Here is a 72,089-nt window from a genome sequence, read left to right as displayed (position 1 = left end):
AATATTAATCGCAACCAGGTTTAATTGACTGTTACGTTGTGGAACCACATTACTGCGGGATCCAAACCAGAAAAAACCCTGGATCTGGCCAACAAGTATGCGAAGAATGCGAAGGTATGAGCCAGATGAGGGAAAATACCAGACCTAACCGAGACATAACCGGCGCTATCCTCTAAAATATTATTCGCAACCAGGTTTAATTGACTGTTTCGGTGTGGTACCACATTACTACGTGGTCCAAGCCAGAAAAAGGCCAGGATCTGGCCAACAAGTATGCGAAAATTGCGAAAGTATGAGCCAGATGATTGCAAATACCAGAACTAACCCAGACATAACCAGCGTTATCCTCTAAAATATTAATCGCAACCAGGTTCAAATGACTGTTTCGGTGTGGAACCACATTACTACGGGATCCAAACAAGAAAAGGGCCAGGGTCTGGCCAACAAGTATGCGAAAAATACGAAAGACCGAGCCAGATGAGGACAAATCCCAGACCTACCCGAGACATAACCGGCGTTATCCTCTAAAGTATTAATCGGAACCAGGTTTAATTGACTGTTTCAGTGTGGTACCCCTTTACTACGTGATCCAAACCAGAAAAAACCCTGGATTTGGCCAACAAGTATGCGACAAACGCGAAAGTATATGCCAGATGATAGCATATACCAGAACTAACCCAGACATAACCAGCGTTATCCTCTAAAATACTAATCGGAACCAGCTTCTATTGACCGTTTCAGTGTGGTACCACATTACTACGTGATCCGAACCAGAAAAAGGCTAGGATCAGGCCATCAAGTAAGCGAAAAACGCGAAAGTATAAGCCAGATGATTGCAAATACCAGAACTAACACAGACATAACCAGCGTTATCCTCTAAAATATTAATCGCAACCAGGTTTACGTGACAGCTTCAGTGTCGTACCACATTACTTCGTGATCCAAACCAGAAAAAGCCGAGGATCTGGCCAACAAGTATGCGAAAAACGCGAAAGTATGTGCCAGATGATAGCAAATACCAGAACTAACCCAGACGTAACCAGCGTTATCCTCTAAGATACTTATCGGAACCAGCTTCTATTGACTGTTTCAGTGTGGTATCACATTACTACGTGATCCAAACCAGAAAAAGCCCAGGATCTGGCCAACGAGTATGCGAAAAACGCGAAAGTATGAGCCAGATGATTGCAAATACCAGAACTAACACAGACATAACCAGCGTTATCCTCTAAAATACTAATCGGAACCAGCTTTTATTGACTGTTTCAGTGTGGTACCACATTACTACGTGATCCAAACCAGAAAAAGCCCAGGATCGGGCCAACAAGAATGCGAAAAATGCGAAAGTACGAGCCTGATGAGGGAAAATCCCAGACATAACCGAGACGTAACCGGCGTTATCACCTAAAATATTAATCGCAACCAGGTATAATTGACTGTTTCGGTGCGGTACCGCATTGCTACGATGATCCAAACCAGAAAGAGGCCAGGATCTGACCAACAAGTATGCGAAAGATGCGAAAGTATGAGCCAGATGATTGCAAATACCAGAACTAACCCAGACATAACCAGCGTTATCCTCTAAAATATTAATCGCAACCAGGTTTAATTGACTGTTTCGGTGTGGTACCACAATACTACGTGATCCAAATCTGAAAAAGCCCAGGATCTGGCCAACAAGTATGCGAAAAACGCGAATGTATGAGCCAGATGATTGCAAATACCAGAACTAACCCAGACATAACCAGCGTTATCCTCTAAAATACTAATCGGAACCAGCTCCTATTGACTGCTTCGGTGTGGTACCACATTACTACGTGATCCAAACCAGAAAAAGGCCAGGATCTGGCCAACAAGTATACGAAAAACGCGAAAGTACGAGCCAGATGAGGACAAATCCCAGACCTACCCGAGACATAACCGGCGTTAACCTCTAAAATATTAATCGCAACCGGTTTAATTGACTGTTTTGGTGTGGAACCTCATTAATACGGGATCCAAAACAGAAACAACCCAGGATCTGGCCAACAAGTATGCGAAAAGTGCGAAAGTACGAGGCAGTTGAGGGCAAATCCCAGACCTAACCGTGACATAACCGGCCTTAACCTCTAAAATATTTATAGCAACCAGGTTTAATTGACTGTTTCGGTGTGGTACCGCATTACTACGTGATCCAAACCATAAAAAGGCTAGGATCAGGCCAACAAGTAAGCGAAATATGCGAAAGTACGAGCGAGATGAGGGCAAATACCAGACCTAACCCAGACATAATCGGCGTTATCCTCTAAAATATTAATCGGACCCAGGTTTAATTGACTGTTTCGGTGTGGTACCACATTTCCACGTGGTCCAAGCCAGAAAACGGCCAGTATCTGGCCAAAAAGTATTCGAAACATGCGAAAGTACGTGCCAGATGAGGACAAATCCCAGACCTAACCGAGACGTAACCGGCGTTATCCCCTAAAGTATTAATCGCAACCAGTTTAATTGACTGTTTCGGTGTGGTACCGCATTACTACGTGATCCAAACCAGAGAAAACCCTGGATACGGCCAACAAGTATGCGAAAAATGCGAAGGTATGAGCCAGATGAGGGCAAATACCAGAACTAACCCTGACATAACCAGCGTTATCCTCTAAAATACGCATCGCAACATGCTTTTACTGACTGTTTCAGTGTGGTACCACATTACTACGTGATCCAAACCAGAAAAAGCCCAGGGTCTGGCCAACAAGTATGCGAAAAACGCGAATGTATGACTCAGATGATTGCAAATACCAGAACTAACTCAGACATAACCAGCGTTATCCTCTAAAATACTGATCGGAACCAGCTTCTATTGACTGTTTCAGTGTGGTACCACATTACTACGTGATCCAAACCAGAAAAAGGCCAGGATCTGGCCAACAAGTATGCGAAAAACGTGAAAGTACGAGTTAGATGAGGACAAATCCCAGACCTACCCGAGACATAACCGGCGTTATCCTCTAAAATATTAATCGCAACCAGTTTAATTGACTGTTTCGGTGTGGTACCGCATTACTACGTGATCCAAACCAGAGAAAACCCAGGATACGGCCAACAAGTATTCGAAAAATGCGAAGGTATGAGCCAGATGAGGGCAAATACCAGACCTAACCCAGACATAACCGGCGTTATCCGCTAAAATATTAATCTCAACCAGGTTTAATTGACTGTTTCGTTGTGGAACCACATTACTACGGGATCCAAACCAGAGAAAACCCAGGATCTGGCCAAGAAGTATGCGAAAAATGCGAAAGTATGAGCCAGATGATTGCAAATACTAGAACTAACCCAGACATAACCAGCGTTATGCTCTAAAATACTAAGCGGAACCAGCTTTTATTGACAGTGTGGTACCACATTACTACGTGATCCAAACAAGAAAAAGCCCAGGATCTGGCCAACAAGTATGCGAAAAACGTGAAAGTACGAGTTAGATGAGAACAAATCCCAGACCTACCCGAGACATAACCGGCGTTATCCTCTAAAGTATTAATCGGAACCAGGTTAAATTGACTGTTTCAGCGTGGTACCACTTTACTACGTGGTCCAAGCCAGAAGAAGGCCAGGATGTGTCCAACAAGTATGCGAAAAATGCGAAAGTACGAGCCAGATGAGGGCAAATACCAGACCTAACCGAGACATAACCGGCGTTATCCTCTAAAATATTAATCGCAACCAGGTTTAATTGACTGTTTCGGTGTGGTACCGCATTGCTACGATGATCCAAACCAGAAAGAGGCCAGGATCTGGCCAACAAGTAAGCGAAAAACGCGAAAGTATGAGCCAGATGATTGCAAATACCAGAACTAACACAGACATAACCAGCGTTATCCTCTAAAATACGCATCGGAACATGCTTTTACTGACTGTTTCAGTGTGGTACCACATTACTACGGGATCCAAACCAGAGAAAACCCAGGATCTGGCCAAGAGATATGCGAAAAATGCGAAAGTATGAGCCAGATGATTGCAAATACTAGAACAGACATAACCAGCGTTATCCTCTAAAATACTAATCGGAACCAGATTCTATTGACCGTTTCAGTGTGGTACCACATTACTACGTGATCCGAACCAGAAAAAGGCTAGGATCAGGCCATCAAGTAAGCGAAAAACGCGAAAGTATAAGCCAGATGATTGCAAATACCAGAACTAACACAGACATAACCTGCGTTATCCTCTAAAATACTAATCGGAACCAGCTTTTATTGACTGTTTCAGTGTGGTACCACATTACTACGTGATCCAAACCAGAAAAAGCCCAGGATCTGGCCAACAAGTATGCGAAAAACGCGAAAGTATGAGCCTGATGAGGGCAAATCCCAGACTTATCCCAGACCTAACTAGCGTTATCCTCTAAAATATTGATCGAAACCAGGTTTAATTGACTGTTTCTGTGTGGTACCACATTACTACGTGATACAATCCAGAAATAGCCCAGGATCTATCCATGAAGTAAGAGAAATATGCGAAGGTATGAGCCTGACGAGGGCAAATCCTAGACCTAATCCAGACCTAACATGCGTTATCCTCTAAAATATTAATCAAGACCAGGTTTAATTGATTGTTTCTGTGTGGTCCCACATTACTACGTGATCCAAACCAGAAAAACCCCAGGATCCGTTCAACAAGTATGAAAAGAATGCGAAAGTATGAGTCTGATGAGTGAAAATCCCGGGCCTAACCTAGACCTAACATGCGTTATCCTCAAAAATATTGATCGAAACCTGGTTTAATCGACTGTTTCAGTGTGGTACCACATTACTATGTGATCCAAACCAGAAAATAACCCAGGATCTGTTCAACGAGTATATGAAGTGTGCGAAAGTGTGAGTCTGATGAGGGCAAATCCAAGACCTATCCCAGACCTAACATGCGTTATCCTCTAAAATGTTTATCAAGACCAGGTTTAATTGATTGTTTCAATGTGGTCCCACATTACTACGTGTTCCAAACCAGAAAAAACCCAGGATCCGTTCAACAAGTATGTGAGGAATGCGAAAGCATGAGTCTGATGAGTGAAAATCCCAGGGCTAACCTAGACCTCACATGCGTTATCCTCTAAAATATTGATCGAAACCAGGTTTAATCGACTGTTTCAGTGTGGTATCACACTACTACGTGACCCAAACCAGAAAAAACCCAGGATCCGATCAACAAGTATGTGAAAAACGCGGAAAGTATGAGCCTGATGAGGGCAAATCCCAGACCTATCCCAGATCTAACTTGCGTTGTCCTCTAAGATAATGATGGAAACCAGGTTTAATTGACTGTTTCAGTGTTGTACTTCATTACTACGTGATGCAATCCAGAAAAAGCCCAGCATCTAGCCATCAAGTATGAGAAATATGCGAAAGAATGAGCCTGATGAGAGCAAATCCCAGACCTAACCTAGACATAACATGAATTATTCTCTAAAATATTGATCGAAACCAGGTTTAATTGACTGTTTCAGTGTGGTCCCACATTACTACGTGATCCAAACCAGAAAAAACCCAGGATCCGTTCAACAAGTATGTGAAGAATGCGAAAGTATGAGTCTGATGAGTGAAAATCCCAGGCCTAACCTAGACCTAACATGCGTTATCCTCAAAAATATTGATCGAAACCTGGTTTAATCGACTGTTTCAGCGTGGTACCACATTACTACGTGATACAAACCAGAAAAAACCCAGGATCTGTTCAACAAGTATGTGAAAAACACGAGAGTATGAGCCTGATGAGGGCAAATCCCAGGCCTAAACAAGACCTAACATGCGTTATCCTCAAAAATATTGATTGAAACCTGGTTGAATTGACTGTTTCAGTGTTGTACTTCATTACTACGTGATGCAATCCAGAAAAAGCCCAGCATCTAGCCATCAAGTATGAGAAATATGCGAAAGAATGAGCCTGATGAGAGCAAATCCCAGACCTAACCTAGACATAACATGAATTATTCTCTAAAATATTGATCGAAACCAGGTTTAATTGACTGTTTCATTGTGGTACCACATTACTACGTGATCCAAACCAGAAAATAACCCAGGATCTGTTCAACAAGTATGTGAAGAATGCGAAAGTATGAGCCTGATGAGTGAAAATCCCAGGCCTAAACAAGACCTAACTTGCGTTATCCTCTACAATATTGATCGAAACCAGGTTTAATCGACTGTTGCAGTGTGGTACCACATTACTACGTGATCCAAACCAGAAAAAACCCAGGATCAGTTCAACAAGTATGTGAAGAATGCGAAAGTATGAGTCTGATGAGTGAGAATCCCAGGGCTAACCTAGACCTAACATGCGTTATCCTCAAAAATATTGATCGAAACCTGGTTGAATTGACTGTTTCAGTGTTGTACTTCATTACTACGTGATGCAATCCAGAAACAGCCCAGGATCTAGCCATGAAGTATGAGAAATATGCGAAAGAATGAGCCTGATGAGAGCAAATCCCAGACCTAACCTAGACATAACATGAATTATTCTCTAAAATATTGATCGAAACCAGGTTTAATTGACTGTTTCATTGTGGTACCACATTACTACGTGATCCAAACCAGAAAATAACCCAGGATCTGTTCAACAAGTATGTGAAGAATGCGAAAGTATGAGCCTGATGAGTGAAAATCCCAGGCCTAAACAAGACCTAACTTGCGTTATCCTCTAAAATATTGATCGAAACCAGGTTTAATCGACTGATGCAGTGTGGTACCACATTACTACGTGATCCAAACCAGAAAAAACCCAGGATCTGTTCAACAAGTATGTGAAAAACACGAGAGTATGAGCCTGATGAGGGCAAATCCCAGGCCTAAACAAGACCTAACATGCGTTATCCTCAAAAATATTGATTGAAACCTGGTTGAATTGACTGTTTCAGTGTTGTACTTCATTACTACGTGATGCAATCCAGAAAAAGCCCAGCATCTAGCCATCAAGTATGAGAAATATGCGAAAGAATGAGCCTGAGGAGAGCAAATCCCAGACCTAACCTAGACATAACATGAATTATTCTCTAAAATATTGATCGAAACCAGGTTTAATTGACTGTTTCATTGTGGTACCACATTACTACGTGATCCAAACCAGAAAATAACTCAGGATCTGTTCAACAAGTATGTGAAGAATGCGAAAGTATGAGCCTGATGAGTGAAAATCCCAGGCCTAAACAAGACCTAACTTGCGTTATCCTCTAAAATATTGATCGAAACCAGGTTTAATCGACTGTTGCAGTGTGGTACCACATTACTACGTGATCCAAACCAGAAAAAACCCAGGATCAGTTCAACAAGTATGTGAAGAATGCGAAAGTATGAGTCTGATGAGTGAGAATCCCAGGGCTAACCTAGACATAACATGAATTATTCTCTAAAATATTGATCGAAACCAGGTTTAATTGACTGTTTCATTGTGGTACCACATTACTACGTGATCCAAACCAGAAAATAACCCAGGATCTGTTCAACAAGTATGTGAAGAATGCGAAAGTATGAGCCTGATGAGTGAAAATCCCAGGCCTAAACAAGACCTAACTTGCGTTATCCTCTAAAATATTGATCGAAACCAGGTTTAATCGACTGTTTCAGTGTGGTACCACACTACTACGTGATACAAACCAGAAAAAACCCAGGATCTGTTCAACAAGTATGTGAAAAACACGAAAGTATGAGCCTGATGTGGGCAAATCCCAGACCTATCCCAGACCTAACTTGCGTTGTCCTCTAAGATATTTATCAAGACCAGGTTTAATTGATTGTTTCAGTGTGGTCCCACATTACTACGTGATCCAAACCAGAAAAAACCCAGGATCTGTTCAACAAGTATGTGAAGAATGCGAAAGTATGAGTCTGATGAGTGAAAATCCCAGGCCTAACCTAGACCTAACATGCGTTATCCTCAAAAATATTGATCGAAACCTGGTTGAATTGACTGTTTCAGTGTTGTACTTCATTACTACGTGATGCAATCCAGAAACAGCCCAGGATCTAGCCATGAAGTATGAGAAATATGCGAAAGTATGAGCCTGATGTGGGCAAATCCTAGACCTAACCCAGACCTAACATGCGTTATCCTCTAAAATATTTATCAAGACCAGGTTTAATTGATTGTTTCAGTGTGGTCCCACATTACTACGTGATCCAAACCAGAAAAAACCCAGGATCTGTTCAACAAGTATGTGAAAAACGCGAAAGTATGACCCTGATGAGGGCAAATCCCAGGCCTAACCTAGACCTACCATGCGTTATCTTCTAAAATATTGAGCGAAACCAGGTTTAATGGACTGTTTCAGTGTGATACCACATTACTACGTGATCCAATCCAGTAATAGCCCAGGATCCAGCCATGAAGTATGAGAAATATACGAAAGTATGAGCCTGATGAGGGCAAATCCTAGACCTAACCCAGACCTAACATGCATTATCCTCTAAAATATTCATCAACACCAGGTTTAATTGATTGTTTCAGTGTGGTACCACAATACTACGTGATGCAATCCAGAAAAAGCCCAGGATCTAGCCATCAAGTATGAGAAATATGCGAATGAATGAGCCTGATGAGAGCAAATCCCAGACCTAACCTAGACATAACATGAATTATTCTCTAAAATATTGAGCGAAACCAGGTTTAATGGACTGTTTCAGTGTGATACCACATTACTACGTGATCCAATCCAGTAATAGCCCAGGATCCAGCCATGAAGTATGAGAAATATACGAAAGTATGAGCCTGATGAGGGCAAATCCTAGACCTATCCCAGACCTAACATGCGTTATCCTCTAAAATATTGATTGAAACCAGGTTTAATTGACTGTTTCAGCGTGGTACCACATTACTACGTGATACAAACCAGAAAAAACCCAGGATCTGTTCAACAAGTATGTGAAAAACACGAGAGTATGAGCCTGATGAGGGCAAATCCCAGGCCTAAACAAGAACTAAAATGCGTTATCCTCAAAAATATTGATCGAAACCTGGTTGAATTGACTGTTTCAGTGTTGTACTTCATTACTACGTGATGCAATCCTGAAAAAGCCCAGCATCTAGCCATCAAGTATGAGAAATATGCGAAAGAATGAGCCTGATGAGAGCAAATCCCAGACCTAACCTAGACATAACATGAATTATTCTCTAAAATATTGATCGAAACCAGGTTTAATTGACTGTTTCATTGTGGTACCACATTACTACGTGATCCAAACCAGAAAATAACCCAGGATCTGTTCAACAAGTATGTGAAGAATGCGAAAGTATGAGCCTGATGAGTGAAAATCCCAGGCCTAAACAAGACCTAACGTGCGTTATCCTCTAAAATATTGATCGAAACCAGGTTTAATCGACTGTTTCAGTGTGGTACCACATTACTATGTGATCCAAACCAGAAAATAACCCAGGATCTGTTCAACGAGTAGGTGAATTGTGCGAAAGTTTGAGTCTGATGAGGGCATATCCCAGACCTAACCTAGACCTAACATGTATTATTCTCTAAAATATTGATCGAAACCAGGTTTAATTGACTGTTTCAGTGTGGTACCACATTACTACGTGATCCAAACCAGAAAAGGCCCAGGATCAGTTCAACAAGTATGTGAAAAACGCGAAAGTATGAGCCTGATGAGGGCTAATCCCAGACCTATCCCAGACCTAACTTGCGTTATCCTCTAAAATATTGATCGAAACCAGGTTTAATTGGGTGTTTCAGCGTGGTACCACATTACTACGTGATACAATCCAGAAACAGCCCAGGATCTAGCCATGAAGTATGAGAAATATGCGAAAGTATGAGCCTGATGAGGGCAAATCCTAGACTTAACCCAGACCTAACATGCGTTATCCTCAAAAATATTTATCAAGACCAGGTTTAACTGAATGTTTCAGTGTGGTACCACATTACTACGTGATCCATACAAGAAAAAACACAGGATCTGTTCAACAAGTATCTGAAGAATGCGAAAGTATGAGTCTGATGAGTGAAAATCTCAGGGCTAACCCAGACCTAACATGCATTATCCTCTAAAATATTGATCCAAACCAGGGTTAGTGGACTGTTTCAGTGTGGTACCACTTTACTACGTGATCCAAAGCAGAAAAAACCCTCGATCAGGTCAACATGTATGTTAGAACTGCGAAAGTATGACCCTGATGAGGGCAAATCCCAGAACTAACCCAGACCTAACATGAATTATTCTCTAAAATATTGATCGAAACCAGGTTTAATTGACAGTTTCAGTGTGGTACCACATTACTACGTGATCCAATCCAGTAATAGCCCAGGATCCAGCCATGAAGTATGAGAAATATACGAAAGTATGAGCCTGATGAGGGCAAATCCTAGACCTAACCCAGACCTAACATGCATTATCCTCTAAAATATTCATCAACACCAGGTTTAATTGATTGTTTCAGTGTGGTGCCACAATACTACGTGATGCAATCCAGAAAAAGCCCAGGATCTAGCCATCAAGTATGAGAAATATGCGAATGAATGAGCCTGATGAGGGCAAATCCTAGACCTATCCCAGGCCTAACCTGCGTTATCCTCTAAAATATTGATCGAAACCAGGTTTAATTGACTGTTTTAGTGTGGTACCACTTTACTACGTGATCCAAAGCAGAAAAAACCCTCGATCAGGTCAACATGCATGTTAAAACTGCGAAAGTATGACCCTGATGAGGGCAAATCCCAGGCCTAACCTAGACCTAACATGCGTTATCCTCAAAAATATTGATCGAAACCTGGTTTAATCGACTGTTTCAGTGTGGTACCACATTACTATGTGATCCAAACCAGAAAATAACCCAGGATCTGTTCAACGAGTATATGAAGTGTGCGAAAGTGTGAGTCTGATAAGGGCAAATCCAAGACCTATCCCAGACCTAACATGCGTTATCCTCTAAAATATTTATCAAGACCAGGTTTAATGGACTGTTTCAGTGTGGTACCACTTTACTACGTGATCCAAAGCAGAAAAAACCCTCGACCAGGTCAACATGTATGTTAAAACTGCGAAAGTATGACCCTGATGAGGGCAAATCCCAGGCCTAACCTAGACCTAACATGAATTATTCTCTAAAATATTGATCGAAACCAGGTTTTATTGACAGTTTCAGTGTTGTACTTCATTACTACGTGATCCAATCCAGAAATAGCCCAGGATCCAGCCATGAAGTATGAGAAATATGCGAAAGTGTGAGCCTGATGTGGGCAAATCCTAGACCTAACCCAGACCTAACATGCGTTATCCTCTAAAATATTGATCGCAACCAGGTTTAATGGACTGTTTCTGTGTGGTACCACACTACTACGTGATCCATACCAGAAAAAACCCAGGATCTAGCCATCAAGTATGAGAAATATGCGAAAGAATGAGCCTGATGAGAGCAAATCCTTGACCTAACCTAGACCTAACATGAATCATTCTCTAAAATATTGATCAAAACCAAGTTTAGTTGACTGTTTCAGTGTGGTACCACATTACTATGTGATCCAATCCAGAAATAGCCCAGGATCCAGCCATGAAGTATGAGAAATATGCGAAAGTGTGAGCCTGATGAGGGCAAATCCTAGATCTAACCCAAACCTAACATGCGTTATCCTCTAAAATATTTATCAAGACCAGGTTTAATTGAATGTTTCAGTGTGGTACCACATTACTACGTGAACCAAACCAGAAAAAACCCAGGATCCGTTCAACAAGTAAGTTAAAACTGCGACAGTATGACCCTGATGAGAGCAAATCCCAGACCTAACCTAGACCTGACATGCGTTGTCCTCTAAAATATTGATGGAAACCAGGTTTAGTTGACTGTTTCAGTGTTGCACTTCATTACTACGTGACGCAATCCAGAAAAAGCCCAGGATCTAGCCATCAAGTATGAGAAATATGCGAAAGAACGAGCCTGATGAGAGCAAATCCCAGACCTAACCTAGACCAAGCATGAATTATTCTCTAAAATATTGATCAAAACCAGGTTTAATTGACTGTTTCAGTGTGGTACCACATTACTACGTGATCCAATCCAGAAATAGCCCAGGATCCAGCCATGAAGTATGAGAAATATGCGAAAGTGGAGCCTGATGAGGGCAAATCCTAGATCTAACCCAAACCTAACATGCGTTATCCTGTAAAATATTTATCAAGACCAGGTTTAATTGAATGTTTCAGTGTGGTACCACATTACTACGTGAACCAAACCAGAAAAACCCAGGATCCGATCAACAAGTAAGTTAAAACTGCGACAGTATGACCCTGATGAGAGCAAATCCCAGACCTAACCTAGACTTGACATGCGTTGTCCTCTAAAATATTGATGGAAACCAGGTTCAATTGACTATTTCAGTGTTGCACTTCATTACTACGTGATGCAATCCAGAAAAAGCCCAGGATCTAGCCATCAAGTATGAGAAATATGCGAAAGAATGAGCCTGATGAGAGCAAATCCTTGACCTAACCTAGACCTAACATGAATCATTCTCTAAAATATTGATCAAAACCAAGTTTAATTGACTGTTTCAGTGTGGTACCACATTACTATGTGATCCAATACAGAAATAGCCCAGGATCCAGCCATGAAGTATGAGAAATGTGCGAAAGTAGGAGGCTGATGAGGGCAAATCCTAGACCTAACCCAGACCTAACATGCGTTATCCTCTAAAATATTTATCAAGACCAGGTTTAATTGAATGTTTCAGTGTGGTACCACATTACTACGTGATCCAAAGCAGAAAAAACCCTCGATCAGGTCAACATGTATGTTAAAACTGCGAAAGTATGACCCTGATGAGAGTAAATCCCAGGCCTAACCTAGACCTAACATGCGTTATCCTCAATAATATTGATCGAAACCAGGTTTAATTGAGTGTTTCAGTGTTGTACTTCATTACTACGTGATGCAATCCAGAGAAAGCCCAGGATCTAGCCATCAAGTATGAGAAATATGCGAAAGAATGAGCCTGATGAGAGCAAATCCTAGACCTAACCTAGACCTAACATGAATCATTCTCTAAAATATTGATCGAAACCAGGTTTAATTGACTGTTTCAGTGTGGTCCCACATTACTACGTGATCCACTCCAGAAAAAACACAGGATCTAGCCGTCAAGTATGAGAAATATGCGAAAGAATGAGCCTGAGGATAGCAAATCCCTGACCTAACCTAGACCTAACATCAATTATTCTCTAAAATATTCATCAAAACCAGGTTTAATTGACTGTTTCAGTGTTGCACTTCATTACTACGTGATGCAATCCAGAAAAAGCCCAGGATCTAGCCATCAAGTATGAGAAATATGCGAAAGAATGAGCCTGATGAGAGCAAATACTTGACCTAACCTAGACCTAACATGAATCATTCTCTAAAATATTGATCGAAACCAGGTTTAATTGACTGTTTCAGTGTGGTCCCACATTACTACGTGATCCAAACCAGAAAAAACCCAGGATCCGTTCAACAAGTATGTGAAGAATGCGAAAGTATGAGTCTGATGAGTGAAAATCCCAGGCCTAACCTAGACCTAACATGCGTTATCCTCAAAAATATTGATCGAAACCTGGTTTAATCGACTGTTTCAGTGTGGTACCACATTACTATGTGATCCAAACCAGAAATTAACCCAGGATCTGTTCAACGAGTATGTGAAGTGTGCGAAAATATGAGTCTGATGAGGTCAAATCCCAGACCAATCCCAGACTTAACTTGCGTTATCCTCTTAAATATTGATCGAAACCTGGTTTAATCGACTGTTTCAGTGTGGTACCACATTACTATGTGATCCAAACCAGAAAATAACCCAGGATCTGTACAACGAGTATGTGAAGTGTGCGAAAGTATGAGTCTGATGAGGTCAAATCCCAGACCTAACCCAGACCTAACATGCGTTATCCTCAAAAGTATTGATCGAAACCTGGTTTAATCGACTGTTTCAGTGTGGTACCACATTACTATGTGATCCAAACCAGAAATTAACCCAGGATGTGTTCAACGAGTATGTGAAGTGTGCGAAAATATGAGTCTGATGAGGTCAAATCCCAGACCAATCCCAGACTTTACTTGCGTTATCCTCTTAAATATTGATCGAAACCTGGTTTAATCGACTGTTTCAGTGTGGTACCACATTACTATGTGATCCAAACCAGAAAATATCCCAGGATCTGTTCAACGACTATGTGAAGTGTGCGAAAGTATGAGTCTGATAAGGGCAAATCTCAGACCTATCCCAGACCTAACATGCGTTATCCTCTAAAATATTGATTGAAACCAGGTTTAATTGACTGTTTCAGCGTGGTACCACATTACTACGTGATACAATCCAGAAACAGCCCAGGATCTAGCCATGAAGTATGAGAAATATGCGAAAGTATGAGCCTGATGGGGGCAAATCCTAGACCTAACCCAGACCTAACATGCGTTATCCTCTAAAATATTTATCAAGACCAGGTTTAATTGATTGTTTCAGTGTGGTCCCACATTACTACGTGATCCAAACCAGAAAAAACCCAGGATCTGTTCAACATGTATGAGAAATATGCGAAAGAATGAGCCTGACGAGAGCAAATCCCAGACCTAACCTAGACATCACATGAATTATTCTCTAAAATATTGATCGAAACCTGGTTTAATCGACTGTTTCAGTGTGGTACCACATTACTATGTGATCCAAACCAGAAAGTAACCCAGGATCTGTTCAACGAGTATGTGAAGTGTGCGAAAGTATGAGTCTGATGAGGTCAAATCACAGACCTATCCCAGACCTAACATGCGTTATCCTCTAAAATATTTATCAAGACCAGGTTTAATTGATTGTTTCAGTGTGGTCCCACATTACTACGTGATCCAAACCAGAAAAAACCCAGGATCTGTTCAACATGTATGAGAAATATGCGAAAGAATGAGCCTGACGAGAGCAAATCCCAGACCTAACCTAGACATCACATGAATTATTCTCTAAAATATTGATCGAAACCTGGTTTAATCGACTGTTTCAGTGTGGTACCACATTACTATGTGATCCAAACCAGAAAGTAACCCAGGATCTGTTCAACGAGTATGTGAAGTGTGCGAAAGTATGAGTCTGATGAGGTCAAATCACAGACCTATCCCAGACCTAACTTGCGTTATCCTCTAAAATATTGATCGAAACCAGGTTTAATCGACTGTTTCAGTGTGGTACCACATTACTACGTGATCCAAACCAGAAAAAACCCAGGATCAGCTCAACAAGTATGTGAAGAATGCGAAAGTATGAGTCTGATGAGTGAAAATCCCAGGGCTAACCTAGACCTAACATGCGTTATCCTTTAAAATATTGATCCAAACCAGGTTTAATGGACTGTTTCAGTGTGGTACCACACTACTACGTGATACAAACCAGAAAAAACCCAGGATCTGTTCAACAAGTATGTGAAAAACACGAAAGTATGAGCCTGATGAGGGCAAATCCCAGACCTATCCCAGACCTAACTTGCGTTGTCCTGTAAGATATTGATGGAAACCAGGTTTAATTGACTGTCTCAGTGTTGTACTTCATTACTACGTGATGCAATCCAGAAAAAGCCCAGGATCTAGCCATCAAGTTTGAGAAATATGCGAAAGAATGAGCCTGATGGGAGCAAATCCCAGACCTAACCTAGACCTAACATGAATTATTCTCTAAAATATTGATCGAAACCAGGTTTAATTGACTGCTTCAGTGTGGTCCCACATTACTACGTGATCCAAACCAGAAAAAACCCAGGATCCGTTCAACAAGTATGTGAAGAATGCGAAAGTATGAGCCTGATGAGTGAAAATCCCAAGCCTAAACAAGACCTAACATGCGTTATCCTCAAAAATATTGATCGAAACCTGGTTTAATCGACTGTTTCAGTGTGGTACCACATCACTACGTGATCCAAACCAGAAAAAACCCAGGATCTGTTCATCGAGTTTGTGAAGTGTGCGAAAGTATGAGTCTGATGAGGGCAAATCCCAGACCTATCCCAGACCTAAAATGCGTTATCCTCTAAAATATTTATCAAGACCAGGTTTAATTGATTGTTTCAGTGTGGACACACATTACTACGTGATCCAAACCAGAAAAAACCCAGGATCCGTTCAACAAGTATGTGAAGAATCCGAAAGTATGAGTCTGATGAGTGAAAATCCCAGACCTAACCTAGACCTAACATGCGTTATCCTCAAAAATATTGATCGAAACCTGGTTTAATCGACTGTTTCAGTGTGGTACCACATTACTATGTGATCCAAACCAGAAAATAACCCAGGATCTGTACAACGAGTATGTGAAGTGTGCGAAAGTATGAGTCTGATGAGGTCAAATCCCAGACCAATCCCAGACTTAACTTGCGTTGTCCTCTAAGATATTGATGGAAACCAGGTTTAAGTGACTGTTTCAGTGTTGTACTTCATTACTACGTGATGCAATCCAGAAAAAGCCCAGGATCTAGCCATGAAGTATGAGAAATATGCGAAAGTATGAACCTGATGGGGGCAAATCCCAGACCTATCCCAGACCTAACATGCGTTATCCTCTAAAATATTTATCAAGATCAGGTTTAATTGATTGTTTCAGTGTGGTCCCACACTACAACTTGATCCAAACCAGAAAAAGCCCAGGATCTGTTCAACAAGTATGTGAAAAACGCGGAAAGTATGAGCCTGATGAGGGCAAATCCCAGACCTATCCCAGACCTAACTTGCGTTGTCCTCTAAGATAATGATGGAAACCAGGTTTAATTGACTGTTTCAGTGTTGTACTTCATTACTACGTGATGCAATCCAGAAAAAGCCCAGCATCTAGCCATCAAGTATGAGAAATATGCGAAAGAATGAGCCTGATGAGAGCAAATCCCAGACCTAACCTAGACATAACATGAATTATTCTTTAAAATATTGATCGAAACCAGGTTTAATTGACTGTTTCATTGTGGTCCCACATTACTACGTGATCCAAACCAGACAAAACCCAGGATCAGCTCAACAAGTATGTGAAAAACGCGGAAAGTATGAGCCTGATGAGGGCAAATCCCAGACCTATCCCAGACCTAACTTGCGTTGTCCTCTAAGATATTGATGGAAACCAGGTTTAATTGACTGTTTCAGTGTTGTACTTCATTACAACCTGATGCAATCCAGAAAAAGCCCAGGATTTAGCCATCAAGTATGAGAAATATGCGAAAGAATGAGCCTGATGAGAGCAAATCCCAGAACTAACCCAGACCTAACATGAATTATTCTCTAAAATATTGATCGAAACCAGGTTTAATTGACTGTTTCAGTGTGGTACCACATTACTACGTCATCAAATCCAGTAATAGCTCAGGATCCAGCCATGAAGTATGAGAAATATACGAAAGTATGAGCCTGATGAGGGCAAATCCTAGACCTAACCCAGACCTAACATGCGTTATCCTCTAAAATATTTATCAACACCAGGTTCAATTGATTGTTTCAGTGTGGTACCACAATACTACGTGATGCAATCCAGAAAAAGCCCAGGATCTAGCCATCAAGTATGAGAAATATGCGAATGAATGAGCCTGATGAGGGCAAATCCTAGACCTATCCCAGACCTAACCTGCGTTATCCTCTAAAATATTGATCGAAACCAGGTTTAATTGACTGTTTTAGTGTGGTACCACTTTACTACGTGATCCAAAGCAGAAAAAACCCAGGATCTGTTCAACAAGTATGTGGAAAACGCGAAAGTATGACCCTGATGAGGGCAAATCCCAGGCCTAACCTAGACCTACCATGCGTTATCCTCTAAAATATTGATCGAAACCAGGTTTAATTGACTGTTTCTGTGTGGTACCACATTACTACGTGATACAATCCAGAAAAAACCCAGGATCTGTTCAAAAAGTATGCGAAAAACGCGAAACTGTGAGCCTGAGGAGGGCAAATCTTAGACCTAACACAGACCTAAGATGCGTTATTCTCTAAAATATTTATCCAGACCAGGTTTCATTGAATGTTTCAGTGTGGTACCACATTACTACGTGATACAATCCAGAAATAGCCCAGGATCTATCCACGAAGTAAGAGAAATATGCGAAGGTATGAGCCTGGCGAGGGCAAATCCTAGACCTAATCCAGACCTAACATGCGTTATCCTCTAAAATATTCATCAAGACCAGGTTTAATTGATTGTTTCTGTGTGGTCCCACATTACTACGTGACCCAATCCAGAAAAAACCCAGGATCTGTTCAACAAGTATGTGAAAAACGCGAAAGTATGAGCCTGATGAGGGCAAATCCCAGACTTATCCCAGACCTAACGTGCGTTATCCTCTAAAATATTGATCGAAACCAGGTTTAATTGACTGTTTCTGTGTGGTACCACATTACTACGTGATCCAAACCAGAAAAACCCCAGGATCCGTTCAACAAGTATGAGAAGAATGCGAAAGTATGAGTCTGATGAGTGAAAATCCCGGGCCTAACCTAGACCTAACATGCGTTATCCTCAAAAATATTGATCGAAACCTGGTTTAATCGACTGTTTCAGTGTGGTACCACATTACTATGTGATCCAAACCAGAAAATAACCCAGGATCTGTTCAACGAGCATATGAAGTGTGCGAAAGTGTGAGTCTGATGAGGGCAAATCCAAGACCTATCCCAGACCTAACATGCGTTATCCTCTAAAATATTTATCAAGACCAGGTTTAATTGATTGTTTCAATGTGGTCCCACATTACTACGTGTTCCAAACCAGAAAAAACCCAGGATCCGTTCAACAAGTATGTGAAGAATGCGAAAGTATGAGTCTGATGAGCGAAAATCCCAGAACTAACCTAGACCTAACATGCGTTATCCTCTAAAATATTGATCCAAACCAGGTTTAATGGACTGTTTCAGTGTGGTACCACACTACTACGTGATCCGAACCAGAAAAAACCCAGGATCTGTTCAACAAGTATGTGAAAAACGCGAAAGTATGAGCCTGATGTGGGCAAATCCCAGACCTATCCCAGACCTAACTTGCGTTGTCCTCTAAGATATTGATGGAAACCAGGTTTAATTGACTGTTTCAGTGTTGTACTTCATTACTACGTGATGCAATCCAGAAAAAGCCCAGGATCTAGCCATCAAGTATGAGAAATATGCGAAAGAAAGAGCCTGTTGAGAGCAAATCCCAGACGTAACCTAGACCTAACATGAATTATTCTCTAATATATTGTTCCAAACCAGGTTTAATGGACACTTTCAGTGTGGTACCACACTACTACGTGATCCAAACCAGAAAAAGCCCAGGATCAGTTCAACAAGTATGTGAAAAATGCGAAAGTATGACCCTGATGTGGGCAAATCCCAGACCTATCCCAGACCTAACTTGCGTTATCCTCTAAAATATTGATCGAAACCAGGTTTAATTGACTGTTTCAGCGTGGTACCACATTACTACGTGATACAATCCAGAAACAGCCCAGGATCTAGCCATGAAGTATGAGAAATATACGAAAGTATGAGCCTGATGAGGGCAAATCCTAGACTTAACCCAAACCTAACATGCGTTATCCTCTAAAATATTTATCAAGATCAGGTTTAATTGAATGTTTCAGTGTGGTACCACATTACTACGTGAACCAATCCAGAAAAAACCCAGGATCCGTTCAACAAGTATGTGAAGAATGCGAAAGTATGAGTCTGATGAGTGAAAATCCCAGGGCTAACCTAGACCTAACATGCGTTATCCTCTAAAATATTGATCCAAACCTGGTTTAATGGACTGTTTCAGTGTGGTACCACTTTACTACGTGATCCAAAGCAGAAAAAACCCTCGATCAGGGCATCATGTATGTTAAAACTGCGAAAGTATGACCCTGATGAGGGCAAATCCCAGGCCTCACCTAGACCTAACATGCGTTGTCCTCTAAGATATTGATGGAAACCAGGTTTAGTTGACTGTTTCAGTGTTGCACTTCATTACTACGTGACGCAATCCAGAAAAAGCCCAGGATCTAGCCATCAAGTATGAGAAATATGCGAAAGAATGAGCCTGATGAGAGCAAATTCCAGACCTAACCTAGACCTAACATGAATTATTCTCTAAAATATTGATCGAAACCAGGTTTAATTAACAGTTTCAGTGTTGTACTTCATTACTACGTGATCCAATCCAGAAATAGCCCAGGATCCAGCCATGAAGTATGAGAAATATGCGAAAGTGTGAGCCTGATGTGGGCAAATCCTAGACCTATCCCAGACCTAACATGCGTTATCCTCTAAAATATTGATCGCAACCGGGTTTAATGGACTGTTTCTGTGTGGTACCACACTACTACGTGATCCATACCAGAAAAAACCCAGGATCTGTTCAACAAGTATGTGAAAAACGCGAAAGAATGAGTCTGATGAGGTCAAATCCCAGAACTATCCCAGACTTAACATGCGTTATCCTCTAAAATATTGATCGAAACCAGGTTTAATCGACTGTTTCAGCGTGGTACCACATTACTATGTGATACAATCCAGAAACAGCCCAAAATCTAGCCATGAAGTATGAGAAATATGCGAAAGTGTGAGCCTGATGAGGTCAAATCCTAGATCTAACCCAAACCTAACATGCGTTATCCTCTAAAATATTTATCAAGACCAGGTTTAATTGAATGTTTCAGTGTGGTACCACATTACTACGTGAACCAAACCAGAAAAAACCCAGGATCCGTTCAACAAGTAAGCTAAAACTGCGACGGTATGACCCTGATGAGAGCAAATCCCAGACCTAACCTAGACCTGACATGCGTTGTCCTCTAAAATATTGATGGAAACCAGGTTTAGTTGACTGTTTCAGTGTTGCACTTCATTACTACGTGACGCAATCCAGAAAAAGCCCAGGATCTAGCCATCAAGTATGAGAAATATGCGAAAGAATGAGCCTGATGAGAGCAAATCCCAGACCTAACCTAGACCAAACATGAATTATTCTCTAAAATATTGATCAAAACCAGGTTTAATTGACTGTTTCGGTGTGGTACCGCATTACTACGTGATCCAAATCAGTAAAAGCCCAGGATCCAGCCATTAAGTATGAGAAATATGCGAAAGTGGAGCCTGATGAGGGCAAATCCTAGATCTAACCCAAACCTAACATGCGTTATCCTCTAAAATATTTATCAAGACCAGGTTTAATTGAATGTTTCAGTGTGGTACCACATTACTACGTGAACCAAACCAGAAAAACCCAGGATCCGATCAACAAGTAAGTTAAAACTGCGACAGTATGACCCTGATGAGAGCAAATCCCAGACCTAACCTAGACCTGACATGCGTTGTCCTCTAAAATATTGATGGAAACCAGGTTCAATTGACTGTTTCAGTGTTGCACTTCATTACTACGTGATGCAATCCAGAATAAGCCCAGGATCAAGCCATCAAGTATGAGAAATATGCGAAAGAATGAGCCTGATGAGAGCAAATCCTTGACCTAACCTAGACCTAACATGAATCATTCTCTAAAATATTGATCAAAACCAAGTTTAATTGACTGTTTCAGTGTGGTACCACATTACTACGTGACCCAAACCAGAAAAAACCCAGGATCTGTTCAACGAGTATGTGAAGTGTGCGAAAGTATGAGTCTGATGAGGGCAAATCCCAGACCTATCCCAGACCTAACATGCGTTATCCTCAAAAATATTTATCAAGACCAGGTTTAACTGAATGTTTCAGTGTGGTCCCACATTACTACGTGATCCATACCAGAAAAAACCCAGGATCTGTTCAAGAAGTATGCGAAAAACGCGAAACTGTGAGCCTGTGGTGGGCAAATCTTAGACCTAACACAGACCTAAGATGCGTTATCCTCTAAAATATTGATCGAAACCAGGTTTAGTGGGCTGCTTCAGTGTGGTACCACATTACTGCGCGATCCAAACCAGAAAAAACCCAGGATCTGTTCAACAAGTATGTGAAAAATGCGAAAGTATGACCCTGATGTGGGCAAATCCCAGACCTATCCCAGACCTAACTTGCATTGTCCTCTAAAATATTGATCGAAACCAGGTTTAATTGACTGTTTCAGTGTGGTACCACATTACTACGTGATCCAATCCAGAAATAGCCCAGGATCTAGCCATGAAGTATGAGAAATATGCGAAAGTATGAGCCTGATGAGGGCAAATCCTAGACCTAACCGAGACCTAACATGCGTTATCCTCTAAAATATTGATCGCAACCAGGTTTAATGGACTGTTTATGTGTGGTACCACACTACTACGTGATCCATACCAGAAAAAACCCAGGATCTGTTCAACAAGTGTGTGAAAAACGCGAAAGTATGAGTCTGATGAGGTCAAATCCCAGACCTATCCCAGACTTAACTTGCGTTATCCTCTAAAATATTGATCCAAACCAGGTTTAATCGACTCTTTCAGTGTGGTACCACATTACTACATGATCCAAACCAGAAAAAACCCAGGATCAGTTCAACAAGTATGTGAAGAATACGAAAGTATGAGTCTGATGAGTGAAAATCCCAGGGCTAACCTAGACCTCACATGCGTTATCCTCTAAAATATTGATCGAAACCAGGTTTAATCCACTGTTTCAGTGTGGTATCACATTACTACGTGACCCAAACCAGAAAAAACCCAGGATCTGTTCAACAAGTATGTGAAAAACGCGAATGTATGAGCCTGATGTGGGCAAATCCCAGACCTATCCCAGACCTAACTTGCGTTGTCCTCTAAGATATTGATGGAAACCAGGTTTAATTCACTGTTTCAGTGTTGTACTTCATTACTACGTGATGCAATCCAGAAAAAGCCCAGGATCTAGCCATCAAGTATGAGAAATATGCGAAAGAATGAGCCTGTTGAGAGCAAATCCCAGACGTAACCTAGACCTAACATGAATTATTCTCTAATATATTGATCGAAACCTGGTTTAATTGACTGTTTCAGTGTGGTCCCACATTACTACGTGATCCAAACCAGAAAAAACCCAGGATCTGTTCAACGAGTATGTGAAGTGTGCGAAAGTATGAGTCAGATGAGGGCAAATCCCAGACCTATCCCAGACTTAACTTGCGTTATCCTCTAAAATATTGATCCAAACCAGGTTTAATCGACTGTTTCAGTGTGGTACCACATTACTACATGATCCAAACCAGAAAAAACCCAGGATCAGTTCAACAAGTATGTGAAGAATGCGAAAGTATGAGTCTGATGAGTGAAAATCCCAGGGCTAACCTAGACCTCACATGCGTTATCCTCTAAAATATTGATCGAAACCAGGTTTAATCCACTGTTTCAGTGTGGTATCACACTACTACGTGACCGAAACCAGAAAAAACCCAGGATCTGTTCAACAAGTATGTGAAAAACGCGGAAGTATGAGCCTGATGTGGGCAAATCCCAGACCTATCCCAGACCTAACTTGCGTTGTCCTCTAAGATATTGATGGAAACCAGGTTTAATTGACTGTTTCAGTGTTGTACTTCATTACTACGTGATGCAATCCAGAGAAAGCCCAGGATCTAGCCATCAAGTATGAGAAATATGCGAAAGAATGAGCCTGATGAGAGCAAATCCTAGACCTAACCCAGACCTAACATGCGTTATCCTCTAAAATATTGATCCAAACCAGGTTTAATTGACTGTTTCAGTGTGGTACCACATTACTACGTGATGCAATCCAGAAAAAGCCCAGGATCTAGCCATCACGTATGAGAAATATGCGAAAGAATGAGCCTGATGAGAGCAAATCCTTGACCTAACCTAGACCTAACATGAATCATTCTCTAAAATATTGATCAAAACCAAGTTTAATTGACTGTTTCAGTGTGGTACCACATCACTACGTGATCCAAACCAGAAAAAACCCAGGATCTGTTCAACGAGTATGTGAAGTGTGCGAAAGTATGAGTCAGATGAGGGCAAATCCCAGACCTATCCCAGACCTAAAATGCGTTATCCTCTAAAATATTTATCAAGACCAGGTTTAATTGATTGTTTCAGTGTGGACACACCTTACTACGTGATCCAAACGAGAAAAAACCCAGGTTCCGTTCAACAAGTATGTGAAGAATGCGAAAGTATGAGTCTGATGAGTGAAAATCCCAGGGCTAACCTAGACCTCACATGCGTTACCCTCTAAAATATTGATCGAAACCAGGTTTAATCCACTGTTTCAGTGTGGTATCACACTACTACGTGACCCAAACCAGAAAAAACCCATGATCTGTTCAACAAGTATGTGAAAAACGCGAAAGTATGAGCCTGATGAGGGCAAATCCCAGACCTATCCCAGACCTAACTTGTGTTATCCTCTAAAATATTGATCGAAACCAGGTTTAATTGACGGTTTCTGTGTGGTACCACATTACTACGTGATCAAACAGAAAAAACCCAGGATCAGTTTAACAAGTATGTGAGGAATGCGAAAGTATGAGTCTGATGAGGTAGAATCCCAGACCAATGCCAGACCTAACATGCGTTATCCTCTAAAATATTCATCAAGACCAGGTTTAATTGATTGTTTCTGTGTGGTCCCACATTACTACGTGATCCAAACCAGAAAAAACCCAGGATCAGTTTAACAAGTATGTGAAGAATGCGAAAGTATGAGTCTGATGAGGTCGAATCCCAGACCAATGCCAGACCTAACATGCGTTATCCTATAAAATATTCATCAAGACCAGGTTTAATTGATTGTTTCTGTGTGGTCCCACATTACTACGTGATCCAAACCAGAAAAACCCCAGGATCCGTTTAACAAGTATGTGAAGAATGCGAAAGTATGAGTCTGATGAGTGAAAATCCCAGGGCTAACCTAGACCTCACATGCGTTATCCTCTAAAATATTGATCGAAACCAGGTTTAATCGACTGTTTCAGTGTGGTATCACACTACTACGTGACCCAAACCAGAAAAAACCCAGGATCCGTTCAACAAGTATGTGAAAAACGCGGAAAGTATGAGCCTGATGAGGGCAAATCCCAGACCTATCCCAGACCTAACTTGCGTTGTCCTCTAAGATAATGATGGGAACCAGGTTTAATTGACTGTTTCAGTGTTGTACTTCATTACTACGTGATGCAATCCAGAAAAAGCCCAGCATCTAGCCATCAAGTATGAGAAATATGCGAAAGAATGAGCCTGATGAGAGCAAATCCCAGACCTAACCTAGACATAACATGAATTATTCTGTAAAATATTGATCGAAACCAGGTTTAATTGACTGTTTCTGTGTGGTCCCACATTTCTACGTGATCCAAACCAGAAAAAACCCAGGATCCGTTCAACAAGTATGTGAAGAATGCGAAAGTATGAGTCTGATGAGTGAAAATCCCAGGGCTAACCTAGACCTAACATGCGTTATCCTCTAAAATATTGATCCAAACCAGGTTTAATTGACTGTTTCAGTGTGGTACCACATCACTACGTGATCCAAACCAGAAAAAACCCAGGATCTGTTCATCGAGTATGTGAAGTGTGCGAAAGTATGAGTCTGATAAGGGCAAATCTCAGACCTATCCCAGACCTAACATGCGTTATCCTCTAAAATATTCATTGAAACCAAGTTTAATTGACTGTTTCAGCGTGGTACCACATTACTACGTGATACAATCCAGAAACAGCCCAGGATCTAGCCATGAAGTATGAGAAATATGCGAAAGTATGAGCCTGATGGGGGCAAATCCTAGACCTAACCCAGACCTAACATGCGTTATCCTCTAAAATATTTATCAAGACCAGGTTTAATTGATTGTTTCAGTGTGGTCCCACATTACTACGTGATCCAAACCAGAAAAAACCCAGGATCTGTTCAACATGTATGAGAAATATGCGAAAGAATGAGCCTGATGAGAGCAAATCCCAGACCTAACCTAGACATCACATGAATTATTCTCTAAAATATTGATCGAAACCTGGTTTAATCGACTGTTTCAGTGTGGTACCACATTACTATGTGATCCAAACCAGAAAATAACCCAGGATCTGTTCAACGAGTATGTGAAGTGTGCGAAAGTATGAGTCTGATGAGGTCAAATCTCAGACCTATCCCAGACCTAACTTGCGTTATCCTCTAAAATATTGATCGAAACCAGGTTTAATCGACTGTTTCAGTGTGGTACCACATTACTACGTGATCCAAACCAGAAAAAACCCAGGATCAGCTCAACAAGTATGTGAAGAATGCGAAAGTATGAGTCTGATGAGTGAAAATCCCAGGGCTAACCTAGACCTAACATGCGTTATCCTCTAAAATATTGATCCAAACCAGGTTTAATGGACTGTTTCAGTGTGGTACCACACTACTACGTGATACAAACCAGAAAAAACCCAGGATCTGTTCAACAAGTATGTGAAAAACACGAAAGTATGAGCCTGATGAGGGCAAATCCCAGACCTATCCCAGACCTAACTTGCGTTGTCCCCTGAAATATTGATCGAAACCAGGTTTAATTGACTGTTTCAGTGTGGTCCCACATTACTACGTGATCCAAACCAGAGAAAACCCAGGATCCGTTCAACAAGTATGTGAAGAATGCGAAAGTATGAGCCTGATGAGTGAAAATCCCAGGCCTAAACAAGACCTAACATGCGTTATGCTCAAAAATATTGATCGAAACCTGGTTTAATCGACTGTTTCAGTGTGGTACCACATCACTACGTGATCCAAACCAGAAAAAACCCAGGATCTGTTCATCGAGTATGTGAAGTGTGCGAAAGTATGAGTCTGATGAGGGCAAATCCCAGACCTATCCCAGACCTAAAATGCGTTATCCTCTAAAATATTTATCAAGACCAGGTTTAATTGATTGTTTCAGTGTGGACACACATCACTACGTGATCCAAACCAGAAAAAACCCAGGATCCGTTCAACAAGTATGTGAAGAATGCGAAAGTATGAGTCTGATGTGTGAAAATCCCAGACCTAACCTAGACCTAACATGCGCTATCCTCAAAAATATTGATCGAAACCTGGTTTAATCGACTGTTTCAGTGTGGTACCACATCACTACGTGATCCAAACCAGAAAAAACCCAGGATCTGTTCATCGAGTATGTGAAGTGTGCGAAAGTATGAGTCTGATGAGGGCAAATCCCAGACCTATCCCAGACCTAAAATGCGTTATCCTCTAAAATATTTATCAAGACCAGGTTTAATGGACTGTTTCAGTGTGGTACCACACTACTACGTGATACAAACCAGAAAAAACCCAGGATCTGTTCAACAAGTATGTGAAAAACACGAAAGTATGAGCCTGATGAGGGCAAATCCCAGACCTATCCCAGACCTAACTTGCGTTGTCCTCTGAAATATTGATCGAAACCAGGTTTAATTGACTGTTTCAGTGTGGTCCCACATTACTACGTGATCCAAACCAGAAAAAACCCAGGATCCGTTCAACAAGTATGTGAAGAATGCGAAAGTATGAGCCTGATGAGTGAAAATCCCAGGCCTAAACAAGACCTAACATGCGTTATGCTCAAAAATATTGATCGAAACCTGGTTTAATCGACTGTTTCAGTGTGGTACCACATCACTACGTGATCCAAACCAGAAAAAACCCAGGATCTGTTCATCGAGTATGTGAAGTGTGCGAAAGTATGAGTCTGATGAGGGCAAATCCCAGACCTATCCCAGACCTAAAATGCGTTATCCTCTAAAATATTTATCAAGACCAGGTTTAATTGATTGTTTCAGTGTGGACACACATCACTACGTGATCCAAACCAGAAAAAACCCAGGATCCGTTCAACAAGTATGTGAAGAATGCGAAAGTATGAGTCTGATGAGTGAAAATCCCAGACCTAACCTAGACCTAACATGCGCTATCCTCAAAAATATTGATCGAAACCTGGTTTAATCGACTGTTTCAGTGTGGTACCACATTACTATGTGATCCAAACCAGAAAATAACCCAGGATCTGTTCAACGAGTATGTGAAGTGTGCGAAAGTATGAGTCTGATGAGGTCAAATCCCAGACCAATCCCAGACTTAACTTTTTTTTTTTTTTTTTTTTTTTTTTTTTTGTCGTGGGGAAAATCTTCGAAAGACTCCCTCCCACCTCCTTGGGGAGAGGTGGGAGGCGTGTGTGGGATTCCCCGCGCCCGTACAACGACAGGCGCGGGACCTACCCACTAAAAACCCCACGGTGACCCTTCGGCACGCTTTGGGAGGATACCGGGAATCGCTCGAAGCATTCTTCCGGTATCCTCCCCGTGCCCGCGCTTTCGCGCCCATCCCCCGGGGGGACAATCGGTCCCCCCAGTAGACACACTGCCTCATAGCGGCGGGACGGGGCCACCCCATCCCGCCGCTATCCGTCCCGGGGCCGCGTTTAGTGGCGGCTGCGAGCCCCAACTCGCAACCGCCCGCGACCCCGTTTCCATCCCTCGGCGGCCGGGCGTTCATGGCCGCACCAGACCGCCGAGGGTGCCTCCCCTTGCGTCGGACCGGTAGGGGAAGGCACTCCTACCCCCAACCGGTCCGACCCGGCGCCGCCTGGCGGGAGGAGGGTCCCCTCAGGACCCCCCTCCCAGCCTAGGTCATCCGCCACGCCGAGGCGGCCGCCCGCGACGCCTCGCGACCGGGCGACGACCTCGGGCCACCGCACGAGCGCGCGCTTCAGCACGCCGCTGAAGCTCGCGCTCCCTCCCCGCGGCCTCCTTCTGCAACATTACGTTCTCGCAGAAGGAGGCCACGGCCCTCCACTTCTCCTCGCTGCCGAGCATGGCGCGCACCACGCCCGGCAGCGAGACATCCCGCCCGACGACGCCGACCAGGACACGGCGCTCCCCCTCCCACGCGGGGCATACCTCCAGGGTATGATCCGCCGTGTCCTGCTCAGCGTCGCAGTGGCAGCAACGCGCCGTCGGCTCCTTCCCTATCCGGCACAGGTATCTTCCGAAGCTGCCATGCCCGGAAAATACCTGTGCCAGCCGGTAGGTGAGGCTGCCATGGCCTCTGTCCAGCCACTCCTTCAGGAGTGGCCGAACAGCCCCGACAGTCCGGTGCCCCGCGGTTGGCAGAGCCAGCCGCTCCTGCCACGCGAGCAACACGGACTGCCGGGCCTGGCGCTTCAAATCGCCCCAAGCAGGTTCCTGCCCGCCCGGGACCGCCCCCACCCCCGCGCGACGGTCGACGCGGTGCCGGTACATCACCGCGTGCGACCGCGCGAGCAGGTCCATGGGCGGCATCCCCGCTAGAACCGTCGCCGCCTCATGTGACATGGTCCGATACCCCCGGACGACCCTGAGCGCCATGCGCCTCTGCACCCGACGCAGCATAGTCATGCTGCGCCGGGAGGCAGCCAGGTCGTCCGCCCAGACGGGGGCCCCGTATAGGGCCACCGACTGGACCATTGCCACATAGAGGCGACGAACTCGGCCCGCCGGGCCGCCCAGGTTGGGCAGGATCCGGCCCAGAGCCGCAACCATCCTTTCCAACCGGGGGACCAGGCAGCGGAAATGCTCCTCGAAACGCCAGTGGCTATCGAGGATCAGCCCCAGATACCTGATCTGGGGCTTCACCTCGATGTCAGCCCCACCCACCCGGATCAGAGAGGGTGGCGGATCCTGCCGAGGTGAATGAAACGCAATCACCTCGGTCTTATGGACCGCCACCGTCATCCCCATCCCCCTGATCCGGTCGACGACGCGTTGCGACCCCTCCTCCGCGCGACGCATGGCCCTCCCCCAGTGCGCCCCGACGACCAGCACCAGTGTGTCATCCGCATAACACACCGTGCTGACGCCGTCGGGGAGGCCGGCCCGCAACACCGAGTCGTACGCGATGTTCCACAGGAGTGGCCCGAGGACCAACCCCTGCGGAACACCGCAGTACACCTCCCTCCGCATATCACCATCCCGGCCCGGATACTCGATCCACCTGCCGCGGAGATAATCCCCGACGACCGCCCTGAGACAAGGGGGGACTCGATGATATTCGAGTCCCCTCCTTATCTCTTCCAAGGGGAGGGTGTTAAAGGCATTGGCAATATCCTTGGATATTGCCAATGCCACCCCTCCCCGGGAGACGGCCGCCTCCGAGAGGGCCCTCACACGACCTATCGCGTCAATAGTCGATCGGCCCCCCCGGAAACCGAACTGGCAGTCGGCCAGACCGGGATCACCCCGCGACAGGTGCTCGACGAGGCGGGCAGCAATCACACGCTCGAAGAGCTTGCCCACCTCGTCGAGGAGACAAATGGGCCGGTATGCGGAGGGAGACTCCGCGGGCCGACCCTCCTTCCGGAGGAGGACCATCCTCGCCACCTTCCAACTGGGGGGGAATCGCCCGTCCCTCAGGCAGCGGTCGAACAACCGCCTGAGGTCGGCCCCAAGGACGCCCTGGGTCAAGACCCAAACCCGGCCGGGCACACCATCCGGACCCGGGGCCGTGTTACGAACCCCGAGCCGTCTGATGGCCGCTGCCAGCTCCTCCTGCGTGACCCCCAGCTCGGCCGTCCACTCCACTGGGACAGCCGCCGCCGCCGGAGGACGCGGTCCCCTCTCCCCAATTGGGAAGAGTGTATTCACCACGTCCTCCAGCAGCCGGGGGTCAAGACCCTCGGTGACGGGGGGCGCCCACGGGCGGAGCTTATTCAGCACCACCTTATATGGGCGCCCCCATGGATCGTCATCAAGGGTCTGGAGGAGCTCCTTCCATGCCTGGGTCTTGGCCCGTTTGATGGCGACCTGCAGAGCAACCCGCGCCACGCGGTATGCTCCATACAGGTCATCAGCTGCCCTCACTCGCGCCACGCCGTCGCCTGTACGTTGACGACGGCGCGCGCGGGTGTACTGGCGTCGGGCGCGGACAGTCGCGACTCGCAACTCCGCGATCGCGTCCGACCACCAGTACACCGCCCGGCGAGGAGAAGCCCGCCCGACCCGAGGCATCGCTGCGTCGCAAATACCCGCGACCAATGCTCCGAGCCGGGCGACCTCCTCCTCTATGCTCGGCAACTCGGCCGCTCCCTGCGGCCAAGTTGCAGCGAGGGCAGCTGCCATCAGGGCGTCCTTGTCCAGGCGCCGAAGCGCCCAGCGGCGTGGTGGGGTGCCACGCAGGCGGCCGTGTCGGGATGCACTCGCGGCGGCAGAGACCTCCATCCGGATGTACCGGTGATCGGAGAGTGTCTCTGCCCCCGCGACCACGTGCCAACCCGACACCATGCGCACGGCGTTGGGGGTCGCGAATCCAACATCCACGATGGACCCCCCATATCGCCGCACGCATGTGTGCTCCGACCCCCGGTTCAATACCCGGAGGTCGAGCCCCGCCGCCCAATCGCCCAGGATCCCGCCGCGAACGGAGGTCCTGGGAGATCCCCAAGCCACCGACTTGGCATTAAAATCCCCCAGGACCAGCACCGGCCGGGCCGCGTAGCGCTGCACGCATGCCGCGACCTCGGCCAAGTACAGCTCGAACGCAGCGTGACCGCTACGGGGCGAAATGTAGCACCCCACCACAGCGACTCCCCCCCAGTCCACGGCGACGAATCCCCGACCGCGCTCCAACAAGGAGAACGGTGGGGACCCGTCGCTCCCTCCCCATACCGTCGCCACCAAGCCGTCCGCGTCGCCCACCCAATGAGGGTGATCAGGGACGCGGTACGGCTCGGCGGCGACCGCCAGGCCAACCCCCCACTCCGCGAGGACTTGGGACATCAAGTCCTGTGCCGCGCGGCAGTGGTTGAGGTTGGCCTGGAGGAGGAGGCGGGGCGGCATTAATTAATGGCCGCGCCAGCCTCCTCCCGGCCGTCCGTCCCCGTAGCACCGTCCACCTCCATGGAGGACGATGCCACCGCCCTCGGCACCGGAGCCGGTGCAGCCCGCCTCTTCCTCTCCTTCCGGGAGGGGGGGGGGAGCACTTCTTGCTCCCCACCCTGTGATCGGCTGGCCTCCCCATGTCCGCACACAGCGGGCAGTGGGGGGCCGCCGAGCACTGGCTCGCACGGTGCTCTTTGGCACCGCTGCGGTCCACCGGCGAGGTGCACCACTGCCTCACGTGCCCCAATTCGAGGCAGCGGTGACACTGGAGCGGGCGCGGCGCGAGGATTTCCACTCGCGCCGAAACCCACCCCACCAACACCCTCCCGGATTCCGCCACCTTACGGGCGGCGGAGAGGGGGCACCGGGCCCACACCGACCCGAGGCCGGAGGGCGACCTGCGGATCTCTCCGATCCGCAGGTCCTCCACAGGACAGTCCCCCGCCCTCGCAAGGGCACGGGACACATCCTGTGCGCTGACCGAGTCGTGCAGCCCACAAACGCGCATCTCCGTGCGCTTCGTGGGCCGGGCGACCCGGACACCTCGCTCGCCCAACTGCTCCCGGAGCCTCTGGGCGAGACGATCCGCCTTCGCGCCGCCTTCTGCACCGGGGATCTCCAGCAAGAGACCCCCGGTCACGGCCCTCTTCGCCCTCACGGAGGCGATGCCCAGCTCTTCCAGGGAGATATTCTCCCTGGCGAGCCGCATCGCCTCCGCGAGGGTCAGGTCGCCCCCCAGCGCAACGGTCAGCGTCACCGCTGCCGTTTTTGGGGGACGACCTGGTCGTGCCTTCCCGACCTTCGCGGCCTTTACCTTGGCCGCCGGCGGCGGAGGCGGAGGCTGCGGTTGCGAGGCCTTCCTCGCCGCCCGCTTCGCCTTCCGCCCCACCACCTCACTCCACGCCACCCCCCCTTGGGAGGGTGCTGTGGAGGACGCGACCACCGCGACCACGGGTACACCACCCCCCTTGGGGGTCGCGACCCGGGGCCCTGGTGCCGCAACGCTGGGCGGAGCCTTCACTCCGCCCTTCTTTGCCTTCCCCGACTGTACCGGAACAGGTCGGGGAGGCACCGCCTTCCTGCTGACCGCTCTTCCGGCGAGGAGCTCCTCCCGGAAGGCGGCCAGCTTGCCATCATTCATGTCCCCAATCCTCCTCAGAAGATCGTCTTCTGAGGAGGACGGGGACTTCTTCACGGGCGGAGTGCGGGTGTAGGGGCCCGCGGTGCCCCGCACCACTGCCGCCGCACTCCGCTTATTTACCTCCGCCGAGGGACGCGGCGGTGGAGGAGGAGGGAGGATGGGAGGGAGGGCCGCGCTGTTCCACAGCGCCTCTGCCCTCCTCCTCCCCTGTCGCTCCTCCTCCAACAGGAGCTGGAGACGGGCGTTCCGCCCTCTGAGCTCCCGCGCCGCCTCCCTCATTTCCTCCGCCGCGGCCTTCAGGGCCTCCGCGCCACCGCTTTTCTGCCCCTTAAAGGCGCAGGCAGCGGCGACTTTCTCCACCCGCCTCAGGGACGAGGAGATCCTCTCCGATATCTCCTCGGTCACCTCGTCCCTGAGGCAACTCAGCCTCACCGACGGGCTCATCGCCCCGCCCACCTCGACGACGGCCTGCCCCGTCCTCTTCCTCTTAGAGCCTATGTGGCTCGTGCTGGAGGAGAAGGACGAGACCGACGCCGTCTCGTCGTCCTCCTCCACCCTCCACAAAGCCGGGCCAGGCGCTGGAGGCGGCGCGAGCGCCGTCACTCCAGTCCCAACACCGCCTTCGTCCTCCCCCTCTGACTTACCCCGTCCCATCCCCGTTTTAATATTGAACTCCATATTATTCCCACGAGCAGGTCGGAAGAAAAGGTCCGCCTGGGCAGAGCCGCCTTACCCGGGTAAGCCTATATACTCCGGGGGATCGGCAGGTTCCCCGGAGGTGGTCGCTTGGGATTGGGCCTTCTCCCCCAACCATGCATCCCATCGCCGCGCACCATAGCTTAGGATTGGAGGGCGATTTTATAGAGTCGCCATACTCGTGGCCCAGGCGGTTAAGCCAAGACCCCCGTTCCTCCTGCCGTCACGTACCATTCACAAAACCAATAGGGAATTGTGAATGGGTCGTTGTGACGACCAACAGGAGGCTTACGGTGTGTGTATGACTCGGGTACCCCGGGTTCGTTAAGCCCGTACTGCAGCTGAAAGGCTGGCAGCCCCTGAGGGAATCCCAGACTTAACTTGCGTTATCCTCTAAAATATTGATCGAAACCAGGTTTAATCGACTGTTTCAGTGTGGTACCACACTACTACGTGATACAAACCAGAAAAAACCCAGGATCTGTTCAACAAGTATGTGAAAAACGCGAAAGTATGAGCCTGATGAGGGCAAATCCCAGACCTATCCCAGACCTAACTTGCGTTGTCCTCTAAGATATTTATCAAGATCAGGTTTAATTGATTGTTTCAGTGTTGTCCCACACTACAACTTGATCCAAACCAGAAAAAGCCCAGGATCTGTTCAACAAGTTTGTGAAAAACGCGGAAAGTATGAGCCTGATGAGGGCAAATCCCAGACCTATCCCAGACCTAACTTGCGTTGTCCTCTAAGATAATGATGGAAACCAGGTTTAATTGACTGTTTCAGTGTTGTACTTCAATACTACGTGATGCAATCCAGAAAAAGCCCAGCATCTAGCCATCAAGTATGAGAAATATGCGAAAGAATGAGCCTGATGAGAGCAAATCCCAGACCTAACCTAGACATAACATGAATTATCCTCTAAAATATTGATCGAAACCAGGTTTAATCGACTGTTTCAGTGTGGTACCACACTACTACGTGATACAAACCAGAAAAAACCCAGGATCTGTTCAACAAGTATGTGAAAAACGCGAAAGTATGAGCCTGATGAGGGCAAATCCCAGACCTATCCCAGACCTAACTTGCGTTGTCCTCTAAGATATTTATCAAGATCAGGTTTAATTGATTGTTTCAGTGTTGTCCCACACTACAACTTGATCCAAACGAGAAAAAGCCCAGGATCTGTTCAACAAGTTTGTGAAAAACGCGGAAAGTATGAGCCTGATGAGGGCAAATCCCAGACCTATCCCAGACCTAACTTGCGTTGTCCTCTAAGATAATGATGGAAACCAGGTTTAATTGACTGTTTCAGTGTTGTACTTCAATACTACGTGATGCAATCCAGAAAAAGCCCAGCATCTAGCCATCAAGTATGAGAAATATGCGAAAGAATGAGCCTGATGAGAGCAAATCCCAGACCTAACCTAGACATAACATGAATTATCCTCTAAAATATTGATCGAAACCAGGTTTAATCGACTGTTTCAGTGTGGTACCACACTACTACGTGATACAAACCAGAAAAAACCCAGGATCTGTTCAACAAGTATGTGAAAAACGCGAAAGTATGAGCCTGATGAGGGCAAATCCCAGACCTATCCCAGACCTAACCTTGCGTTGTCCTCTAAGATATTTATCAAGATCAGGTTTAATTGATTGTTTCAGTGTTGTCCCACACTACAACTTGATCCAAACCAGAAAAAGCCCAGGATCTGTTCAACAAGTTTGTGAAAAACGCGGAAAGTATGAGCCTGATGAGGGCAAATCCCAGACCTATCCCAGACCTAACTTGCGTTGTCCTCTAAGATAATGATGGAAACCAGGTTTAATTGACTGTTTCAGTGTTGTACTTCAATACTACGTGATGCAATCCAGAAAAAGCCCAGCATCTAGCCATCAAGTATGAGAAATATGCGAAAGAATGAGCCTGATGAGAGCAAATCCCAGACCTAACCTAGACATAACATGAATTATTCTCTAAAATATTGATCGAAACCAGGTTTAATTGACTGTTTCATTGTGGTCCCACATTACTACGTGATCCAAACCAGAAAAAACCCAGGATCCGTTCAACAAGTATGTGAAGAATGCGAAAGTATGAGTCTGATGAGTGAAAATCCCAGGCCTAACCTAGACCTAACATGCGTTATCCTCAAAAATATTGATCGAAACCTGGTTTAATCGACTGTTTCAGTGTGGTACCACATTACTATGTGATCCAAACCAGAAAATAACCTAGGATCTGTTCAACGAGTATGTGAAGTGTGCGAAAGTATGAGTCTGATGAGGTCAAATCCCAGACCAATCCCAGACTTAACTTGCGTTATCCTCTTAAATATTGATCGAAACCAGGTTTAATCGACTGATTCAGTGTGGTACCACATTACTACGTGATACAAACCAGAAAAAGCCCAGGATCAGTTCAACAAGTATGTGAAGAATGCGAAAGTATGAGTCTGATGAGGTCGAATCCCAGACCAATGCCAGACCAAACATGCGTTATCCTCAAAAATATTGATCGAAAGCTGGTTTAATCGACTGTTTCAGTGTGGTACCACATTACTATGTGATCCAAACCAGAAAATAACCCAGTATCTGTTCAACGAGTATGTGAATTGTGCGAAAGTATGAGTCTGATGAGGGCATATCCCAGACCTAACCTAGACCTAACATGTATTATTCTCTAAAATATTGATCGAAACCAGGTTTAATTGACTGTTTCAGTGTGGTACCACATTACTACGTGATCCAAACCAGAAAAAGCCCAGGATCAGTTCAACAAGTATGTGAAAAACGCGAAAGTATGAGCCTGATGAGGTCGAATCCCAGACCAATGCCAGACCTAACTTGCGTTATCCTCTAAAATATTGATCGAAACCAGGTTTAATTGACTGTTTCAGCGTGGTACCACATTACTACGTGATACAATCCAGAAACAGCCCAGGATCTAGCCATGAAGTATGAGAAATATGCGAAAGTATGAGCCTGATGAGGGCAAATCCTAGACTTAACCCAGACCTAACATGCGTTATCCTCAAAAATATTTATCAAGACCAGGTTTAACTGAATGTTTCAGTGTGGTACCACATTACTACGTGATCCATACAAGAAAAAACCCAGGATCTGTTCAACAAGTATGTGAAAAATGCGAAAGCATGAGTCTGATGAGGGCAAATCCCAGGCCTAACCTAGACATAACTTTCGTTATCCTCTAAAATATTGATCGAAACCAGGTTTAATCGACTGTTTCAGTGTGGTACCACATTACTACATGATCCAAACCAGAAAAAACCCAGGATCAGTTCAACAAGTATGTGAAGAATGCGAAAGTATGAGTCTGATGAGTGAAAATCCCAGGGCTAACCTAGACCTCACATGCGTTATCCTCTAAAATATTGATCGAAACCAGGTTTAATCCACTGTTTCAGTGTGGTATCACACTACTACGTGACCCAAACCAGAAAAAACCCATGATCTGTTCAACAAGTATGTGAAAAACGCGAAAGTATGAGCCTGATGAGGGCAAATCCCAGACCTATCCCAGACCTAACTTGCGTTATCCTCTAAAATATTGATCGAAACCAGGTTTAATTGACTGCTTCTGTGTGGTACCACATTACTACGTGATCCAAACCAGAAAAAACCCAGGATCAGTTTAACAAGTATGTGAAGAATGCGAAAGTATGAGTCTGATGAGGTCGAATCCCAGACCAATGCCAGACCTAACATGCGTTATCCTCTAAAATATTCATCAAGACCAGGTTTAATTGATTGTTTCTGTGTGGTCCCACATTACTACGTGATCCAAACCAGAAAAACCCCAGGATCCGTTCAACAAGTATGAGAAGAATGCGAAAGTATGAGTCTGATGAGTGAAAATCCCGGGCCTAACCTAGACCTAACATGCGTTATCCTCAAAAATATTGATCGAAACCTGGTTTAATCGACTGTTTCAGTGTGGTACCACATTACTATCTGATCCAAACCAGAAAATAACCCAGGATCTGTTCAACGAGTATATGAAGTGTGCGAAAGTGTGAGTCTGATGTGGGCAAATCCAAGCCCTATCCCAGACCTAACATGCGTTATCCTCTAAAATATTTATCAAGAGCAGGTTTAATTGATTGTTTCAATGTGGTCCCACATTACGACGTGTTCCAAACCAGAAAAAACCCAGGATCCGTTCAACAAGTATGTGAAGAATGCGAAAGTATGAGCCTGATGAGGGCAAATCCCAGACCTATCCCAGACCTAACTTGCGTTATCCTCTAAAATATTGATCGAAACCAGGTTTAATTGACTGCTTCTGTGTGGTACCACATTACTACGTGATCCAAACCAGAAAAAACCCAGGATCAGTTTAACAAGTATGTGAAGAATGCGAAAGTATGAGTCTGATGAGGTCGAATCCCAGACCAATGCCAGACCTAACATGCGTTATCCTCTAAAATATTCATCAAGACCAGGTTTAATTGACTGTTTCTGTGTGGTCCCACATTTCTACGTGATCCAAACCAGAAAAAACCCAGGATCCGTTCAACAAGTATGTGAAGAATGCGAAAGTATGAGTCTGATGAGTGAAAATCCCAGGCCTAACCTAGACCTAACATGCGTTATCCTCTAAAATATTGATCGAAACCTGGTTTAATCGACTGTTTCAGTGTGGTACCACATTACTATGTGATCCAAACCAGAAAATAACCCAGGATCTGTTCAACGAGTATGTGAAGTGTGCGAAAATATGAGTCTGATGAGGTCAAATCCCAGACCAATCCCAGACTTAACTTGCGTTATCCTCTTAAATATTGATCGAAACCAGGTTTAATCGACTGTTTCAGTGTGGTACCACATTACTACGTGATCCAAACCAGAAAAAACCCAGGATCCGTTCAACAAGTATGTGAAGAATGCGAAAGTATGAGTCTGATGAGTGAAAATCCCAGGGCTAACCTAGACCTAACATGCGTTATCCTCTAAAATATTGATCGAAACCTGGTTTAATCGACTGTTTCAGTGTGGTATCACACTACTACGTGACCCAGACCAGAAAAAACCCATGATCTGTACAACAAGTATGTGAAAAACGCGAAAGTATGAGCCTGATGAGGGCAAATCCCAGACGTAACCCAGACCTAACATGCGTTATCCTCAAAAGTATTGATCGAAACCTGGTTTAATCGACTGTTTCACTGTGGTACCACATTACTATGTGATCCAAACCAGAAAATATCCCAGGATCCGTTCAACGAGTATGTGAAGTGTGCGAAAGTATGAGTCTGATAAGGGCAAATCTCAGACCTATCCCAGACCTAACATGCGTTATCCTCTAAAATATTGATTGAAACCAGGTTTAATTGACTGTTTCAGCGTGGTACCACATTACTACGTGATACAATCCAGAAACAGCCTAGGATCTAGCCATGAAGTATGAGAAATATGCGAAAGTATGAGCCTGATGGGGGCAAATCCTAGACCTAACCCAGACCTAAAATGCGTTATCCTCTAAAATATTTATCAAGACCAGGTTTAATTGATTGTTTCAGTGTGGTCCCACATTACTACGTGATCCAAACCAGAAATAACCCAGGATCTGTTCAACATGTATCAGAAATATGCGGAAGAATGAGCCTGATGAGAGCAAATCCCAGACCTAACCTAGACATCACATGAATTATTCTCTAAAATATTGATCGAAACCTGGTTTAATCGACTGTTTCAGTGTGGTACCACATTACTATGTGATCCAAACCAGAAAATAACCCAGGATCTGTTCAACGAGTATGTGAAGTGTGCGAAAGTATGAGTCTGATGAGGTCAAATCCCAGACCTATCCCAGACCTAACTTGCGTTATCCTCTAAAATATTGATCGAAACCAGGATTAATCGACTGTTTCAGTGTTGTACCACATTACTACGTGATCCAAACCAGAAAAAACCCAGGATCAGTTCAACAAGTATGTGAAGAATGCGAAAGTATGAGTCTGATGAGTGAAAATCCCAGGGGCTAACCTAGACCTAACATGCGTTATCCTCTAAAATATTGATCCAAACCAGGTTTAATGGACTGTTTCAGTGTGGTACCACACTACTACGTGATACAAACCAGAAAAAACCCAGGATCTGTTCAACAAGTATGTGAAAAACACGAAAGTATGAGTCTGATGAGTGAAAATCCCAGACCTAACCTAGACCTAACATGCGTTGTCCTCAAAAATATTGATCGAAACCTGGTTTAATCGACTGTTTCAGTGTGGTACCACATTACTACGTGATCCAAACCAGAAAAAACCCAGGATCCGTTCAACAAGTATGTGAAGAATGCGAAAGTATGAGTCTGATGAGTGAAAATCCCATACCTAACCTAGACCTAACATGCGTTATCCTCAAAAATATTGATCGATACCAGGTTTAATCGACTGTTTCAGTGTGGTACCACATTACTACATGATCCAAACCAGAAAAAACCCAGGGTCAGTTCAACAAGTATGTGAAGAATGCGAAAGTATGAGTCTGATGAGTGAAAATCCCAGGGCTAACCTAGACCTCACATGCGTTATCCTCTAAAATATTGATCGAAACCAGGTTTAATCCACTGTTTCAGTGTGGTATCACACTACTACGTGACCCAAACCAGAAAAAACTCATGATCTGTTCAACAAGTATGTGAAAAACGCGAAAGTATGAGCCTGATGAGGGCAAATCCCAGACCTATCCCAGACCTAACTTGCGTTATCCTCTAAAATAATGATCGAAACCAGGTTTAATTGGCCGTTTCAGTGTGGTACCACATTCCTACGTGATCCAAACCAGAAAAAACCCAGGATCCGTTCAACAAGTATGTGAAGACTGCGTAAGTATGAGTCTGATCAGTGAAAATCTCAGGCCTTACCTAGACCTAACTTGCGTTGTCCTCTAAAATATTGATGAAAACCAGGTTTCATTGACTGTTTCAGTGTGCTACTACATTACTACGTGATGCAATCCAGAAAAAGCCCAGGATCTAGCCATCAAGTATGAGAAATATGCGAAAGAATGAGCCTGATGAGAGCAAATCCCAGACCTAACCTAGACATAGCATGAATTATTCTCTAAAATATTGATCGAAACCAGGTTTAATTGACTGTTTCAGTGTGGTCCCACATTACTACGTGATCCAAACCAGAAAAAACCCAGGATCAGTTTAACAAGTATGTGAAGTGTGCGAAAGTATGAGTCTGATGAGGTCAAATCCCAGACCAATCCCAGACTTAACTTGCGTTATCCTCTTAAATATTGATCGAAACCAGGTTTAATCGACTGTTTCAGTGTGGTACCACATTACTACGTGATCCAAACCAGAAAAAACCCAGGATCAGTTTAACAAGTATGTGAAGAATGCGAAAGTATGAGTCTGATGAGGTCGAATCCCAGACCAATGCCAGACCAAACATGCGTTATCCTCAAAAATATTGATCGAAAGCTGGTTTAATCGACTGTTTCAATGTGGTACCACATTACTATGTGATCCAAACCAGAAAATAACCCAGGATCTGTTCAACGAGTATGTGAATTGTGCGAAAGTTTGAGTCTGATGAGGGCATATCCCAGACCTAACCTAGACCTAACATGTATTATTCTCTAAAATATTGATCGAAACCAGGTTTAATTGACTGTTTCAGTGTGGTACCACATTACTACGTGATCCAAACCAGAAAAAGCCCAGGATCAGTTCAACAAGTATGTGAAAAACGCGAAAGTATGAGCCTGATGAGGTCGAATCCCAGACCAATGCCAGACCTAACTTGCGTTATCCTCTAAAATATTGAGCGAAACCAGGTTTAATTGACTGTTTCAGCGTGGTACCACATTAGTACGTGATACAATCCAGAAACAGCCCAGGATCTAGCCATGAAGTATGAGAAATATGCGAAAGTATGAGCCTGATGAGGGCAAATCCTAGACTTAACCCAGACCTAACATGCGTTATCCTCAAAAATATTTATCAAGACCAGGTTTAACTGAATGTTTCAGTGTGGTACCTCATTACTACGTGATCCATACAAGAAAAAACTCAGGATCTGTTCAACAAGTATGTGAAAAATGCGAAAGCATGAGTCTGATGAGGGCAAATCCCAGGCCTAACCTAGACATAACTTTCGTTATCCTCTAAAATATTGATCGAAACCAGGTTTAGTGGGCTGTTTCAGTGTGGTACCATATTACTGCGCGATCCAAACCAGAAAAAACCCAGGATCTGTTCAACAAGTATGTGAAAAATGCGAAAGTATGACCCTGATGTGGGCAAATCCCAGACCTATCCCAGACCTAACTTGCATTGTCCTCTAAAATATTGATCGAAACCAGGTTTAATTGACTGTTTCAGTGTGGCACCACATTAATACGTGATCCAAAGCAGAAAAAACCCTCGATCAGGTCAACATGTATGTTAAAACTGCGAAAGTATGACCCTGATAAGGGCAAATCCCAGGCCTAACCTAGACCTAACATGCGTTGTCCTCTAAAATATTGATGGAAACCAGGTTTAATTGACTGTTTCAGTGTTGTACTTCATTACAACGTGATGCAATCCTGAAAAAGCCCAGGATCTAGCCATCAAGTATGAGGAATATGCTAAAGAATGAGCCTGATGGGAGCAAATCCCAGTCCTAACCTAGACCTAACATGAATTATTCTCTAAAATATTGATCGAAACCAGGCTTAATTGACAGTTTCAGTGTTGTACTTCTTTACTACGTGATCCAATCCTGAAATAGCCCAGGATCCAGCCATGAAGTATGAGAAATATGCGAAAGTGTGAGCCTGATGTGGGCAAATCCTAGACCTAACCCAGACCTAACATGCGTTATCCTCTAAAATATTGATCGCAACCAGGTTTAATGGACTGTTTCTGTGTGGTACCACACTACTACGTGATCCATACCAGAAAAAACCCAGGATCTGTTCAACAAGTATGTGAAAAACGCGAAAGTATGAGTCTGATGAGGTCAAATCCCAGACCTATCCCAGACTTAACTTGCGTTATCCTCTAAAATATTGATCGAAACCAGGTTTAATCGACTGTTTCAGCGTGGTACCACATTACTATGTGATACAATCCAGAAACAGCCCAGGATCTAGCCATGAAGTATGAGAAATATGCGAAAGTGTGAGCCTGATGAGGGCAAATCCTAGATCTAACCCAAACCTAACATGCGTTATCCTCTAAAATATTTATCAAGACCAGGTTTAATTGAATGTCTCAGTGTGGTACCACATTACTACGTGAACCAAACCAGAAAAAACCCAGGATCCGTTCAACAAGTAAGTTAAAACTGCGACAGTATGACCCTGATGAGAGCAAATCCCAGACCTAACCTAGACCTGACATGCGTTGTCCTCTAAAATATTGATGGAAACCAGCTTTAGTTGACTGTTTCAGTGTTGCACTTCATTACTACGTGACGCAATCCAGAAAAAGCCCAGGATCTAGCCATCAAGTATGAGAAATATGCGAAAGAATGAGCCTGATGAGAGCAAATCCCAGACCTAACCTAGACCAAACATGAATTATTCTCTAAAATACTGATCAAAACCAGGTTTAATTGACTGTTTCAGTGTGGTACCACATTACTACGTGATCCAATCCAGAAATAGCCCAGGATCCAGCCATGAAGTATGAGAAATATGCGAAAGTGGGGCCTGATGAGGGCAAATCCTAGATCTAACCCAAACCTAACATGCGTTATCCTCTAAAATATTTATCAAGACCAGGTTTAATTGAATGTTTCAGTGTGGTACCACATTACTACGTGAACCAGACCAGAAAAACCCAGGATCCGATCAACAAGTAAGTTAAAACTGCGACAGTATGACCCTGATGAGAGCAAATCCCAGACCTAACCTAGACCTGACATGCGTTGTCCTCTAAAATATTGATGGAAACCAGGTTTAATTGACTGTTTCAGTGTTCCACTTCATTACTACGTGATGCAATCCAGAAAAAGCCCAGGATCTAGCCATCAAGTTTGAGAAATATGCGAAAGTGTGAGCCTGATGTGGGCAAATCCTAGACCTAACCCAGACCTAACATGCGTTATCCTCAAAAATATTTATCAAGACCAGGTTTAACTGAATGTTTCAGTATGGTACCACATTACTACGTGATCCATACCAGAAAAAACCCAGGATCTGTTCAACAAGTATGTGAAAAATGCGAAAGCATGAGTCTGATGAGGGCAAATCCCAGACCTATCCCAGACCTAACTTGCGTTATCCACTAAAATATTGATCGAAACAAGGTTCAATCGACTGTTTCAGTGTCGTACCACTTTACTACGTGATCCAAACCAGAAAAAACCCAGGATCAGTTCAACAAGTATGTGAAAAACGCGAAAGAATGAGTCTGATGAGTGAAAATCCCAGGCCTAACCTAGACCTAACATGCGTTATCCTCAAAAATATTGATCGAAACCTGGTTTAATCGACTGTTTCAGTGTGGGCCCACATTACTATGTGATCCAAACCAGAAAATAGCCCAGGATCTATCCATGAAGTATAAGAAATATGCGAAAGTATGAGCCCGACGAGGGCAAATCCTAGACCTAACCCAGACCTAACATGCGTTATCCTCAAAAATATTTATCAAGACCAGGTTTAACTGAATGTTTCAGTATGGTACCACATTACTACGTGATACAATCCAGAAACAGCCCAGGATCTAGCCATGAAGTATGAGAAATATGCGAAAGAATGAGCCTGATGTGGGCAAATCTTAGACGTAACCCAAACCTAACATGCGTTATCCTCTAAAATATTTATCAAGACCAGGTTTATTTGAATGTTTCAGTGTGGCACCACATTACTACGTGATCCAATCCAGAAAAAACCCAGGACCCGTTCAACAAGTATGTGAAAAACGAAACGTATGAGTCTGATGAGAGCAAATCCCAGACCTATCCCAGACCTAACTTGCGTTGTCCTCTAAGATATTGATGGAAACCAGGTTTAATTGACTGTTTCAGTGTTGTACTTCATTACTACGTGATGCAATCCAGAAAAAGCCCAGGATCTAGCCATCAAGTTTGAGAAATATGCGAAAGTATGAGCCTGACGAGAGCAAATCCTAGACCTAACCCAGACCTAACATGCGTTATCCTCTAAAATATTTATCAAGACCAGGTTTAATTGATTGCTTCAGTGTGGTCCCACATTACTACGTGATCCAAACCAGAAAAAACCCAGGATCCGTTCAACAGGTACGTGAAGAATGCGAAAAAATGAGTCTGATGAGTGAAAATCCCAGGCCTTACCTAGACCTAACATGCGTTATCCTCAAGAATATTGATCGAAACCTGGTTTAATCGACTGTTTCAGTGTGGTACCACATCACTATGTGATCCAAACCAGAACATAGCCCAGGATCTATCCATGAAGTATAAGAAATATGCGAAAGTATGAGCCTGATGAGGGCAAATCCTAGACCTAACCCAGACCTAACATGCGTTATCCTCAAAAATATTTATCAAGACCAGGTTTAACTGAATGTTTCAGTGTGGTACCACATTACTACGTGATCCATACCAGAAAAAACCCAGGATCTGTTCAACAAGTATGTGAAAAATGCGAAAGCACGAGTCGGATGAGAGCAAATCCCAGGCGTAACGTAGACATAACTTTCGTTATCCTCTAAATTATTGATCGAAACCAGGTTTAGTGCGCTGTTTCAGTGTGGTACCACATTACTGCCCGATCCAAACCAGAAAAAACCCAGGATCTGTTCAACAAGTATGTGAAAAATGCGAAAGTATGACCCTGATGTGGGCAAATCCCAGACCTATCCCAGACCTAACTTGCATTGACCTCTAAAATATTGATCGAAACCAGGTTTAATTGACTGTTTCAGTGTGGTACCACATTACTACGTGATCCAATCCAGAAATAGTCCAGGATCTAGCCATGAGGTATGAGAAATATGCGAAAGTATGAGCCTGATGAGGGCAAATCCTAGACCTAACCCAGACCTAACATGCGTTATCATCTAAAATATTTATCAAGACCTGGTTTAATTGATTGTTTCAGTGTGGTACCACATTACTACGTGAACCATACCAGAAAAAACCCAGGATCCGTTGAACAAGTATCTGAAGAATGCGAAAGTATGAGTCTGATGAGTGAAAATCCTCGGCCTAACCTAGACCTAACATGCGTTATCCTCAAAAATATTGATCGAAACCAGGTTTAATAGACTGTTTCAGTGTGGTACCACATTACTACGTGATACAATCCTGAAACAGCCCAGGATCTAGCCATGAAGTATGAGAAATATGCGAAAGTATGAGCCTGACGAGGGCAAATCCTAGACCTAACCCAAACCTAACATGCGTTATCCTCTAAAATATTGATCCAAACCAGGTTTAATGGACTGCTTCTGTGTGGTACAACATTACTACGTGATCCAAACCAGAAAAAACCCAGGATCTGTTCAACAAGTATGTGAAAAATGCGAGAGTATGACCCTGATGTGGGGAAATCCCAGACCTATCCCAGACCTAACTTGCATTGACCTCTAAAATATTGATCGAAACCAGGTTTAATTGACTGTTTCAGTGTGGTACCACATTACTACCTGATCCAAACCAGAAAAAACCCAGGATCCGTTCAACAAGTATGTGAAGAATGCGAAAGTATGAGTCTGATGAGTGAAAATCCTCGGCCTAACCTAGACCTAACATGCGTTATCCTCAAAAATATTGATCGAAACCAGGTTTTATGGACAGTTACAGTGTGGTACCACACTACTACGTGATCCAAACCAGAAAAAAACCCAGGATCTGTTCAACAAGTATGTGAAAACCGCGAAAGTATGAGCCTGATGAGGGCAAATCCCAGACCTATACCAGACCTAACTTACGTTATCCTCTAAAATATTGATCGAAACCAGGTTTAATTGACTGTTTCAGTGTGGTACCACATTACTACGTGATCCAATCCAGAAATAGCCCAGGATCTAGCCATGAGGTATGAGATATATGCGAAAGTATGAGCCTGACGAGAGCAAATCCTAGACCTAACCCAGACCTAGCATGCGTTATCCTCTAAAATATTTATCAAGACCAGGTTTAACTGAATGTTTCAGTGTGGTCCCACATTACTACGTGATCCATACCAGAAAAAACCCAGGATCTGTTCAACAAGTATGTGAAAAATGCGAAAGCATGAGTCTGATGAGGGCAAGGCCCAGGCCTAACCTAGACATAACTTTCGTTATCCTCTAAAATATTGATCGAAACCAGGTTTAGTGGGCTGTTTCAGTGTGGTACCACATTACTGCGCGATCCAAACCAGAAAAAACCCAGGATCTGTTCAACAAGTATGTGAAAAATGCGAAAGTATGACCCTGATGTGGGCAAATCCCAGGCCTAACCCAGACCTAACATGCGTTATCCTCTAAAATATTGATCGAAACCAGGTTTAATTGACTGTTTCAGTGTGGTACCACATTACTACGTGATCCAATCCAGAAATAGCCCAGGATCTAGCCATGAGGTATGAGATATATGCGAAAGTATGAGCCTGACGAGAGCAAATCCTAGACCTAACTCAGACCTAACATGCGTTATCATCTAAAATATTTATCAAGACCTGGTTTAAGTGATTGTTTCTGTGTGGTACCACATTACTACGTGAACCATACCAGAAAAAACCCAGGATCCGTTCAACAGGTATCTGAAGAATGCGAAAGTATGAGTCTGATGAGTGAAAATCTCAGGGCTAACCTAGACCTAACATGCATTATCCTCTAAAATATTGATCCAAACCAGGTTTAGTGGACTGTTTCAGTGTGGTACCACTTTACTACGTGATCCAAAGCAGAAAAAACCCTCGATCGGGTCAACATGTTTGTTAGAACTGCGAAAGTATGACCCTGATGAGGGCAAATCCCAGGCCTAACCCAGACCTAACATGCGTTACCCTCAAAAATATTTATCAAGACCAGGTTTAACTGAATGTTTCAGTATGGTACCACATTACTACGTGATCCATACCAGAAAAAACCCAGGATCTGTTCAACAAGTATGTGAAAAATGCGAAAGCATGAGTCTGATGAGGGCAAATCCCAGACCTATCCCAGACCTAACTTGCGTTATCCTCTAAAATATTGATCGAAACAAGGTTTAATTGACTGTTTCAGCGTGGTACCACATTACTACGTGATACAATCCAGAAACAGCCCAGGATCTAGCCATGAAGTATGAGAAATATGCGAAAGTATGAGCCTGATGTGGGCAAATCCTAGACCTAACCCAAACCTAACATGCGTTATCCTCTAAAATATTTATCAAGACCAGGTTTATTTGAATGTTTCAGTGTGGTACCACATCACTACATGATCCAAACCAGAAAAAACCCAGGATCCGTTCAACAAGTATGTGAAAAACGCGAACGTATGAGTCTGATAAGGGCAAATCCCAGACCTATCCCAGACCTAACTTGCGTTGTCCTCTAAGATATTGATGGAAACCAGCTTTAATTGACTGTTTCAGTGTGGTACCACATTACTACGTGATCCAATCCAGAAATAGCCCAGGATCTAGCCATGAAGTATGAGAAATATGCGAAAGTATGAGCCTGATGAGGGCAAATCCTAGACCTAACCCAGACCTAACATGCGTTATCATCTAAAATATTTATCAAGACCTGGTTTAATTGATTGTTTCAGTGTGGTACCACATTACTATGTGATCCAAACCAGAAAATAACCCAGGATCTGTTCAACGAGTATGTGAAGTGTGCGAAAGTATGAGTCTGATGAAGTCAAATCCCAGATCTATCCCAGACTTAACTTGCGTTATCCTCTAAAATATTGATCGAAACCGGGTTTAATCGACTGTTTCAGTGTGGTACCACATTACTACGTGATCCAAACCAGAAAAAACCCAGGATCAGTTCAACAAGTATGTGAAAAACGCGAAAGTATGAGCCTGATGAGGGCTAATCCCAGACCTATCCCAGTCCTAACTTGCGTTATCCTCTAAAATATTGATCGAAACCAGGTTTAATTGACTGTTTCAGCGTGGTACCACATTACTACGTGATACAATCCGGAAACAGCCCAGGATCTAGCCATGAAGTATGAGAAATATGCGAAAGTATGAGCCTGATGAGGGCAAATCCTAGACCTAACTCAGACCTAACATGCGTTATCATCTAAAATATTTATCAAGACCTGGTTTAATTGATTGTTTCAGTGTGGTACCACATTACTACGTGAACCATACCAGAAAAAACCCAGGATCCGTTCAACAGGTATCTGATGAATGCGAAAGTATGAGTCTGATGAGTGAAAATCCCAGGGCTAACCTAGACCTAACATGCGTTACCCTCAAAAATATTGATCGAAACCAGGTTTAGTTGACTGTTTCAGTGTGGTACCACATTACTATGTGATCCAATCCAGAAAAAACCCAGGATCCGTTCAACAAGTATGTGAAAAACGCGAACGTATGAGTCTGATGAGGGCAAATCCCAGACCTATCCCAGACCTAACTTGCGTTGTCCTCTAAGATATTGATGGAAACCAGGCTTAATTGACTGTTTCAGTGTGGTACCACATTACTACGTGATCCAATCCAGAAATAGCCCAGGATCTAGCCATGAAGTATGAGAAATATGCGAAAGTATGAGCCCGACGAGGGCAAATCCTAGACCTATCCCAGACCTAACATGCGTTATCATCTAAAATATTTATCAAGACCTGGTTTAATTGATTGTTTCAGTATGGTACCACATTACTACGTGATCCATACCAGAAAAAACCCAGGATCTGTTCAACAAGTATGTGAAAAATGCGAAAGCATGAGTCTGATGAGGGCAAATCCCAGACCTACCCCAGACCTAACTTGCGTTATCCTCTAAAATATTTATCAAGACCAGGTTTAATTGATTGTTTCAGTGTGGTCCCACATTACTACGTGATCCAAACCAGAAAAAACCCAGGATCCGTTCAACAGGTATGTGAAGAATGCGAAAAAATGAGTCTGATGAGTGAAAATCCCAGGCCTTACCTAGACCTAAAATGCGTTATCCTCAAGAATATTGATCGAAACCTGGTTTAATCGACTGTTCCAGTGTGGTCCCACATTACTGTGTGATCCAGACCAGAAAATAGCCCAGGATCTATCCATGAAGTATAAGAAATATGCGAAAGTATGAGCCCGACGAGGGCAAATCCTAGACCTAACCCAGACCTAACATGCGTTATCCTCAAAAATATTTATCAAGACCAGGGTTAACTGAATGTTTCAGTGTCGTACCACTTTACTACGTGATCCAAACCAGAAAAAACCCAGGATCAGTTCAACAAGTATGTGAAAAACGCGAAAGAATGAGTCTGATGAGTGAAAATCCCAGGCCTAACCTAGACCTAACATGCGTTATCCTCAAAAATATTGATCGAAACCTGGTTTAATCGACTGTTTCAGTGTGGGCCCACATTACTATGTGATCCAAACCAGAAAATAGCCCAGGATCTATCCATGAAGTATAAGAAATATGCGAAAGTATGAGCCCGAAGAGGGCAAATCCTAGACCTAACCCAGAGCTAACATGCGTTATCCTCAAAAATATTTATCAAGACCAGGTTTAACTGAATGTTTCAGTATAGTACCACATTACTACGTGATACATACCAGAAAACACCCAGGATCTGTTCAACAAGTATGTGAAAAATGCGAAAGCATGAGTCTGATGAGGGCAAATCCCAGACCTACCCCAGACCTAACTTGCGTTATCCTCTAAAATATTTATCAAGACCAGGTTTAATTGATTGTTTCAGTGTGGTCCCACATTACTACGTGTTCCAAACCAGAAAAAACCCAGGATCCGTTCAACAGGTATGTGAAGAATGCGAAAAAATGAGTCTGATGAGTGAAAATCCCAGACCTATACCAGACCTAACTTACGTTATCCCCTAAAATATTGATCGAAACCAGGTTTAATTGACTGTTTCAGTGTGGTACCACATTACTATGCGATCCAATCCAGAAATAGCCCAGGATCTAGCCATGAGGTATGAGAAATATGCGAAAGTATGAGCCTGACGAGAGCAAATCCTAGACCTAACCCAGACCTAACATGCGTTATCCTCAAAAATATTTATCAAGACCAGGTTTAACTGAATGTTTCAGTATGGTACCACATTACTACGTGATCCATACCAGAAAAAACCCAGGATCTGTTCAACAAGTATGTGAAAAATGCGAAAGCATGAGTCTGATGAGGGCAAATCCCAGACCTATCCCTGACCTAACTTGCGTTATCCACTAAAATATTGATCGAAACAAGGTTTAATCGACTGTTTCAGTGTGGTACCACATTACTACGTGATCCAAACCAGAAAAAACCCAGGATCAGTTCAACAAGTATGTGAAAAACGCGAAAATGTGAGCCTGATGAGGGCTAATCCCAGACCTATCCCAGACCTAACATGCGTTATCCTCAAAAATATTTATCAAGACCAGGTTTAACTGAATGTTTCAGTGTGGTCCCACATTACTACGTGATCCATACCAGAAAAAACCCAGGATCTGTTCAACAAGTATGTGAAAAATGCGAAAGCATGAGTCTGATGAGGGCAAATCCCAGACCTACCCCAGACCTAACATGCATTTTCCTCTAAAATATAGATCCAAACCAGGTTTAGTGGACTGTTTCAGTGTCGTACCACTTTACTACGTGATCCAAACCAGAAAAAACCCAGGATCAGTTCAACAAGTATGTGAAAAACGCGAAAGAATGAGTCTGATGAGTGAAAATCCCAGGCCTAACCTAGACCTAACATGCGTTATCCTCAAAAATATTGATCGAAACCTGGTTTAATCGACTGTTTCAGTGTGGGCCCACATTACTATGTGATCCAAACCAGAAAATAGCCCAGGATCTATCCATGAAGTATAAGAAATATGCGAAAGTATGAGCCCGACGAGGGCAAATCCTAGACCTAACCCAGACCTAACATGCGTTATCCTCAAAAATATTTATCAAGACCAGGTTTAACTGAATGTTTCAGTATGGTACCACATTACTACGTGATACAATCCAGAAACAGCCCAGGATCTAGCCATGAAGTATGAGAAATATGCGAAAGAATGAGCCTGATGTGGGCAAATCTTAGACGTAACCCAAACCTAACATGCGTTATCCTCTAAAATATTTATCAAGACCAGGTTTATTTGAATGTTTCAGTGTGGCACCACATTACTACGTGATCCAATCCAGAAAAAACCCAGGATCCGTTCAACAAGTATGTGAAAAACGAAACGTATGAGTCTGATGAGAGCAAATCCCAGACCTATCCCAGACCTAACTTGCGTTGTCCTCTAAGATATTGATGGAAACCAGGTTTAATTGACTGTTTCAGTGTTGTACTTCATTACTACGTGATGCAATCCAGAAAAAGCCCAGGATCTAGCCATCAAGTTTGAGAAATATGCGAAAGTATGAGCCTGACGAGAGCAAATCCTAGACCTAACCCAGACCTAACATGCGTTATCCTCTAAAATATTTATCAAGACCAGGTTTAATTGATTGCTTCAGTGTAGTCTCACATTACTACGTGATCCAAACCAGAAAAAACCCAGGATCCGTTCAACAGGTACGTGAAGAATGCGAAAAAATGAGTCTGATGAGTGAAAATCCCAGGCCTTACCTAGACCTAACATGCGTTATCCTCAAGAATATTGATCGAAACCTGGTTTAATCGACTGTTTCAGTGTGGTACCACATCACTATGTGATCCAAACCAGAACATAGCCCAGGATCTATCCATGAAGTATAAGAAATATGCGAAAGTATGAGCCTGATGAGGGCAAATCCTAGACCTAACCCAGACCTAACATGCGTTATCCTCAAAAATATTTATCAAGACCAGGTTTAACTGAATGTTTCAGTGTGGTACCACATTACTACGTGATCCATACCAGAAAAAACCCAGGATCTGTTCAACAAGTATGTGAAAAATGCGAAAGCACGAGTCGGATGAGAGCAAATCCCAGGCGTAACGTAGACATAACTTTCGTTATCCTCTAAATTATTGATCGAAACCAGGTTTAGTGGGCTGTTTCAGTGTGGTACCACATTACTGCCCGATCCAAACCAGAAAAAACCCAGGATCTGTTCAACAAGTATGTGAAAAATGCGAAAGTATGACCCTGATGTGGGCAAATCCCAGACCTATCCCAGACCTAACTTGCATTGACCTCTAAAATATTGATCGAAACCAGGTTTAATTGACTGTTTCAGTGTGGTACCACATTACTACGTGATCCAATCCAGAAATAGTCCAGGATCTAGCCATGAGGTATGAGAAATATGCGAAAGTATGAGCCTGATGAGGGCAAATCCTAGACCTAACCCAGACCTAACATGCGTTATCATCTAAAATATTTATCAAGACCTGGTTTAATTGATTGTTTCAGTGTGGTACCACATTACTACGTGAACCATACCAGAAAAAACCCAGGATCCGTTGAACAAGTATCTGAAGAATGCGAAAGTATGAGTCTGATGAGTGAAAATCCTCGGCCTAACCTAGACCTAACATGCGTTATCCTCAAAAATATTGATCGAAACCAGGTTTAATAGACTGTTTCAGTGTGGTACCACATTACTACGTGATACAATCCTGAAACAGCCCAGGATCTAGCCATGAAGTATGAGAAATATGCGAAAGTATGAGCCTGACGAGGGCAAATCCTAGACCTAACCCAAACCTAACATGCGTTATCCTCTAAAATATTGATCCAAACCAGGTTTAATGGACTGCTTCTGTGTGGTACAACATTACTACGTGATCCAAACCAGAAAAAACCCAGGATCTGTTCAACAAGTATGTGAAAAATGCGAGAGTATGACCCTGATGTGGGCAAATCCCAGACCTATCCCAGACCTAACTTGCATTGACCTCTAAAATATTGATCGAAACCAGGTTTAATTGACTGTTTCAGTGTGGTACCACATTACTACCTGATCCAAACCAGAAAAAACCCAGGATCCGTTCAACAAGTATGTGAAGAATGCGAAAGTATGAGTCTGATGAGTGAAAATCCTCGGCCTAACCTAGACCTAACATGCGTTATCCTCAAAAATATTGATCGAAACCAGGTTTTATGGACAGTTACAGTGTGGTACCACACTACTACGTGATCCAAACCAGAAAAAAACCCAGGATCTGTTCAACAAGTATGTGAAAACCGCGAAAGTATGAGCCTGATGAGGGCAAATCCCAGACCTATACCAGACCTAACTTACGTTATCCTCTAAAATATTGATCGAAACCAGGTTTAATTGACTGTTTCAGTGTGGTACCACATTACTACGTGATCCAATCCAGAAATAGCCCAGGATCTAGCCATGAGGTATGAGATATATGCGAAAGTATGAGCCTGACGAGAGCAAATCCTAGACCTAACCCAGACCTAGCATGCGTTATCCTCTAAAATATTTATCAAGACCAGGTTTAACTGAATGTTTCAGTGTGGTCCCACATTACTACGTGATCCATACCAGAAAAAACCCAGGATCTGTTCAACAAGTATGTGAAAAATGCGAAAGCATGAGTCTGATGAGGGCAAGGCCCAGGCCTAACCTAGACATAACTTTCGTTATCCTCTAAAATATTGATCGAAACCAGGTTTAGTGGGCTGTTTCAGTGTGGTACCACATTACTGCGCGATCCAAACCAGAAAAAACCCAGGATCTGTTCAACAAGTATGTGAAAAATGCGAAAGCATGAGTCTGATGAGGGCAAATCCCAGACCTATCCCAGACCTAACTTGCGTTATCCTCTAAAATATTGATCGAAACAAGGTTTAATTGACTGTTTCAGCGTGGTACCACATTACTACGTGATACAATCCAGAAACAGCCCAGGATCTAGCCATGAAGTATGAGAAATATGCGAACGTATGAGCCTGATGTGGGCAAATCCTAGACCTAACCCAAACCTAACATGCGTTATCCTCTAAAATATTTATCAAGACCAGGTTTATTTGAATGTTTCAGTGTGGTACCACATCACTACATGATCCAAACCAGAAAAAACCCAGGATCCGTTCAACAAGTATGTGAAAAACGCGAACGTATGAGTCTGATAAGGGCAAATCCCAGACCTATCCCAGACCTAACTTGCGTTGTCCTCTAAGATATTGATGGAAACCAGCTTTAATTGACTGTTTCAGTGTGGTACCACATTACTACGTGATCCAATCCAGAAATAGCCCAGGATCTAGCCATGAAGTATGAGAAATATGCGAAAGTATGAGCCTGATGAGGGCAAATCCTAGACCTAACCCAGACCTAACATGCGTTATCATCTAAAATATTTATCAAGACCTGGTTTAATTGATTGTTTCAGTGTGGTACCACATTACTATGTGATCCAAACCAGAAAATAACCCAGGATCTGTTCAACGAGTATGTGAAGTGTGCGAAAGTATGAGTCTGATGAAGTCAAATCCCAGATCTATCCCAGACTTAACTTGCGTTATCCTCTAAAATATTGATCGAAACCGGGTTTAATCGACTGTTTCAGTGTGGTACCACATTACTACGTGATCCAAACCAGAAAAAACCCAGGATCAGTTCAACAAGTATGTGAAAAACGCGAAAGTATGAGCCTGATGAGGGCTAATCCCAGACCTATCCCAGTCCTAACTTGCGTTATCCTCTAAAATATTGATCGAAACCAGGTTTAATTGACTGTTTCAGCGTGGTACCACATTACTACGTGATACAATCCCGAAACAGCCCAGGATCTAGCCATGAAGTATGAGAAATATGCGAAAGTATGAGCCTGATGAGGGCAAATCCTAGACCTAACTCAGACCTAACATGCGTTATCATCTAAAATATTTATCAAGACCTGGTTTAATTGATTGTTTCAGTGTGGTACCACATTACTACGTGAACCATACCAGAAAAAACCCAGGATCCGTTCAACAGGTATCTGAAGAATGCGAAAGTATGAGTCTGATGAGTGAAAATCCCAGGGCTAACCTAGACCTAACATGCGTTACCCTCAAAAATATTGATCGAAACCAGGTTTAGTTGACTGTTTCAGTGTGGTACCACATTACTATGTGATCCAATCCAGAAAAAACCCAGGATCCGTTCAACAAGTATGTGAAAAACGCGAACGTATGAGTCTGATGAGGGCAAATCCCAGACCTATCCCAGACCTAACTTGCGTTGTCCTCTAAGATATTGATGGAAACCAGGCTTAATTGACTGTTTCAGTGTGGTACCACATTACTACGTGATCCAATCCAGAAATAGCCCAGGATCTAGCCATGAAGTATGAGAAATATGCGAAAGTATGAGCCCGACGAGGGCAAATCCTAGACCTATCCCAGACCTAACATGCGTTATCATCTAAAATATTTATCAAGACCTGGTTTAATTGATTGTTTCAGTATGGTACCACATTACTACGTGATCCATACCAGAAAAAACCCAGGATCTGTTCAACAAGTATGTGAAAAATGCGAAAGCATGAGTCTGATGAGGGCAAATCCCAGACCTACCCCAGACCTAACTTGCGTTATCCTCTAAAATATTTATCAAGACCAGGTTTAATTGATTGTTTCAGTGTGGTCCCACATTACTACGTGATCCAAACCAGAAAAAACCCAGGATCCGTTCAACAGGTATGTGAAGAATGCGAAAAAATGAGTCTGATGAGTGAAAATCCCAGGCCTTACCTAGACCTAAAATGCGTTATCCTCAAGAATATTGATCGAAACCTGGTTTAATCGACTGTTCCAGTGTGGTCCCACATTACTGTGTGATCCAGACCAGAAAATAGCCCAGGATCTATCCATGAAGTATAAGAAATATGCGAAAGTATGAGCCCGACGAGGGCAAATCCTAGACCTAACCCAGACCTAACATGCGTTATCCTCAAAAATATTTATCAAGACCAGGGTTAACTGAATGTTTCAGTGTGGTACCACATTACTACGTGATCCATACCAGAAAAAACCCAGGATCTGTTCAACAAGTATGTGAAAAATGCGAAAGCACGAGTCGGATGAGAGCAAATCCCAGGCGTAACCTAGAAATAACTATCGTTATCCTCTAAAATATTGATCGAAACCAGGTTTAATTGACTGTTTCAGTGTGGTACCACATTACTACCTGATCCAAACCAGAAAAAACCCAGGATCCGTTCAACAAGTATGTGAAGAATGCGAAAGTATGAGTCTGATGAGTGAAAATCCTCGGCCTAACCTAGACCTAACATGCGTTATCCTCAAAAATATTGATCGAAACAAGGTTTAATGGACAGTTTCAGTGTGGTACCACACTACTACGTGATCCAAACCAGAAAAAAACCCAGGATCTGTTCAACAAGTATGTGAAAATCGCGAATGTATGAGCCTGATGAGGGCAAATCCCAGACCTATACCAGACCTAACTTACGTTATCCTCTAAAATATTGATCGAAACCAGGTTTAATTGACTGTTTCAGTGTGGTACCACATTACTATGCGATCCAATCCAGAAATAGCCCAGGGTCTAGCCATGAGGTATGAGAAATATGCGAAAGTATGAGCCTGACGAGAGCAAATCCTAGACCTAACCCAGACCTAACATGCGTTATCCTCAAAAATATTTATCAAGACCAGGTTTAACTGAATGTTTCAGTATGGTACCACATTACTACGTGATCCATACCAGAAAAAACCCAGGATCTGTTCAACAAGTATGTGAAAAGTGCGAAAGCATGAGTCTGATGAGGGCAAATCCCAGACCTATCCCAGACCTAACTTGCGTTATCCTCTAAAATATTGATCGAAACAAGGTTTAATTGACTGTTTCAGCGTGGTACCACATTACTACGTGATACAATCCAGAAACAGCCCAGGATCCAGCCATGAAGTATGAGAAATATGCGAAAGTATGAGCCTGATGTGGGCAAATCCTAGACCTAACCCAAACCTAACATGCGTTATCATCTAAAATATTTATCAAGACCTGGTTTAATTGATTGTTTCAGTGTGGTACCACATTACTATGTGATCCAAACCAGAAAATAACCCAGGATCTGTTCAACGAGTATGTGAAGTGTGCGAAAGTATGAGTCTGATGAAGTCAAATCCCAGATCTATCCCAGACTTAACTTGCGTTATCCTCTAAAATTTTGATCGAAACCGGGTTTAATCTTTCTGTTTCAGTGTGGTACCACATTACTACGTGATCCAATCCAGAAATAGCCCAGGATCTAGCCATGAAGTATGAGAAATATGCGAAAGTATGAGCCTGATGAGGGCAAATCCTAGACCTAACCCAGACCTAACATGCGTTATCATCTAAAATATTTATCAAGACCTGGTTTAATTGATTGTTTCAGTGTGGTACCACATTACTATGTGATCCAAACCAGAAAATAACCCAGGATCTGTTCAACGAGTATGTGAAGTGTGCGAAAGTATGAGTCTGATGAAGTCAAATCCCAGATCTATCCCAGACTTAACTTGCGTTATCCTCTAAAATATTGATCGAAACCGGGTTTAATCGACTGTTTCAGTGTGGTACCACATTACTACGTGATCCAAACCAGAAAAAACCCAGGATCAGTTCAACAAGTATGTGAAAAACGCGAAAGTATGAGCCTGATGAGGGCTAATCCCAGACCTATCCCAGTCCTAACTTGCGTTATCCTCTAAAATATTGATCGAAACCAGGTTTAATTGACTGTTTCAGCGTGGTACCACATTACTACGTGATACAATCCCGAAACAGCCCAGGATCTAGCCATGAAGTATGAGAAATATGCGAAAGTATGAGCCTGATGAGGGCAAATCCTAGACCTAACTCAGACCTAACATGCGTTATCATCTAAAATATTTATCAAGACCTGGTTTAATTGATTGTTTCAGTGTGGTACCACATTACTACGTGAACCATACCAGAAAAAACCCAGGATCCGTTCAACAGGTATCTGAAGAATGCGAAAGTATGAGTCTGATGAGTGAAAATCCCAGGGCTAACCTAGACCTAACATGCGTTACCCTCAAAAATATTGATCGAAACCAGGTTTAGTTGACTGTTTCAGTGTGGTACCACATTACTATGTGATCCAATCCAGAAAAAACCCAGGATCCGTTCAACAAGTATGTGAAAAACGCGAACGTATGAGTCTGATGAGGGCAAATCCCAGACCTATCCCAGACCTAACTTGCGTTGTCCTCTAAGATATTGATGGAAACCAGGCTTAATTGACTGTTTCAGTGTGGTACCACATTACTACGTGATCCAATCCAGAAATAGCCCAGGATCTAGCCATGAAGTATGAGAAATATGCGAAAGTATGAGCCCGACGAGGGCAAATCCTAGACCTATCCCAGACCTAACATGCGTTATCATCTAAAATATTTATCAAGACCTGGTTTAATTGATTGTTTCAGTATGGTACCACATTACTACGTGATCCATACCAGAAAAAACCCAGGATCTGTTCAACAAGTATGTGAAAAATGCGAAAGCATGAGTCTGATGAGGGCAAATCCCAGACCTACCCCAGACCTAACTTGCGTTATCCTCTAAAATATTTATCAAGACCAGGTTTAATTGATTGTTTCAGTGTGGTCCCACATTACTACGTGATCCAAACCAGAAAAAACCCAGGATCCGTTCAACAGGTATGTGAAGAATGCGAAAAAATGAGTCTGATGAGTGAAAATCCCAGGCCTTACCTAGACCTAAAATGCGTTATCCTCAAGAATATTGATCGAAACCTGGTTTAATCGACTGTTCCAGTGTGGTCCCACATTACTGTGTGATCCAGACCAGAAAATAGCCCAGGATCTATCCATGAAGTATAAGAAATATGCGAAAGTATGAGCCCGACGAGGGCAAATCCTAGACCTAACCCAGACCTAACATGCGTTATCCTCAAAAATATTTATCAAGACCAGGGTTAACTGAATGTTTCAGTGTGGTACCACATTACTACGTGATCCATACCAGAAAAAACCCAGGATCTGTTCAACAAGTATGTGAAAAATGCGAAAGCACGAGTCGGATGAGAGCAAATCCCAGGCGTAACCTAGAAATAACTATCGTTATCCTCTAAAATATTGATCGAAACCAGGTTTAATTGACTGTTTCAGTGTGGTACCACATTACTACCTGATCCAAACCAGAAAAAACCCAGGATCCGTTCAACAAGTATGTGAAGAATGCGAAAGTATGAGTCTGATGAGTGAAAATCCTCGGCCTAACCTAGACCTAACATGCGTTATCCTCAAAAATATTGATCGAAACAAGGTTTAATGGACAGTTTCAGTGTGGTACCACACTACTACGTGATCCAAACCAGAAAAAAACCCAGGATCTGTTCAACAAGTATGTGAAAATCGCGAATGTATGAGCCTGATGAGGGCAAATCCCAGACCTATACCAGACCTAACTTACGTTATCCTCTAAAATATTGATCGAAACCAGGTTTAATTGACTGTTTCAGTGTGGTACCACATTACTATGCGATCCAATCCAGAAATAGCCCAGGGTCTAGCCATGAGGTATGAGAAATATGCGAAAGTATGAGCCTGACGAGAGCAAATCCTAGACCTAACCCAGACCTAACATGCGTTATCCTCAAAAATATTTATCAAGACCAGGTTTAACTGAATGTTTCAGTATGGTACCACATTACTACGTGATCCATACCAGAAAAAACCCAGGATCTGTTCAACAAGTATGTGAAAAGTGCGAAAGCATGAGTCTGATGAGGGCAAATCCCAGACCTATCCCAGACCTAACTTGCGTTATCCTCTAAAATATTGATCGAAACAAGGTTTAATTGACTGTTTCAGCGTGGTACCACATTACTACGTGATACAATCCAGAAACAGCCCAGGATCCAGCCATGAAGTATGAGAAATATGCGAAAGTATGAGCCTGATGTGGGCAAATCCTAGACCTAACCCAAACCTAACATGCGTTATCATCTAAAATATTTATCAAGACCTGGTTTAATTGATTGTTTCAGTGTGGTACCACATTACTATGTGATCCAAACCAGAAAATAACCCAGGATCTGTTCAACGAGTATGTGAAGTGTGCGAAAGTATGAGTCTGATGAAGTCAAATCCCAGATCTATCCCAGACTTAACTTGCGTTATCCTCTAAAATTTTGATCGAAACCGGGTTTAATCTTTCTGTTTCAGTGTGGTACCACATTACTACGTGATCCAAACCAGAAAAAACCCAGGATCAGTTCAACAAGTATGTGAAAAACGAAACGTATGAGTCTGATGAGAGTAAATCCCAGACCTATCCCAGACCTAACTTGCGTTGTCCTCTAAGATATTGATGGAAACGAGGTTTAATTGACTGTTTCAGTGTTGTACTTCATTACTACGTGATGCAATCCAGAAAAAGCCCAGGATCTAGCCATCAAGTTTGAGAAATATGCGAAAGTATGAGCCTGACGAGAGCAAATCCTAGACCTAACCCAGACCTAACATGCGTTATCCTCTAAAATATTTATCAAGACCAGGTTTAATTGATTGTTTCAGTGTGGTCCCACATTACTACGTGATCCAAACCAGAAAAAACCCAGGATCCGTTCAACAGGTATGTGAAGAATGCGAAAAAATGAGTCTGATGAGTGAAAATCCCAGGGCTAACCTAGACCTAACATGCGTTATCCTCTAAAATATTGATCCAAACCAGGTTTAATGGACTGTTTCAGTGTGGTACTACTTTACTACGTGATCCAAAACAGAAAAAACCCTCGATCACGTCAACATGTATGTTAAAACTGCGAAAGTATGACCCTGATGAGGGCAAATCCCAGACCTACCCCAGACCTAACTTGCGTTATCCTCTAAAATATTGATCGAATCAAGGTTTAATTGACTGTTTCAGCGTGGTACCACATTACTACGTGATACAATCCAGAAACAGCCCAGGATCTAGCCATGAAGTATGAGAAATATGCGAAAGAATGAGCCTGATGTGGGCAAATCTTAGACGTAACCCAAACCTAACATGCGTTATCCTCTAAAATATTTATCAAGACCAGGTTTATTTGAATGTTTCAGTGTGGCACCACATTACTACGTGATCCAATCCAGAAAAAACCCAGGATCCGTTCAACAAGTATGTGAAAAACGAAACGTATGAGTCTGATGAGAGCAAATCCCAGACCTATCCCAGACCTAACTTGCGTTGTCCTCTAAGATATTGATGGAAACGAGGTTTAATTGACTGTTTCAGTGTTGTACTTCATTACTACGTGATGCAATCCAGAAAAAGCCCAGGATCTAGCCATCAAGTTTGAGAAATATGCGAAAGTATGAGCCTGACGAGAGCAAATCCTAGACCTAACCCAGACCTAACATGCGTTATCCTCTAAAATATTTATCAAGACCAGGTTTAATTGATTGTTTCAGTGTGGTCCCACATTACTACGTGATCCAAACCAGAAAAAACCCAGGATCCGTTCAACAGGTATGTGAAGAATGCGAAAAAATGAGTCTGATGAGTGAAAATCCCAAGCCTTACCTAGACCTAACATGCGTTATCCTCAAGAATATTGATCGAAACCTGGTTTAATCGACTGTTTCAGTGTGGTACCACATCACTATGTGATCCAAACCAGAAAATAGCCCAGGATCTATCCATGAAGTATAAGAAATATGCGAAAGTATGAGCCTGATGAGGGCAAATCCTAGACCTAACCCAGACCTAACATGCGTTATCCTCAAAAATATTTATCAAGACCAGGTTTAACTGAATGTTTCAGTGTGGTACCACATTACTACGTGATCCATACCAGAAAAAACCCAGGATCTGTTCAACAAGTATGTGAAAAATGCGAAAGCACGAGTCGGATGAGAGCAAATCCCAGGCGTAACGTAGACATAACTTTCGTTTTCCTCTAAAATATTGATCGAAACCAGGTTTAGTGGGCTGTTTCAGTGTGGTACCACATTACTGCCCGATCCAAACCAGAAAAAACCCAGGATCTGTTCAACAAGTATGTGAAGAATGCGAAAGTATGAGTCTGATGAGTGAAAATCCTCGGCCTAACCTAGACCTAACATGCGTTATCCTCAAAAATATTGATCGAAACCAGGTTTTATGGACAGTTACAGTGTGGTACCACACTACTACGTGATCCAAACCAGAAAAAAACCCAGGATCTGTTCAACAAGTATGTGAAAACCGCGAAAGTATGAGCCTGATGAGGGCAAATCCTAGACCTAACCCAGACCTAACATGCGTTATCATCTAAAATATTTATCAAGACCTGGTTTAATTGATTGTTTCAGTGTGGTACCACATTACTACGTGAACCATACCAGAAAAAACCCAGGATCCGTTGAACAAGTATCTGAAGAATGCGAAAGTATGAGTCTGATGAGTGAAAATCCTCGGCCTAACCTAGACCTAACATGCGTTATCCTCAAAAATATTGATCGAAACCAGGTTTAATAGACTGTTTCAGTGTGGTACCACATTACTACGTGATACAATCCTGAAACAGCCCAGGATCTAGCCATGAAGTATGAGAAATATGCGAAAGTAAGAGCCTGACGAGGGCAAATCCTAGACCTAACCCAAACCTAACATGCGTTATCCTCTAAAATATTGATCCAAACCAGGTTTAATGGACTGCTTCTGTGTGGTACAACATTACTACGTGATCCAAACCAGAAAAAACCCAGGATCTGTTCAACAAGTATGTCAAAAATGCGAGAGTATGACCCTGATGTGGGCAAATCCCAGACCTATCCCAGACCTAACTTGCATTGACCTCTAAAATATTGATCGAAACCAGGTTTAATTGACTGTTTCAGTGTGGTACCACATTACTACGCGATCCAATCCAGAAATAGCCCAGGATCTAGCCATGAAGTATGAGAAATATGCGAAAGTATGAGCCTGACGAGGGCAAATCCTAGACCTAACCCAAACCTAACATGCGTTATCCCCTAAAATATTGATCCAAACCAGGTTTAATGGACTGCTTCAGTGTGGTCCCACATTACTACCTGATCCAAACCAGAGAAAACCCAGGATCCGTTCAACAAGTATGTGAAGAATGCGAAAGTATGAGTCTGATGAGTGAAAATCTTCGGCCTAACCTAGACCTAACATGCGTTATCCTCAAAAATATTGATCGAAACCAGGTTTTATGGACAGTTACAGTGTGGTACCACACTACTACGTGATCCAAACCAGAAAAAAACCCAGGATCTGTTCAACAAGTATGTGAAAACCGCGAAAGTATGAGCCTGATGAGGGCAAATCCCAGACCTATCCCAGACCTGACTTGCATTGTCCTCTAAAATATTGATCGAAACCAGGTTTAATTGACTGCTTCAGTGTGGTACCACATTACTACGTGATCCAATCCAGAAATAGCCCAGGATCTAGCCATGAAGTATGAGAAATATGCGAAAGTATGAGCCTGATGAGGGCAAATCCTAGACCTAACTCAGACCTAACATGCGTTATCATCTAATATATTTATCAAGACCTGGTTTAATTGATTGTTTCAGTGTGGTACCACATTACTACGTGAACCATACCAGAAAAAACCCAGGATCCGTTCAACAGGTATCTGAAGAATGCGAAAGTATGAGTCTGATGAGTGAAAATCTCAGGGCTAACCTAGACCTAACATGCATTATCCTCTAAAATATTGATCCAAACCAGGTTTAGTGGACTGTTTCAGTGTGGTACCACTTTACTACGTGATCCAAAGCAGAAAAAACCCTCGATCGGGTCAACATGTTTGTTAGAACTGCGAAAGTATGACCCTGATGAGGGCAAATCCCAGGCCTAACCCAGACCTAACATGCGATATCCTCAAAAATATTTATCAAGACCAGGTTTAACTGAATGTTTCAGTATGGTACCACATTACTACGTGATCCATACCAGAAAAAACCCAGGATCTGTTCAACAAGTATGTGAAAAATGCGAAAGCATGAGTCTGATGAGGGCAAATCCCAGACCTATCCCAGACCTAACTTGCGTTATCCTCTAAAATATTGATCGAAACAAGGTTTAATTGACTGTTTCAGCGTGGTACCACATTACTACGTGATACAATCCAGAAACAGCCCAGGATCTAGCCATGAAGTATGAGAAATATGCGAAAGTATGAGCCTGATGTGGGCAAATCCTAGACCTAACCCAAACCTAACATGCGTTATCCTCTAAAATATTTATCAAGACCAGGTTTATTTGAATGTTTCAGTGTGGTACCACATCACTACATGATCCAAACCAGAAAAAACCCAGGATCCGTTCAACAAGTATGTGAAAAACGCGAACGTATGAGTCTGATGAGGGCAAATCCCAGACCTATCCCAGACCTAACTTGCGTTGTCCTCTAAGATATTGATGGAAACCAGCTTTAATTGACTGTTTCAGTGTGGTACCACATTACTACGTGATCCAATCCAGAAATAGCCCAGGATCTAGCCATGAAGTATGAGAAATATGCGAAAGTATGAGCCTGATGAGGGCAAATCCTAGACCTAACCCAGACCTAACATGCGTTATCATCTAAAATATTTATCAAGACCTGGTTTAATTGATTGTTTCAGTGTGGTACCACATTACTATGTGATCCAAACCAGAAAATAACCCAGGATCTGTTCAACGAGTATGTGAAGTGTGCGAAAGTATGAGTCTGATGAAGTCAAATCCCAGATCTATCCCAGACTTAACTTGCGTTATCCTCTAAAATATTGATCGAAACCGGGTTTAATCGACTGTTTCAGTGTGGTACCACATTACTACGTGATCCAAACCAGAAAAAACCCAGGATCAGTTCAACAAGTATGTGAAAAACGCAAAAGTATGAGCCTGATGAGGGCTAATCCCAGACCTATCCCAGTCCTAACTTGCGTTATCCTCTAAAATATTGATCGAAACCAGGTTTAATTGACTGTTTCAGCGTGGTACCACATTACTACGTGATACAATCCGGAAACAGCCCAGGATCTACCCATGAAGTATGAGAAATATGCGAAAGTATGAGCCTCATGAGGGCAAATCCTAGACCTAACTCAGACCTAACATGCGTTATCATCTAAAATATTTATCAAGACCTGGTTTAATTGATTGTTTCAGTGTGGTACCACATTACTACGTGAACCATACCAGAAAAAACCCAGGATCCGTTCAACAGGTATCTGAAGAATGCGAAAGTATGAGTCTGATGAGTGAAAATCCCAGGGCTAACCTAGACCTAACATGCGTTACCCTCAAAAATATTGATCGAAACCAGGTTTAATTGACTGTTTCAGTGTGGTACCACATTACTATGTGATCCAATCCAGAAAAAACCCAGGATCCGTTCAACAAGTATGTGAAAAACGCGAACGTATGAGTCTGATGAGGGCAAATCCCAGACCTATCCCAGACCTAACTTGCGTTGTCCTCTAAGATATTGATGGAAACCAGGTTTAATTGACTGTTTCAGTGTGGTACCACATTACTACGTGATCCAATCCAGAAATAGCCAAGGATCTAGCCATGAAGTATGAGAAATATGCGAAAGTATGAGCCTGATGAGGGCAAATCCTAGACCTATCCCAGACCTAACATGCGTTATCATCTAAAATATTTATCAAGACCTGGTTTAATTGATTGTTTCAGTATGGTACCACATGACTACGTGATCCATACCAGAAAAAACCCAGGATCTGTTCAACAAGTATGTGAAAAATGCGAAAGCATGAGTCTGATGAGGGCAAATCCCAGACCTATCCCAGACCTAACTTGCGTTGTCCTCTAAGATATTGATGGAAACCAGGATTAATTGACTGTTTCAGTGTGGTACCACATTACTACGTGATCCAATCCAGAAATAGCCCAGGATCTAGCCATGAAGTATGAGAAATATGCGAAAGTATGAGCCTGATGAGGGCAAATCCTAGACCTAACCCAGACCTAACATGCGTTATCATCTAAAATATTTATCAAGACCTGGTTTAATTGATTGTTTCAGTGTGGTACCACATTACTATGCGATCCAAACCAGAAAATAACCCAGGATCTGTTCAACGAGTATGTGAAGTGTGCGAAAGTATGAGTCTGATGAAGTCAAATCCCAGATCTATCCCAGACTTAACTTGCGTTATAATCTAATATATTGATCGAAACCGGGTTTAATCGACTGTTTCAGTGTGGTACCACATTACTACGTGAACCATACCAGAAAAAACCCAGGATCCTTTCAACAGGTATCTGAAGAATGCGAAAGTATGAGTCTGATGAGTGAAAATCTTAGGGCTAACCTAGACCTAACATGCATTATCCTCTAAAATATTGATCCAAACCAGGTTTAGTGGACTGTTTCAGTGTGGTACCACTTTACTACGTGATCCAAAGCAGAAAAAACCCTCGACCGGGTCATCATGTTTGTTAGAACTGCGAAAGTATGACCCTGATGAGGGCAAATCCCAGGCCTAACCCTGACCTAACATGCGTTATCCTCAAAAATATTTATCAAGACCCGGTTTAACTGAATGTTTCAGTATGGTACCACATTACTACGTGATCCATACCGGAAAAAACCCAGGATCTGTTCAACAAGTATGTGAAAAATGCGAAAGCATGAGTCTGATGAGGGCAAATCCCAGACCTATCCCAGACCTAACTTGCGTTATCCTCTAAAATATTGATCGAAACAAGGTTTGATTGACTGTTTCAGCGTGGTACCACATTACTACGTGATACAATCCAGAAATAGCCCAGGATCTAGCCATGAAGTATGAGAAATATGCGAAAGTATGAGCCTGATGAGGGCAAATCCTAGACCTAACCCAGACCTAACATGCGTTATCATCTAAAATATTTATCAAGACCTGGTTTAATTGATTGTTTCAGTGTGGTACCACATTACTATGTGATCCAAACCAGAAAATAACCCAGGATCTGTTCAACGAGTATGTGAAGTGTGCGAAAGTATGAGTCTGATGAAGTCAAATCCCAGATCTATCCCAGACTTAACTTGCGTTATCCTCTAAAGTATTGATCGAAACCGGGTTTAATCGACTGTTTCAGTGTGGTACCACATTACTACGTGAACCAAACCAGAAAAAACCCAGGATCCGTTCAACAAGTATGTGAAGAATGCGAAAGTATGAGTCTGATGAGTGAAAATCCCAGGGCTAACCTAGACCTAACATGAGTTACCCTCAAAAATATTGATCGAAACCAGGTTTAATTGACTGTTTCAGTGTGGTACCACATTACTATGTGATCCAATCCAGAAAAAACCCAGGATCCGTTCAACAAGTATATGAAAAACGCGAACGTATGAGTCTGATGAGGGCAAATCCCAGACCTATCCCAGACCTAACTTGCGTTGTCCTCTAAGATATTGATGGAAACCAGGTTTAATTGACTGTTTCAGTGTGGTACCACATTACTACGTGATCCAATCCAGAAATAGACCAGGATCTAGCTATGAAGTATGAGAAATATGCGAAAGTATGAGCCTGATCAGGGCAAATCCTAGACCTAACCCAGACCTAACATGCGTTATCCTCAAAAATATTTATCAAGACCAGGTTTAACTGAATGTTTCAGTGTGGTACCACATTACTACGTGATCCATACCAGAAAAAACCCAGGATCTGTTCAACAAGTGTGTGAAAAATGCGAAAGCACGAGTCGGATGAGAGCAAATCCCAGACGTAACGTAGACATAACTTTCGTTATCCTCTAAAATATTGATCGAAACCAGGTTTAGTGGGCTGTTTCAGTGTGGTACCACATTACTGCCCGATCCAAACCAGAAAAAACCCAGGATCTGTTCAACAAGTATGTGAAAAATGCGAAAGTATGACCCTGATGTGGGCAAATCCCAGACCTATCAAAGACCTAACTTGCATTGACCTCTAAAATATTGATCGAAACCAGGTTTAATTGACTGTTTCAGTGTGGTACCACATTACTACGTGATCCAATCCAGAAATAGCCCAGGATCTAGCCATGAAGTATGAGAAATATGCGAAAGTATGAGCCTGATGAGGGCAAATCCTAGACCTAACCCTGACCTAACATGCGTTATCATCTAAAATATTTATCAAGACCTGGTTTAATTGATTGTTTCAGTGTGGTACCACATTACTACGTGAACCATACCAGAAAAAACCCAGGATCCGTTGAACAAGTATCTGAAGAATGCGAAAGTATGAGTCTGATGAGTGAAAATCCTCGGCCTAACCTAGACCTAACATGCGTTATCCTCAAAAATATTGATCGAAACCAGGTTTAATAGACTGTTTCAGTGTGGTACCACATTACTACGTGATACAATCCTGAAACAGCCCAGGATCTAGCCATGAAGTATGAGAAATATGCGAAAGTATGAGCCTGACGAGGGCAAATCCTAGACCTAACCCAAACCTAACATGCGTTATCCTCTAAAATATTGATCCAAACCAGGTTTAATGGACTGCTTCAGTGTGGTACAACATTACTACGTGATCCAAACCAGAAAAAACCCAGGATCCGTTCAACAAGTATGTGAAGAATGCGAACGTATGAGTCTGATGAGGGCAAATCCCAGACCTATCCCAGACCTAACTTGCGTTGTCCTCTAAGATATTGATGGAAACCAGGTTTAACTGAATGTTTCAGTGTGGTACCACATTATTACGTGATCCATACCAGAAAAAACCAAGGATCTGTTCAACAAGTATGTGAAAAATGCGAAAGTATGACCCTGATGTGGGCAAATCCAGGACCTATCCCAGACCTAACTTGCATTGACCTCTAAAATATTGATCGAAACCAGGTTTAATTGACTGTTTCAGTGTGGTACCACATTACTACGTGATCCAATCCAGAAATAGCCCAGGATCTAGCCATGAAGTATGAGAAATATGCGAAAGTATGAGCCTGACGAGGGCAAATCCTAGACCTAACCCAAACCTAACATGCGTTATCCCCTAAAATATTGATCCAAACCAGGTTTAATGGACTGCATCAGTGTGGTCCCACATTACTACCTGATCCAAACCAGAAAAAACCCAGGATCCGTTCAACAAGTATGTGAAGAATGCGAAAGTATGAGTCTGTTGAGTGAAAATCCTCGGCCTAACCTAGACCTAACATGCGTTATCCTCAAAAATATTGATCGAAACCAGGTTTTATGGACAGTTACAGTGTGGTACCACACTACTACGTGATCCAAACCAGAAAAAAACCCAGGATCTGTTCAACAAGTATGTGAAAACCGCGAAAGTATGAGCCTGATGAGGGCAAATCCCAGACCTATACCAGACCTAACTTACGTTATCCTCTAAAATATTGATCGAAACCAGGTTTAATTGACTGTTTCAGTGTGGTACCACATTACTACGTGGTCCAATCCATAAATAGCCCAGGATCTAGCCATGAGGTATGAGATATATGCGAAAGTATGAGCCTGACGAGAGCAAATCCTAGACCTAACCCAGACCTAACATGCGTTATCCTCTAAAATATTTATCAAGACCAGGTTTAACTGAATGTTTCAGTGTGGTCCCACATTACTACGTGATCCATACCAGAAAAAACCCAGGATCTGTTCAACAAGTATGTGAAAAATGCGAAAGCATGAGTCTGATGAGGGCAAGGCCCAGGCCTAACCTAGACATAACTTTCGTTATCCTCTAAAATATTGATCGAAACCAGGTTTAGTGGGCTGTTTCAGTGTGGTACCACATTACTGCGCGATCCAAACCAGAAAAAACCCAGGATCTGTTCAACAAGTATGTGAAAAATGCGAAAGTATGACCCTGATGTGGGCAAATCCCAGACCTATCCCAGACCTGACTTGCATTGTCCTCTAAAATATTGATCGAAACCAGGTTTAATTGACTGCTTCAGTGTGGTACCACATTACTACGTGATCCAATCCAGAAATAGCCCAGGATCTAGCCATGAAGTATGAGAAATATGCGAAAGTATGAGCCTGACGAGAGCAAATCCTAGACCTAACCCAGACCTAACATGCGTTATCCTCTAAAATATTTATCAAGACCAGGTTTAACTGAATGTTTCAGTGTGGTCCCACATTACTACGTGATCCATACCAGAAAAAACCCAGGATCTGTTCAACAAGTATGTGAAAAATGCGAAAGCATGAGTCTGATGAGGGCAAATCCCAGACCTATCCCAGACCTAACTTGCGTTATCCTCTAAAATATTGATCGAAACAAGGTTTAATTGACTGTTTCAGCGTAGTACCACATTACTACGTGATACAATCCAGAAACAGCCCAGGATCTAGCCATGAAGTATGAGAACTAAGCGAAAGTATGAGCCTGATGTGGGCAAATCCTAGACCTAACCCAAACCTAACATGCGTTATCCTCTAAAATATTTATCCAGACCAGGTTTAATTGAATGTTTCAGTGTGGTACCACATTACTACGTGAACCAAACCAGAGAAAACCCAGGATACGTTCAACAAGTATGTGAAGAATGCGAAAGTATGAGTCTGATCCCCTCAGGGGCTGCGAGCCTTTCAGCTGCAGTACGGGCTTAACGAACCCGGGGTACCCGAGTCATACACACACCGTAAGCCTCCTGTTGGTCGTCACAACGACCCATTCACAATTCCCTATTGGTTTTGTGAATGGTACGTGACGGCAGGAGGATCGGGGGTCTTGGCTTAACCGCCTGGGCCACGAGTATGGCGACTCTATAAAATCGCCCTCCAATCCTAAGCTATGGTGCGCGGCGATGGGATGCATGGTTGGGGGAGAAGGCCCAATCCCAAGCGACCACCTCCGGGGAACCTGCCGAACCCCCGGAGTATTAGGCTTACCCGGGTAGGGCGGCTCTGCCCGGGTGGACCTTTATTTCCGACCATCTCGTGGGATTATTATGGACACAGAAAATAAAATGGGGATGGGGCGGGTTTTGTCGGTTGGGGAGGACGGAGGCGGGGTTGGGGTTAGGGTGGCGGCGCTCGCGCCCCACTCAGCGCCAGGTCCGGCTTCGTGGAGGGTGGAGGAGGACGACGAGACGGCGTCGGTCTCGTCCTTCTCCTCCAGCACGAGCCACATAGGCTCTAAGAGGAAGAGGACGGGGCAGGCCGTCGTCGAGGTGGGCGAGGCGATGAGCCCGTCGGTGAGGCTGAGTTGTCTCAGGGACGAGGTGACCGAGGAGATATCGGAGAGGATCTCCTCGTCCCTGAGGCGGGTGGAGAAAGTCGCCGCTGCCTGCGCCTTTAAGGGGCAGAAAAGCGGTGGCGCGGAGGCCCTGAAGGCCGCGGCGGAGGAAATGAGGGAGGCGGCGCGGGAGCTCAGAGGGCGGAACGCCCGTCTGCAGCTCCTGTTGGAGGAGGAGCGACAGGGGAGGAGGAGGGCAGAGGCGCTGTGGAACAGCGCGGCCCTCCCTCCCATCCTCCCTCCTCCTCCACCGCCGCGTCCCTCGGCGGAGGTAAATAAGCGGAGTGCGGCGGCAGTGGTGCGGGGCACCGCGGGCCCCTCCA

The sequence above is a fragment of the Colletes latitarsis genome, unplaced genomic scaffold, assembly GCF_051014445.1.
Source record: "Colletes latitarsis isolate SP2378_abdomen unplaced genomic scaffold, iyColLati1 scaffold0013, whole genome shotgun sequence".
Taxonomy (NCBI): Eukaryota; Metazoa; Arthropoda; class Insecta; order Hymenoptera; family Colletidae; genus Colletes; species Colletes latitarsis.
This window is presented reverse-complemented; position numbering follows the sequence as displayed.